The sequence below is a fragment of the Ylistrum balloti genome, unplaced genomic scaffold (assembly GCF_031769215.1).
Source record: "Ylistrum balloti isolate Yb309-2 unplaced genomic scaffold, AGI_CSIRO_Ybal_v1 Utg371886, whole genome shotgun sequence".
Classification (NCBI taxonomy): domain Eukaryota; kingdom Metazoa; phylum Mollusca; class Bivalvia; order Pectinida; family Pectinidae; genus Ylistrum; species Ylistrum balloti.
In genome coordinates, this window is record NW_026782930.1 from 14399 (window position 1) to 86487 (window position 72089).

At 37.9% G+C, this 72089-nt stretch overlaps 2 protein-coding genes across 5 annotated transcripts; one reads left to right on the forward strand and one right to left on the reverse strand.

Moving 5' to 3' along the window:
* Positions 1-17543: 17543 nt before the first annotated feature.
* On the reverse strand, positions 17544-20059 carry LOC132563850 (sigma intracellular receptor 2-like). 2 transcript variants are annotated; one of them, XM_060228604.1, is made up of 3 exons: positions 19949-20059; positions 19079-19223; positions 17544-17843 (listed from the first exon to the last, which is right to left on the reverse strand). In XM_060228604.1, exons 1-3 carry the CDS (start codon positions 20057-20059, stop codon positions 17593-17595), a joined length of 507 nt encoding a protein of 168 aa, XP_060084587.1. In that variant the 3' UTR covers positions 17544-17592. The 2 variants fall into 2 exon arrangements, with proteins under 2 accessions (XP_060084587.1, XP_060084588.1); XM_060228605.1 differs by lacking the exon at positions 19949-20059 and adding an exon at positions 19547-19596.
* A 3184-nt stretch (positions 20060-23243) lies between these two features.
* On the forward strand, positions 23244-59190 carry LOC132563849 (beta-glucuronidase-like). 3 transcript variants are annotated; one of them, XM_060228601.1, is made up of 12 exons: positions 23244-23300; positions 28205-28381; positions 28737-28921; positions 32143-32285; positions 34518-34711; positions 35399-35545; positions 39020-39195; positions 47941-48090; positions 48413-48497; positions 50530-50706; positions 53364-53499; positions 58603-59190. In XM_060228601.1, the coding sequence occupies exons 2-12, from the start codon at positions 28223-28225 to the stop codon at positions 58749-58751; spliced, it is 1701 nt and encodes a 566-aa protein (XP_060084584.1). In that variant the 5' UTR covers positions 23244-23300; positions 28205-28222; the 3' UTR covers positions 58752-59190. The 3 variants fall into 3 exon arrangements, with proteins under 3 accessions (XP_060084584.1, XP_060084583.1, XP_060084585.1); XM_060228600.1 differs by lacking the exon at positions 23244-23300 and adding an exon at positions 24445-24629; XM_060228602.1 differs by lacking the exon at positions 23244-23300 and adding an exon at positions 24511-24546.
* The last annotated feature ends 12899 nt before the right edge of the window (positions 59191-72089 follow it).

A 72089-nucleotide genomic window follows, 5' to 3' on the forward strand; every position in this document is an offset into this window, starting at 1 on the left:
GGGGAATTTTATTGCAACTCAATATATCTCTGTATAGTATTCCAACTTACTGCTGGCGTCCCAGCATTGGTCCATATTTCAGTTGCCGCTGTTGTCTGTTCATTTACAGTTGTTAATGGGGTTGTTGTTGATGCTGACATTGTAGATACTGGTCTGAGTTTGTTACACTGGCTCGTGCTAGAGGCATTGTTGTACTTGTTATTGCTTGGGTAATAACATTGCTCATCGTGAAGGCGTTTGAAGTGTTTGATGTACATGTAGCTACCTGGCTGTAGTCTACAAATGGATCAGGCAAATAAAATTCCTCGGATAAGGATCCCGACTCCAGGCAGTCAAAGAACGAAAACCTGTAACGATAAGTACCTTCATTTTTGCAAATTAAGGTATGTCGTACAAAAAACTAAAAAAAACTATACAGTGTAAGGTTCAAAGTAATATGCATGTTTTTTCCGTGAACATATACAAAAGTAAACTTGTGAAAAAAATTAATAGAGGTTACCAATGTTTGAAAATTATTTACCTCAATTTAAGTTCTATTAAAATATTTAAAAGTTTTGAATTGACAAATTGCTATTGAAGACTTTCAAATCTTTAAAAAAAATGTTGCTTTAATAGAAGTTTGTGCTTTTTATAATGATTTTCATGTTTGTTCTTCAGGATCAAATGACACAGGAACTTTTGAATTGTGATGTACACAAATTAAACTTAATATCAAGATTACCAAGTGTACTCAAGGTGTCGCATTATTTTCATAAAGCAATTATAATAATAGCCACTTAATCCTAGCTGTATGATGTATCATTTCATTTGTAAATACCTTTTCCTTTGTTAGCTAATATATGCATGTTTTTTGTGTACATGCAAAATTTGTCAAGTAATTAACGAGGGGAAGCTTGCTTCTGGGATCTCCTCTCCTTTGCTTGTGCCAAGTCTTGTTTCCATTCTCCTTATTTTGCCCTTGGAATTCTTTCCATTAGGAAAATATCGCTCCTTTAATTGGTTTAATGTGAAGCCATAGGAACTGTCAGAAGGTAGAGACAGTGTTCCAGTTCCTCCTGTTGAAGAATTCCTGGTGTTTTTCACTTGGGAATACCGCTTTTCTCCATACAGATAGTGAAGCCACCCAACTTGAATTAAAGACATAGATTGTTTTTTCTTCTTTCCAAATGACTACTGAAGTTGCTAAAAACCAATTAAACGATAATAATTTATGGAAAATCTTTAGATTTATTTCATCATTCTAAATACATGTAGCAGTTAAACAAGTTCATCATATTCCATATATCTAACATTAACTTTCCCAGTATACTGTACTTTGTATATTGAAATTTGATTGTTAATTGAAATTATATACAGAAAGGTGACAACCCAGGGAACACCTAACATTATGAACTGATTGGGATTTATTGATTCATACTTAAGTAGACACTTCTTCCTAGCCACATACTTTGTATTAATACTCCTACTTTTTCTTTCCTTTTCTCTGATTTTCTACAGGAGTCCCATTACATCTGTTTTTGGAACAGAAAATATAAATGATATATTTATAATATTTACTATACACTAGAACAGTGAAGGTCAGCAATGATCATGTGCTGGACTGTAAATCACCACAGATGTACTATTTTCAATAATGGTGACCTTGATTGCAGAAACTGTTTAAACTCCTAGACTATTTACATCTACATATCACAATGTATTACCATCTTCAATATCAAAAATATCAGCATTCTTGGTTTTGTGATAGGTAAATTACCTGGTTTTGTGATAGGTAAATTACCTGGTTTTGTGATAGGTAAATTACCTGGTTATGTGATAGGTAAATTACCTGGTTTTGTGATAGGTAAATTACCTGGTTTTGAGATAGGTAAATTACCTGGTTTTGTGATAGGTAAATTACCTGGTTTTGTGATAGGTAAATTACCTGGTTATGTGATAGGTAAATTACCTGGTTTTGTGATAGGTAAATTACCTGGTTTTGTGATAGGTAAATTACCTATTTCAGTAATTGATATTGACTTTGACCTTAAAATTTTTTTACCCCTATTGCACATCTACATATATCACCAATGAACAAGTACTAATTGCAATGGGGACCATTACAAATGTCCCCCAAACGTCCCCTTCAGCAGTAAATGATCACAATAATCAGACCTGCAGTCATACCAAACATGAACACATCAATGTTGAATGGAAATGAGAACGTAAATTTTTAAAACATCAGAAGAGAGGAAATGGTGATGCTTTTAGTTTGGTATAAAGAGAAGTGTCCTTACCTCAGTATGACAAAGTCAGACAATACCTATATAAAGCCAAATTTTGACCACAGCTGACCGGCCAGATGGCCAAATGAAAAATGGACTACACCATTTTGCTCCTAGTACCACCTAATACATATGTACCAATTTTCACGAAAATCACACAATATCTAAAATTTGGCCAAATTTTGACCCCAGCTGACTGCTCAGATGACCGCATGGAAAAATTCATGTGGCCTGCACTCCGCCTTGCATGTATGAATATGTGTGTACAGTTTTGTTAAATTCTATGCAATAGTGTTTGAGAAACGTGTCGGAAACCTCGCCGGTGGAAGTAAGTAGAAGAAATAAGAATAATTCAAATAATAATAATAAGAAGAAACGGGGCAAACACAATATGTCCTCCAAACGAAGTAATAAATACTGTATGTTCAATTTCAGAAATATCTGGGTGGTTTTTTTGAATTCCAAGATAATTATCAAAAGGAGTCTACGAACAGACAGGGTCGCCATAATTAATATAGGCCTGGCAATGTTGGGACTGTTTTTACTTTTAGGTGTTTCTTTTGCTTTTCTTCTCAAAGCAGTTGTTATAACCATGCAGGTACCTCATATTGTTGTTACCTAACTCTTTACCATCAAAGAAATATGAGATACTTACACACACTATCTACAAGTAACATATGAGATACTTACACACACCATCTACAAGTAACATGAGATACTTACACACACCATCTACAAGTAACATATGAGATACTTACACACACCATCTACAAATAACATATGAGATACTTACACACACCATCTACAAGTAACATATGAGATAGTTACACACACCATCTACAAGTAACATATGAGATACTTACACACACCATCTACAAGTAACATTTGAGATACTTACACACACCATCTACAAGTAACATATGAGATACTTACACACACCATCTACAAGTAACATATGAGATACTTACACACACCATCTACAAGTAACATGAGATACTTACACACACCATCTACAAGTAACATATGAGATACTTACACACACCATCTACAAATAACATATAAGATACTTACACCATCTACAAGTAACATGAGATACTTACACACACCATCTACAAGTAACATGAGATACTTACACACACCATCTACAAGTAACATGAGATACTTACACACACCATCTACAAGTAACATGAGATACTTACACACACCATCTACAAGTAACATGAGATACTTACACACACCATCTACAAGTAACATGAGATACTTACACACACCATCTACAAGTAACATGAGATACTTACACACACCATCTACAAGTAACATATGAGATACTTACACACACCATCTACAAGTAACATGAGATACTTACACACACCATCTACAAGTAACATATGAGATACTTACACACACCATCTACAAGTAACATATGAGATACTCACACACACTATCTACAAGTAACACATGAGATACTTACACACACTATCTACAAGTAACACATGAGATACTTACACACACTATCTACAAGTAACATATGAGATACTTACACACACCATCTACAAGTAACATATGAGATACTTACACACACCATCTACAAGTAACATGAGATACTTACACACACCATCTACAAGTAACATGTAACTCCCCACTAATGAAAGGGTATCAGACTGTCTGTCTGTCCGTCTATCTATCTATCTTTAGAAAATATTTGTGTGTTCTATTGGGCTGATTTCAAGAAAAGATTTAAATGTATAAGTGCCTCCTAGTTTTTTTAATACTTTCTTTTACAGATTTATATTTCTTTCTGAAGAATTCTTGTCTATGCATTGTCTAAATTGGAACTTTACATGATAATTATCTTTAATTTGTAAATAGAAAATTCTGAGAGATTGGGTATGGTGGAGATATTTCACATGTACGAAAACATTAATTCTGAACAAGAACCAAGACTACAAACATAGTATTTGCATTAATAGACTACATGGTAAGGGCGAGACAAACATGCTGTAACATCCTTTGTTTATACAACACTGATCTCAATATGCCTATATAAAGCTGAAATTTCATTACAATAAGCCATTTAGGAATATACCATGAAGTACCATGTTAAACGTAAAGTTGACCCCATGGGTATGGTGGAAGCTTGTTGGTCTTTCTGATCAGGTGAGCAAACACAATTGATGTAACATGAATTGTTTTTCCATTATGTGCAGGTTAATTTACTGAATTGTCCTTATTTCTATTTGTATAAGAATTTAAACACTCGCTATAATACAAAAACAAACTAAATGCTCTGAATAAGTCTCAAGCTGTATGCAAATTCTTATCAAAAATAGGACAAAAATACAGTTCATACATGCCAAAATTAAACAAGAGGCCCAGAAGGCCTGTATCACTCACCTGGATATATCAGTGATAGTGGCAAAACATTCACAATTCTGCAGATGAGGAAAGAATTTGCTATATTTCCCTCTAATTGGCCCCAACCATTAGACCTTCCAGGGCAGTAAGAATTTACAGCAAATTAAGGAAAAGTCCTGCACTTCATGGAACCATGGAAAGAGGCTTTTAAAGGATTTACTTCAATTTCCCCTGTGGGCCCCGCCCCTCTGGCCCCGAGGAGCCACACCCTCCATTTATACAACAATGGTTCTCCTTCACCCAAAAATGCTCCAGACCAAATCTCATCAAAATCCATTCAGTGGTTGATGACTTGTAGCGGTTTAAAGGAGATGTTGATGGACGGACGACTGACGCTGTGCCATCACATATGCTCACCCGTCCTTCGGACCAGGTGAGCTAAAAACATCTGATTGGTTAGAGCATCTCAAATCCTGGCTTGAATTGCCACTTTTTTTTTCATCTCCTATTACCTAACATTAAGATCATTGGGTTGATCCGACCTGTAAACAAGTCACTTTGAGTCATCCTAATAAATTTTTACTTACCTGTGTTGTTATCAATACTTGAATAGCCAACTTCCGATGAGCAACCTTCAAAACCAAATAAGGAAAAATATAATGATATAGTAATATAGTTAGATATTTTGGAAAAGTAACAACATTTGTGCCTGTATAACATCTATTTTGGTTCTATCTTAAGACCCTTAACCTTCTAATTAGTTACCAGTGTAATATTACCAATCCCCTTTCCCTCTCTCCGGGGAACATGATTCTTTTCAATACAAAGGGGAAAGAATCGGTTAACCAAGATTTGGGGAAGAACTAACAAGTCAACAGCTTCCTTTTGAAAAAAACTAGAACAGACTAGGGGCAGTTTGGTAGGGAGTGTGTGAAATCAGCAAGCCACAGTTTTTTTTATAAAAAAAGGGGGGAAGGAATGGGGGGAGAGAACAACCTAACCAATAATTTCATTTAGTGAAAATATAAATAACTAGAACTATAAGCCGATGGCTGACTAATACCCCCCGCTTCCTGTCATTTGTACATCTACACATTAAGCATGATTGTCATGGCAAAAACTCTATACTGTGCTGGCATCCCATATTACTCTTAGATATTATATTTGATCAAAATCAGACAATATCTAAATTTCGACCAATCAGAGGCCACTATTTACCTTTGCATGGTTGTTATGGCAACAAAACCTATATAATGATGTTCGTTATCCCCTTATACCCCTATATACCAAATTTGGACAAAATCCAAAAATAACTAAATTTCCACCAATCAGAAGCCACCATTTGCCTTAGCATTGTTGTCATGACAACGAAACCTATACAGTGCTGTTAGGCATCCCATAATACCCCTAAATACCAAATTTGGTCAAAATTGGACAATATCTAAATTTTGACCAACCAGAGACCCGGATTATAGGTATGTTGCCATGGTAACAGTTTTAGAAACAACTAATAAGTCTAAATATTTGCTTTATGTACTTTCTACATTTTTCCAAACATGAACAAAAGTGGCCAAATGACTGATGAGTTATAGCTCTTTATCAGAAAACCTGTATAGTGACCAGTTTCCATAGCAAGCATAAATTTGAGAAAAATCTACACATGGTCCCCAGCATTCCTGTATAGTTTCATTGAAAATGATCTGGTAATTTAAGAGAAACTGCCCAGACAAAATTTTTCTACGGACAGACAAGCCGATTCCAGTATACCCACCCCTCACCCTAACTTTGTTGCAGGGGTGTATAACTACAAGGGGGAAAACTAGCCAAACATTTTCATCAATAAATTCCTTCTGGAGGGGGAAAAAGTTTATTAGCTTACAGTGTTTCCCTATAAAAATATCTTCCCCGAGGAAAGGAAGATAGGGAGAGGGGAAGAACCAGATGCTACATGTGGTTTATTCTTTGTGCCAAGAAAGGAACTGACTAGCTTTTTTTTTTCCCTGGGAAAGAAGTGGCTTGGGCTTGTTGATTGACCAAAGGGTTTATGAATTACAGCTGTTATACAAAAACCTGTGTAAAGTTACCTGGTTTCTATGGCAACAAATATTATTCAATCTGATATAGATCAATGTATAAGGATATAAATTGCCAGTGAGTTTCATTGAAATTCCCTCAGTAGTTTTTGGAGGAGTAGGTGCTACGCTGTTGTATCCATAGACGAATCAACAGACCGACGGATGGACAGATGTATGGACAACCCAATTCCAGTGTACCCGACCCCCAACCCCAAGCCTTAACATCATTACAGGGGAAGGTTATAATATTATGAAAACATACCTGCTCTGCTATCATTATTGCTGGTACTGATACCTGTGTTACCTGCCAAAAAATACAGGGCAGAAGTCAGCAAGGCCAATTGGTGGCCTAATCTTAAAGCACCATCAATACAACTCTTAGGCTATAGCTATTGACTTATAAGTCATCATTAACATTATCACACTTCCCATTAGTTATAGGCCAAATATCAGTTCCCTGAGCCTTTTGGTTATTGAGAGGAAGTTGATTGAAGATTTGACTCCTGTGACTTTAAAAGTGGGTCAAGGTCATTCATTTGAACAAATTTGGCAGGGCTCTATGCCAGCATGCTCTGGGCCAAATATTAGCACCCTAGGTCTTCCGGTTATTGAGAAGTTGTTTGAATGAAATGTCTTATGCAAGATGGACGACAACGGACAAATCGGGGATCGCAATGGGTCACAGGTGACCTAAAAATACAGATACCATTAAGAATGTGAAGATGCAGCTGTTTGATAACAGATTAACAGAATCTTCCCCTAGCTTGTGGGTGGAACTGAGAAATCTCCAACCTGATACGTGATAGTTTTTGTTGTCGAACCTGAGGATTTTTCAAGAGTTATTCACCCAAAGGTTGGAGATTTATGTGTTGCACCCTCAAGAAACATTTTGCTTTCTCCCATTTATATTCATTTAGCTCCTCTGACAGCAATCTTGTTTGTAAACATAATCATCTTGAGTTTCAGTATCATCCTATATTTTGCATATATGAATGACTATGTTGATTGTTTGTATAATTTTTGCCATTTCATTTTTACATAACATCTGAAACATTTTCACGATTTCAAATTTGAACACATGCTAGTCTGCTTTAGGATCTCCCTTTAGATGGTGACAAGCTTTTCTAATCCATCGGCCAGAACATCAACACTTACAGTGACGGTCTTGCCGGGGTGAGGTAACCTGCACTCACAGGAAGTGAACTTTCAGGTTAATGTCATTGTTTATGAAGTCTTTTTCATGATATATCAGGGTTAGGCAGGGTCAATCATGTCAGTAATGATTGCCATCCCAGCTTAATATGCAAATGAGATTTGTCAATAACATATTTTGGCTATAAATTCACAAATATTGATTTATTGACTAAAATGGCACAGAAAAAGGATAATTCCCAAGCTTTAAAAGTTATGACAAGGAAATTTCCACCTTCAAAAACGGTTCTTAAAAGTCTACCACTTTTGCAAAACCTCTGGTTAGACAGACAAGAAACATCCCCTCAAGCTAGAAAAAGATGACAGGCACCCTTGTGATTTAATAACCAGATGTTTTTTCTGAAAAAAGTCTGAATGTTTTATACTAAAAAACATTCAAAAGAGTTGGTCTGGTTTAGTGGAATCACTTTTTTTCTCATTTGGCATGATTCTAACTAATGACCTTGTCATTCAGTTTACAAAAAGATAAGATATATACTGCATTAAAGTACTGGAACATGTACAAAGACGAGTACTGCAAAAGTCACGTATTAAAAACTTACAGGGAGCAGGTTTACATGGCTGCCACACATCTCCCGATCTGACAGTCTGAGGATTTAATATAACCCAGTAGCTTTGACTGTCAACCTCTGTTCCATCATCTTCTACAACCAGGGGGACATCTTCCTCAATTCCAAATTTCTCCTAACCTGAAAATATGATGCTATATTTAAATTATTACTGTAATTAAATCTAAAAAAAATGCATCTGTTTATTAGGACAGGTTGATAAAACCATCTAGTTAACCTCATCAGCAATGAACCATATTTAATGATGAAGTCACCATGGGAACCAGTTTTCATGTTTTTGTTATTTGACCAAAACAGTTGTTATTTTCCCAAAGAAACTTTGCTCAGGAAAGACAGTGTAATGAAACAAGACTTCACTAAAATTTCAGATCTGAACAGTCGATTCTCATTATCCTGTGTGTATATATACAAACAGAAACACAATCCTGGTAATTCCAGCAAGTGATTGCTTTCCTGACAGACCTGTCAGCTGTAAATATCTTCATGGCTTTCACAGGTTCCTTTAAGTCAGGTTTCTCTGAATCAGCCATTGTCCAATTCCCTCTACAGGCCTAAAATAAAAGATACACACAGAGTTTATCTTCAATATTATTCAAATAATCATCAACATAACTTCAAGTGAGATAAGAATTGTACCAAACAACCTGCAAACAAATGCTAAATAATGTTTTATTTATATATAGTCAGAGCAACTACTTGTAGACACCAGATGAGCTATTCTCTGCTTTTTTGACATTTTTCGGATTTATGAATGTCTTTTAAGAAAAGGTCATACTAGTAAATAACAGTTCTGGTAACCAGAATTCATACCAAACTGATGAATCTTACTACCAACAGTTCTGGTAACCAGAATTCACACCAAACTGATGAATCTTACTACCAACAGTTCTGGTAACCTGAATTCATACCAAACTGATGAATCTTACTACCAACAGTTCTGGTAACCTGAATTCATACCAAACTGATGAATCTTACTACCAACAGTTCTGGTAACCAGAATTCATACCAAACTGATGAATCTTACTACCAACAGTTCTGGTAACCAGAATTCATACCAAACTGATGAATCTTACTACCAACAGTTCTGGTAACCAGAATTCATACCAAACTGATGAATCTTACTACCAACAGTTCTGGTAACCAGAATTCATACCAAACTGATGAATCTTACTACCAACAGTTCTGGTAACCAGAATTCATACCAAACTGATGAATCTTACTACCAACAGTTCTGGTAACCAGAATTCATACCAAACTGATGAATCTTACTACCAACAGTTCTGGTAACCAGAATTCATACCAAACTGATGAATCTTACTACCAACAGTTCTGGTAACCAGAATTCATACCAAACTGATGAATCTTACTACCAACAGTTCTGGTAACCAGAATTCATACCAAACTGATGAATCTTACTACCAAAAGTTCTGGTAACCAGAATTCATACCAAACTGATGAATCTTACTACCAACAGTTCTGGTAACCAGAATTCATACCAAACTGATGAATCTTACTACCAACAGTTCTGGTAACCAGAATTCATACCAAACTGATGAATCTTACTACCAACAGTTCTGGTAACCAGAATTCATACCAAACTGATGAATCTTACTACCAACAGTTCTGGTAACCAGAATTCATACCAAACTGATGAATCTTACTACCAACAGTTCTGGTAACCAGAATTCATACCAAACTGATGAATCTTACTACCAACAGTTCTGGTAACCAGAATTCATACCAAACTGATGAATCTTACTACCAACAGTTCTGGTAACCAGAATTCATACCAAACTGATGAATCTTACTACCAACAGTTCTGGTAACCAGAATTCATACCAAACTGATGAATCTTACTACCAACAGTTCTGGTAACCAGAATTCATACCAAACTGATGAATCTTACTACCAACAGTTCTGGTAACCAGAATTCAAACCAAACTGATGAATCTTACTACCAACAGTTCTGGTAACCAGAATTCATACCAAACTGATGAATCTTACTACCAACAGTTCTGGTATTCTCCATTGGCTAGATAATAAATTCATAATTGAAAATTAATGCAATACACATAAATTTTAATTCGATTATTTGGGGTTTTATTTTGATACCATTTAAATGCCTCATTCACAGTATTTAGACCTACAAATAGTGCACAAACAAATGCATGCGTACACAATCATGTAGACTGAAGTACGTGTTTAGAAATTGTTTATTGATGTAGTGAAGATATTTTTGTTCTGAAAAGTAGGGTTTAAATGGGGTTTCAGTGGTATGAAAATATTCTGCCATACCTACAATATTGAACACGCACAATGTATTAAGCCAGGCTATGTTTATGCTTTACTCAAGTGATATTTCTGTTATGTGTTGACAGCTTGTTAATATGACATACATGTAAACGTCCCATGGTGTGATGGTTACCATTTAGCTAAGGTTTGTATGTGTGCATAGTATTCCATGTACATGTAACCCTGGTAAATACCAGCTGCAATATACCACTTGCTTTTCTCTTTAGCTCGATCCGTGTAAGACTAGTAAGTCAGAGGTAAGGGGTTGGACTCCTAGCAGAGGCAGTGAAATAAATATAAATTTTCTTATGTGCTGTAAGATCTAGCATATAGCAATAAATATTGCTTTTTAACAATATTTTTGTGTTTTTATAATATACATATTTTTCTTTCCAAATTAACTTTAACAAGCTTTCTTATTATAGTAATCCAAAATATCATAAAAACTTATCAGGATCAATAATTACTCTCAGATTACCACAATGAAAGACATCTAGACTATCTGGTCTTCCGACTATTGGGCCTTCGGAGTAACAGGTCTTTGACTGTAGGGCCTTCAGAATACTGGGCGGACACTGTCACTGGTACTATTTTTAATAGATTTCTTCCTCCATCTTGCTTGTCTGTTGTCATATATCATATATATATACACACAACTAGAATAATAATGATGTATGCATTCACATCATTGCAGAGAGACCGAATAAAGACAAAGGTATCCCACAGGTTCGCTCCATTCACCTGCTGGTCGAAAATACAATATACGAAGGGTATGTAAAGTGTAACCAACTTCAACATGTTTAGACTGCACAAACCACGTTATTCTTAGACAACAGGTAAAATCTCAGTAGATCAACAGAGATTCGTTACAAACGACTGAAAAAGAATGCTGTACTGACATTGACTTCAAAAAAACACGTTAACTGTGTCCTATGGGATATCCAAAACAAATAATCAAACACTTGCAACGGTAAGGAGATTTTACAAGTAGCTTGAGCACGAGAATAGTTTCATGAATACGGGCCCTATAGAACTTCCTTTCAGGCCAGTACTGTATAGACAACAAGTTCCTCTTTTGCCAAAACATGTACAGCCTCCCTGAAACTTTAAGCAAATTGGAGTGGTGTCCCCTTGAAATTCTAAAAAAAAAACCCGACACAGTTACACATTAACATCGTAAAATTCAGGAAAGAAAAATATTTTTTACATGTATCTTCGACACTTTAGAGAGTGAAAGGATTTTTATTTAGGGCGAGCGTAACTTTATGATCTGCGCACGTAGGCGCGTCAGATCAAAATACCACATAAACAAAACACAAACTTACCTTTTGATTCGTTTAAGTTTACAGCTATCTTTGTCAATCCTCTTGAGGGCACTAACAGACGGCATTATACGAGTAGTCCACGTTGTTAACAATTACATGCCAATATGGCGCATACCGTATAATATATCGACTTCTTAGGTCGCATTTCTTTGATCTTTTTTTCACGACTAAGTTTTGGCGACAAGTTTTGATTCAAAAGAACACATCGACTAAAATTTATCAACTTTATTAATACGTCGATTTGCCGTATCTCGACATTTTGATTTTACGTCTAATGTACCGCGCCAATTCATGATAAGAATGATGACATGACTAGTAAAATGTCGTTATGTCGACATACTTTATATCGAATACGGTGACATTTATTACAAGTAGAGATCCATTTACGTTTCCGTACGTTTCTGTCCTTTCCTGAAGATGTGCAAATAAAAGCAAGATATATATTTTGGGGGAAAAACTGATCACACGAAATAGTAGTAAGATATCTACATGTCTGTAACGTTCATATTTCATCTACAGGGAAAGACGGGAGTACTTTTTAAATGGATTAGAATTGTTAATAATTTACTTAACGATACCGGATTAAATTATATTTCCATGTGGTCCTATCATAATTTAACTGTGACGAATAAAAACGACCTGCTTCAATCAAACGGATTACAGCAGCAAATTTATGGTCATTTTATACCAAAGCGATTAACGATATTGAAAATAGTGGTCGTTGTCAAGTGTATTAAGTTTTTAAAATAGTGGTCGTTGTCTAGTGTATTAAGTTCTTAAAATAGTAGTCGTTGTCTAGTGTATTAAGTTTTTAAAATAGTAGTCGTTGTCTAGTGTATTAAGTTTTTAAAATAGTAGTCGTTGTCTAGTGTATTAAGTTTTTAAAATAGTTGTCGTTGTCAAGTGTATTAAGTTTTTAAAATAGTAGTCGTTGTCAAGTGTATTAAGTTTTTAAAATAGTAGTCGTTGTCAAGTGTATTAAGTTTTTAAAATAGTAGTCGTTGTCAAGTGTATTAAGTTTTTAAAATAGTAGTTTTTAAAATAGTAGTCGTTGTCAAGTGTATTAAGTTTTTAAAATAGTGGTCGTTGTCAAGTGTATTAAGTTTTTAAAATAGTAGTCGTTGTCAAGTGTAAAGTTTTTGTCGTTGTCAAGTGTGTTTTTAGTGGTCGTTGTCAAGTGTATTAGGTTTTTAAAATAGTGGTCGTTGTCAAGTGTATTAAGTTTTTAAAATAGTGGTCGTTGTCTAGTGTATTAAGTTTTTAAAATAGTGGTCGTTGTCAAAAGTATTAAGTTTATAAAGTTCATTTTGTAATTAAGAAATATCTTTTGAAACCTAATCCTAAAAACAGAAATGTTTTGTGTAATGTTCGCACATCCAAATTCCATCAATCAGCGGAAACTGGAAGATGGTCAGGAATTCCAAGAAAATAAAGAATTTGCAGTTTATGTATCGGGGAAATAGGGGACGAATTCCCTTTATCTTTTCAAGTGTATCACTCTTATATTTTGTCCGGAATAACAATATAGACTATTGTAATAGGTAAAATGAAGCGTGCCTTGTGTAATGTTCATTACTACTAAATAATGTTAGTATATTTATTTTAAAAAAGTAGCAAAAATTATTCAAAATATTCAAAAAGAGACAAGAGGCACATACAATCGAAAAGACAAAGACGGACAGACTGACCGACATATAGACGCACAAAAAACGGGAATGGACAGCCAGATACAGAGACAGACAACAGAAATATAAACACTTACAGATGGAGATACCGATGTCCGGATAGAAACAAACATACAGACGGATGGACGAACAGGCAGATATACATAAAGACATACTAACATTCGGACCGACAGCAACATACACAGACTTACTTATGTCCGGACAGACAGACAGATAGACATAAGAGAAAGGGTTGGACTGTGTGACATACACAATGAAAGACATACATACGGCAGGACAGAGAGAAGAAACACACACAGGCGGACAGATACATACAGGGAGGGAAAGCGAGAGTAGAAATGAAATAGATCCGAGAATTTCCTTTAATTAAATCATTTAGAAAAAAAGAAAACACTATTTCAGTTCTTACGTGACTGAAAACACATACCTGGAGTTGAAATTAGAATTAAAACAACAACAAAAAGGTCAATAATTTTCCACATCGACTCTTACAACTAATACGCAGCATTTTAGCTGACAACATTGATACTTGAAGTTCAACATAAGTGGTAATTGCACAGATTATAAATGACGAACCAAGCATCTCGTCAGAACTTATACACGTGTACGTTAGTATACGTAGTCATGTCACGTAAACGGGGACATTTTAGAATTGAATGAATTTCGCCGTAAAACAATCTAGAAACTCTGAATTGTTCATGTATTGATTATCTGAACTGCAATATAACATTGAACAAAACGTTAATCAAACTTATCAAATGTAATCAACATTATTTATGAATAATTCGCTCGTTCTCAGTAATATGCCCTATGTGGGGTTTCGAACTATCTCAAAATTAAAGTTTGAGCTAGAGTTTGAACTTTGTTGTTTATAAACTCTCCTATATTAGTTGCAGTTTTACACCAAACGATTTCAAGTTAAGTGTTTTAGCTTGCATGTCATATGCTGTTAAACTTAAAGTGTACCCTGAGTGTAATTTTATATTTAGATATAATGTTAAGAATGCCGTAAAAATAATAATAACGAAAACCCCGTCAAAATCCGTCGCCCCAGTGTCGGGACACTATTACAACTATATCACTCAAAGCTGAATGCAAACTGTGAATCAAATTCAGTGATCTGGTCCAAGTTTGACGCACCTGCCATTTTATTTTTCAATACATGAAAATTTACTTGGAGTAAGCGAAGATGCAGTCATGAAACTGCAATGTTTAAACATTCTTAAGAAATTTGATGTTGATTTTTAGCCCAAAGGGCCAAGAATGCACATGGCATACCCTAGCGTCCGTCCGTCAACTTTTTTCATACAAATTGCTATGAGCCATGAACAGCTGAGTGGATTGTGACCATATTTGCTCAGAAGCATCATTGGGGAAGTGGAACAAATTTGAACAAGAGTTCTTCAGAACTGTATGTGTCGCCTGCATAAAGTGTCACGGTCACCCAGAAATTGAACTGGATGTGCAACGATCAACCATAAAGTTGTAATACCAAATTTCATTTCTATAACTTGAAGCATAAAGGGGCATAACTCAGCCAAGAAGTGTCACAGACAGCATATAACAAATGTCATTTCTATAACTCAAAGCATAACCAAAGAAAGTCAAGAAAACAATATTCCCAGGAAATTTCTCGGTTGAAAGGGGCATAACTCTGCCAAAAAGGGTCACAGACAGCCGGGAATCGAACTTATTTTGTACACTAGCAACAAAAAGCCATACACCAAATTTCAATATGATAACTCAAAGCACTGCAGGCGACACAATAAATGGTGTGTATTGGCCCCTTGGGTGGAGGATCGGGGCTCAATTAGAGATTTAGAGTAAAATTCTTTATTTTTACTACTCCTCCAGTATGAATAGTTAGATTTTGCCCAAATTTGGTCTGGAGCATCCTTGGGTGGTGGGAAATGAATTTAGTATAAACCGTGGATTTCAGTCCTTCGGGGTAGAAGGGGCAGGGCCCAACAGGAGAAATACAGCATTTAAAAAAACAAAATATTAAAGTCGTCTTGTCATTTTTCATTTTTCGTTTAAACAAAAAGTATATAACTAGCAATTTAGCTGGGGTCTGGAAAAAGTTAAAGTATGTTTTAATGTTATTTTAGCATAATCATCATGTGAAAATTTTCTCAAAATCTTTCTGAATCATGTAATTTTGTTGAATGATGTGTATATATTTTGACTATTGTGTAATAAGATGTTCATCAAAAGTCCAGAATATTGAGGGAAAATGCTCTGATTTCGCTTGATGAAGATTATATAGAAATTTTACAATTTTCAGAAGTGCTGACATTTCATAAGGAAATATTCTCCTTTGGGTGACATGAAGCTTGGTTTGCTTGTTGGCTCTGTTGTTGTATACCTTGTTATCATTTGAGAATGTGACATTACTAACTTGGATTGACCAAGGTTTACATGGTGGGTGTCGTCGATGAAGAAGACTTTTACTCCTTGTACTATTTTAGTAGTCTCCATGTAAATTTTGTGTCATATTTTGCCCTTGTTTCATCGAATAAGTCTCAGAATTCAGATTCTGTGAAAATCTGTATATTCTTTGTTAATCATTACAGCATGTAGCTTTTCTCTGACACCAACTTGTTAGACTTACCACTTCATCAACCTGTTAGACTTACCACTTCACCAACTTGTTGAACTTACCACTTCACCAACTTGTTAGACTTACCACTTCACCAACTTGTTAGACTTACCACTTCACTAACATGTTGAACTTACCACTTCACCAACTTGTTAGACTTACCACTTCACCAACTTGTTGCACTTACCACTTCACCAACTTGTTGAACTTACCACTTCACCAACTTGTTAGACTTACCACTTCACTAACTTGTTGAACTTACCACTTCACCAACTTGTTAGACTTACCACTTCACTAACTTGTTAGACTTACCACTTCACCAACTTGTTAGACTTACCAATTCACCAACTTGTTAGACTTACCACTTCACCAACTTGTTGAACTTACCACTTCACCAACTTGTTAGACTTACCACTTCACTAACTTGTTGAACTTACCACTTCACCAACTTGTTAGACTTACCACTTCACCAACTTGTTAGACTTACCACTTCACTAACTTGTTTGACTTACCACTTCACTAACTTGTTAGACTTACCACTTCACTAACTTGTTGAACTTACCACTTCACCAACTTGTTAGACTTACCACTTCACTAACTTGTTGAACTTACCACTTCACCAACTTGTTGGACTTACCACTTCACCAACTTGTTGACCTTACCACTTCACCAACTTGTTAGACTTACCACTTCACTAACTTGTTGGACTTACCACTTCACCAACTTGTTAGACTTACCACTTCACTAACATGTTGAACTTACCACTTCACCAACCTGTTAGACTTACCACTTCACCAACTTGTTAGACTTACCACTTCACCAACTTGTTAGACTTACCACTTCACTAACTTGTTTGACTTACCACTTCACTAACTTGTTAGACTTACCACTTCACTAACTTGTTGAACTTACCACTTCACCAACTTGTTAGACTTACCACTTCACTAACTTGTTGAACTTACCACTTCACCAACTTGTTGGACTTACCACTTCACTTACTTGTTAGACTTACCACTTCACCAACTTGTTAGACTTACCACTTCACTAACTTGTTAGACTTACCAATGACGTCAGCCCATGTAGTATCTTCTTGCATAAATACACTCCCATAGGAGCTAAATCAAACTTTCTCTCTCTCTCTCTGTCCTAAAATAAACACTTACACAATTATAATGAAAAATATATATGATTTAATGAAAATATCTTCTACAAATAATTAACTGGATTTGACTTTGGTTCGATAAACTGAACTAAAGAGAGAATCCATCAACAGCATAATTGGCACAAGGAGGTATGGAAAGTACACAAAAAATAAAGTTCGCCGTTCAGAAAACGTCTCTGGACCTGGAGGTTTCACACCACTAAAATCATGCATAAGCACATGATAACATATCGCAACTGTCGTCGTGGCAACATGTGACGAGTAGACAATGAGAGGTATGCGAATCCATCGACACTGCTGGACACCTGAAACAGAAACTAAAGTGACAGCATGCGCAACAGAATGAGTGGGAAAACATCAATCTTATATACCAGTATTGGAAAATAGAGTTTCAAAAGGATTGAATGCATATTGACAACTTCATGGAATTTTAATGGAATTTTAACATAAGATAACAATAGTTAAATGGTGTTAATTATTAGCCCATGAATATTCATCATATTACTCACTTGTACCTACAATGAGGGGCTGGTGACTATCATACCCAAGACCGAAAAAGTGATATTGATATTTAAAGAAAAATATCTAACAGTGGTCATTATTTACATTTGTATTTCAGTACCTCTGCTAGGACTCCAACCCAGGAACCCGGGTTCCAAGTCTGACGCTCAATAGATCAAGCTAAAGGGAAGTACTCTCTAGCCCAGTCATATATTGTCAACAGTATTTGCCAGGGTTACATATATATCTCAACATCAAACTGGCTTGCTGTGGAATTTATAGTCATTATAAATGACAGAGGTTGGCAGGCAAACATCTGACAGCACTCTGGCATAATATTGTTTGTTTCCTATGGAACACTGTCATTTATGATGGTAATAAATACCCTAAAAACGAGACAGTTTGATGTTTATATTTAAAACATTCCTTACACACAATGTTTTTGTGTAGATTGTAACTAATTTCAATAAGTTTTTTGTTGCCAACAGTGTAAATATGTAAAATCAAAAAGCCGTGTTATCTTGTACCTCATTGTTTCTATGCCAACAATAAAGAGGTCATAATTGTCACCAGTGGAATGTCATTTATGATACAATAAATGACACTTCTTTCTGGTATGCTTAAATAGTGACATTGTTATGTCAATAAACAGAAGTGAATGCAGATAGGTTACTTCTAAATCGCACATGAAACTATCAGATTTTAGTACATAAAGTTTTTATAGCAATATTGAAAAAAACAAACTCATATCAGAATGCTTTAAATTGATAGAGGGATTGACGTGAGCTTATTAAATAAAATATTAAATTAAATTTAAAGCTTTATTAACTTAAATCTGTAATGATTTTCAGCATTTTTTTTTATTACTGAATTCAGAAGTTTGGACATAACTTCATTTTAAGAGTATTACAACATAATTTACACACAGATGTTGAAATAACTGTCACAGGAGCTCCACATGATCTTGCTGTGTCTATGTCACATTGCATTATAGTTACAATGAAAGACCCTGTTTATTTTATCATTAGAATAAACATACCCTTCCAGAAGGCATAGGAAGCCACAAAGAAAAACGGAAATTGTAGGGTGAGTTCTGACATAACAAAAGTCTTGAACCAAGTGGGCGGGGCAGCCATCATAGGGTCCTTGAACTCTGCACAGTACCATGTCATGAGATCACGTAACTGTGAATATAAGTAAGACCATGTCATGAGATCACGTAACTGTGAATATAAGTAAGACAAACATTATAAATAGGAAATTGTTCATGATTTCATAAAAGTTGTCTTGGAAATGTTTAATCTACAGAACTTTAGGTGAGATCAAATGAGAAATTTGTAAAGACATTCATGAATCTTACCAGATACGTCCCTGATCTTACTAAAAATTTAAACAAATTGCAAGATTCTGTTTATCACATAATTCAGATACTTTGGCAACTTCACAATGCAAATGACACCATAAAATTATAAACTACATATAGTATGCACCACACTCAATTCATTACATATAAATTTGACAGAACTTTCAGCACCAACAGTAAATTCATTCTGATCTCTCAGAGTTACCGCCCTTCGTTTCTCTGTCAGGACAGTCATAAGCTTGACAGCCGAGAAGTCAGTACATGTAATTTCTCATTAACTCGTTTATCTGAATTCAGCAAAACAGTTTCATTCCAACAGTTAGAAAGTCGATATACGTAGGTTGGGTATACTGCCTGATGAATAAAAGTACGCTTCAAGTTAAATGCACAACATATATATGCATACCCAGAGACCGACAGCAGGTTATCACTGAAATTTGCACGATAACCGTTAGACCGTAATGGTCGTTGTATCTAGGCCAAGTGGGTGTCTCTATATCAAAGCGATAGAAATCTTCCTGTAAAAAGTCATTGTTTCATCTTTACCTGGTGAGGATAGAGCCACGAAGGAAGTAGAGCTTGTGAATCAACAAAAATGGTGATTGGGATGTGACTGGCGAAGTAGAACAAGAAGACGATGTCCAGCGGTCTCGCCATGATTGCATGTAAACAAAGCTAGCGATGCCTTCATTAAGATGACTGGAACGAATACGCTAGACCTGTCCATGGTAATAATATTGTGGTTATATATGATGCATCTTATTTTGTTATAGGTAGTCGTAATTGTATTTCTGTGCAAAAGGTTTCTTTCCAAATAATCTATTGCTGAAATATTGTAACTTTCCTATTTCAGATGTAAATAAATCGCTTTCACCACATAAGTGAAAGTCTACCGACATTTGTCGTTTGACTGACTGGTTCGACGCTCAAAAGGGGCAGATTTTGCGTTCTACTTGGCACTTTTGTTTGCAAAAATCTGACAACGCCGGCGAAGCCGTGCGTCGCGAGCGCCGAAGTCGCTCCCCTCTTGCCCCCTTGCCCCCTTGCCCCCCTTGCCTACGCCAGTGGTTGTATGGAAGATGGTGATTAGTATATCAAAAATGTTTTATATCAATCTCGGTACGTGTTGCACTGTAACCACTTAGTGTGGTTGGTTGGTGGTTGGTTAACAGGTTTTCCTTCTCCTTGACACCTCCCGTGTTCGGGTACCGTCTCACCGACGAACGTCAGTGTTCTGGCGACGTGAGGGGGCGACCTGCATCTCCCGCATTGAGATGGAACCGTCTGTATCTGTGATCATTTGATTATACTAGTCTTAGAAGACGGTTTCGGGGTCTAATATTGCCTTAACCTAACTCTAGCAGTAAGAACATGTCCAGGAGCTGAGAGGGAGAGTTGGTGGCCTATCTATGTTTGGTCTGTATTAGGGTAATATTGAAGTCCGTCTGACATCTTCAATAATTGTATTGTCTGATGCTATTCCTAGACCCCTGGACCGGCATTATCACGGCTACTCTGTTAACGAACAGTCTCACTAGACCCCTGGACCGGCATTATCACGGCTACTCTGTTAACGAACAGTCTCACTAGACCCCTGGACCGGCATTATCACGGCTACTCTGTTAACGAACAGTCTCACTAGACCCCTGGACCGGCATTATCACGGCTACTCTGTTAACGAACAGTCTCACTAGACCCCTGGACCGGCATTATCACGGCTACTCTGTTAACGAACAGTCTCACTAGACCCCTGGACCGGCATTATCACGGCTACTCTGTTAACGAACAGTCTCACTAGACCCCTGGACCGGCATTATCACGGCTACTCTGTTAACGAACAGTCTCACTAGACCCCTGGACCGGCATTATCACGGCTACTCTTTTAACGAACAGTCTCACTAGACCCCTGGACCGGCATTATCACGGCTACTCTGTTAACGAACAGTCTCACTAGACCCCTGGACCGGCATTATCACGGCTACTCTGTTAACGAACAGTCTCACTAGACCCCTGGACCGGCATTATCACGGCTACTCTGTTAACGAACAGTCTCACTAGACCCCTGGACCGGCATTATCACGGCTACTCTGTTAACGAACAGTCTCACTAGACCCCTGGACCGGCATTATCACGGCTACTCTGTTAACGAACAGTCTCACTAGACCCCTGGACCGGCATTATCACGGCTACTCTGTTAACGAACAGTCTCACTAGACCCCTGGACCGGCATTATCACGGCTACTCTGTTAACGAACAGTCTCACTAGACCCCTGGACCGGCATTATCACGGCTACTCTGTTAACGAACAGTCTCGGTGGATCTTTAGCGGGCGAGGGTGGACATTATAATTAACATTATATTAACAGTTGTTTTTTGTTGTCCCGACTTGAAAACCTTTCCAATCATATGGCCTACGCTACGTTATCACTTCACCAATGTCTATTGCTTTCTGTGATTCCACTCCATTCCTTCTGCATACTTCTGTTCACGATACCGACTTTTATAGTTATATATGTGGTTTATGTGAATGTGCTGATTTAGAAGGGATATGGGAGGTTTTGACTTGAGAAGTTACCTTGAAGTAGAAAGTGTTGTGTTAGGATGAGATTATCTAAGAGAGATTTAAGATTTCGGAGACAGAGAGATACTTTGTGCATGCATGTGTTGGATGGTTGGGTGAGGTGGTGAGGTGGTGGAAGTTGGGAGGTCTTGTAAAGTGTTTATTTGGTTTGTATGTTTGTGTTGTGTTAAATTGTGTGAGATTTTAGATTTCGAGTTTTAGACCCAATAGCCAGTGTTAGATATACAGTTCTGTACATTAGTTATCGAGAACTGTTTATCCCATTGCCCTACCTAACAGGGTTCCATATGCTACAAGCAAGGGAACAAGACACGAATCTGACTGTAAACCAGTCCATGACCATTGTACACGGAGGTTCCCTTTATGTTCGATCAATACTGGCTTAAATGTGTATTTTCCTTCCTATTTATTCGTTTGTTTTAATAAATACTTGAAGGGGCGTGTTTACTTGTGTGTGTTGCTTAATTTATTTGTATTGTTTCGTGTAATTTCACAAATGTGAATGCAGGGGATGGGGCCCATAGAAGGACACCACATACCTCATGAGGTGTCAGTATGCACTATTGACTGAGACGGGCAGTTGTAATCCTCTTTGACACAGTCTCCCTGGGTATCCCACCTGCTGTGTGCGATATCGTGTAGGTTTCTGATGTTTGGGAGTTGTCTCCCTTCGACCATTCTGTTTACCGTTTATATTTGTCTAAGTTGTCAATTTTTCTTGGGAATTCGACGAGCAGTCTGTTTTCTTTTTAATTCTTTGGTTCCTAATTTATTTGTCCTAAAGCTTTTGGTTTGACATTTGATTTATCTATAATTTGATTTAGGTTGTTAAATCTTTCCAATTTTCCATGTTTCTGTCCATTTAGTATTAATTTGCTGATTTCTGGTAGAATATACTTCCGTCTTACTTGGCATTTGATCCCTTATAAATCGCCCGCGGAGTCCATCGCCCGAAGGGATTATCGAGACACCTAAATTAACACCTCCGCTCTCGATTTAGATTTATAACTTTGTATTTGTTTTATGTTCTATGGATGTGATGTAATTGATGTAATATTTGTGTCTTGATAAAGAGGCAGGTTGCCTCACTTGTCCGTACTGTCCTTTTTACTTCATTGATCATGTATCTATTCCAGTAACATGCGTGCAACGACCATTTGTTTGTTTGGATCCAGACCATACTCACTAGGTTATCCAGTGCCATCACACAAGACACAATGAATGGAAAATCGAAAGTGGACACCAGAAAAAAGGAAAGGAGAAACAAACAAACGGAAAACATCATGTACTTTCAAACATCTGAAGTTGAGACCCGAAGTATACATCCCATGTTTAACCTGAATGTAATTACTGCATTGTTTTGACAAATATTTGCCCAACTTTCTTTTAATTGTTTGTTTTTGTTTTGTTTGTTTGTTTTTTCCCCGGCATATGAAGTTGTACAGGAAGGACTGCAACTTTCTCAATTTCATATTCAGTATAAACATCTCATAATACAAACATAGTAAGCGACACACATACACTTACACAATGTACAACGTGTGTCTGAAGCCCAATACTTAACAAAGATAAAGTTATGACTGAAAACGTCCAGAGGAGAGCTACCGAGAGAGTGTGCGGCTTAGCCAGTATGAACAACGGCCCCAGTCACTTGGCTTACCAAGTCTGCAATATAGGGGGAAAAACGGGTGGCCATTGTTCAAGTCTACAAAATTAGGAACAGTGTCGATGTTGTGGAGCAAAAGAAATTGTTCACTAGGGCTCCCGTTAACTCTGTTAGAGAACATTCCAAGAAACATGATGAAACCACGGTATAGGTTAACTACCACAAAAACGTATTTAATAACAGAGTTGTACAGTCTGTCGGAAGTAGTGATTTCTGCAAACTGCCTAAACTCCTTCAAATCGCGGCTAAAAAACACTGGAGCGACGTACCCTATAAGTGTTCATCTGCGTTATATTGTTACACGATCTGACAACTTACACACAAGGGAACGCCTCCAAAAGTCTAAAGGGCTATACAAGTGTTTAAATGACATAACCAAATGCATTCCCATACTCGGTACTAGAAAAGACAGAGTCAAAAGCAAGCAAACATTATTTAAAAAGAGAGAGAGGGGGGGGGATGTGCCTTCGGTAATATTTTTGTCTTTCCACGTAAACATAGTTAGGTAGTTTGTTCATTCATACATGAACAATGAAAATGGGATTGGGATCACATTTTGAAATAAAATGTTAGTTGATGTTGTAGTTGGTCTGGTACACCGAACAACACGGTAACTACTGTACTGTACGTATTCTTTGTACTACAAGGCTTCCGTACATTTTTTTTTCACAGTAGAAGACACTTTTAAAGAATCCCGAGATGCTCCGGGGAAAGTCATGTGATCTTTCAAAATGGCCGCGTAAATGTGCATATGTGAAATTTCATCGGAAATGATCTACGACTTGTTAGTTAGTTCCCTGATACTTGTCAGTTATATTTACACATGCACATGTCTCGATCCGTTCGGAATGCTGTATCCGAAGGACTCCGAGAGCCGAACTGTCAAACTCCTGGACGGTATGTGGGATTTCCGTGTGGATGACTCTCCGAACAGAAACCAGGGTTTCAAGGAAAAGTGGTATTCAGCTCCCCTCAGACACGTAGGCATAACTTGAAGAAACTTAGAAACTCAGGAGCCTCTCGATTTTCGAGATTTCTTTGTATCGTACAACTTTGTGTTCTCTTTATAAAACACAGTTTTCTAAAATCCGATATACATATAATTTACTAATTTTCGCATCACTTTCGTTGGTCAGAAATCGAAGGGTTCAGATTCGAGCTATCCGTGTTTTTATTTTTGTCTTGGGACTTCTCCTCAAGTTGTTCCCAACAGCTTTTAATCTTCCCGAAAGTTTTCAAGGGAGCATATAGTTGGCACTTTGTCTGGCAGTCCGTCCTTTCATGTCTAGCGCTTAAATTTGCCCACAGTTAATATAAGCAAGAATCATGAAACTTGGTGTATACATTGGTCATACTAAGATGATGTGCAGTGTATTAAAGTCGGGACCCAACACCCTTCAGTCACAGTGTTGTGGCCATTTATTAAAAAATTATTTCATTTAATAAACTATAAGAAGGAAACTTTGTGTATGTGTATTCATTGGTCATGTCAACACAATGTGAAGTGCATGAAAGTCAGGGTTCACAAACTCTTTATTGCACAGTTATGGGCCTTTCTTTAAATTGGATGCCAATACATTCTCTGTCACTCGGCTGACAGGTCAGTGTGGCCTGTATATAATGTTAGATATAGTCTCTGTCACTCGGGTGACAGGTCAGTGTAGCATGTATATAGTGTTAAATACACTCTCTGTCACTCGGCTGATGGGTCAGTGTGGCTTGTGTATGTTAGATATGGTCTCTGTCACTCAGCTGATGGGTCAGTGTGGCTTGTGTATGTTAGATATGGTCTCTGTCACTCAGCTGATGGGTCAGTGTGGCTTGTATATAGTGTTATATAATAATAATAATAATAATAGTAAATTTATTCAGGAAAGATTTGCACAAATGTATACAAAGCATGATAAATAAAATACATGTTACATAGTACATAAGGTGAAAAATTGACATAAATAAAACATGCAACACCGGAACATTAAATCACAATAAAGACAGCTGATATATATGTTAAACAAATCTATCCAAGGATAGCCCAAAAAGCGTAATAATATACGCTTATTTCCGTTGGGGTCCTTCAAAATGTATATAAAAAAAAAATTATCTGTCTCAATAGTAAACATAATCACTGTTATGTTTCTCTTTCATTTTGTCTTGAAAGTGACGATTTACTTGAGATTTGAATCTAACTTTTTTGGATATTGTTTTTGTATTTTCTGGAAGTAGATTCCATTCTTTAGCTCCGACAAAACAAAAGGATGTATATTCAGCTCCATGAATCATTGGCAGAGTAAAATTATATGTTGATGAACAAGTATTTTGCAGACGTGGATTTTTTTCAAAAGATGCATACATATAATTCGGAGCTTTTTCATGGAAAATATTAAACATACGATTCATTCTGAGCTGACTTACTCTTGAAACAACATCAAGCATGTTTACCTGAAGAAAATCATTATGTGTCAGACTGTACCTATTGTGAACATTCAAAATAAATCTAATTACTTTGTTTTGTGCTACTTGTAAATTCTTTTTAAGTTTTTTCGATAAACCTTCGTACCAACTAGTACATGCGTAGTCAAAGTTACATAAAATCAAAGAAGAACATAGAGTTTTTCTTGACCTAAAAGATAAACACTGTTCATTTCTATACAAAAATTTGAGACGTTGGTTGACCTTTTTGACAATTGAATCTACAATTTCTTCACCCAATAATGAATCGTTGATGTCTATGCCAAGATATTTCACACATCTTTTGACTTCAATTACATGATTATTACACACAATTTTAAAATCTGAATTTTTTGCCACTGGGTCTAATTTCCTTTTTGGACCAAATAGAATGCTTTCTGTTTTACCTAAATGCAATGAAAGTGTGTTATCAACTAACCAATCTTGACAGGAATTCAACATCAAAGACAAAGTTTGAGAAATAACTGCTGGGTCTCTGTGGGAGAATAATATTACACACAATTTCAGAGTCTAATTTCCTTTTTGGACCAAATAGAATGCTTTCTGTTTTACCTAAATGCAATGAAAGTTTGTTATCAACTAACCAATCTTGACAGGAATTCAACATCAAAGACAAAGTTTGAGAAATAACTGCTGGGTCTCTGTGGGAGAATAATATTGCAGAGTCGTCAGCGTACAATATTATCTTGCAGCTTGGATTAATACACACTTGCATGTCATTTACATATATCAGAAATAGTAAAGGCCCTAGCAAACTGCCTTGGGGTACATCGCAACCTAGGTTACAAGACTCTGAAACTGTTCCGTTTATATTCACAATTTGTTTCCTTCCAGTGAGATAAGACTGAAGCCAGTCTAGCGATTTTACACCAAGAACAGAGAGTTTGTCACATAAAATTTTATGGTCTACCGTATCAAATGCTTTCTGCAAATCAAGTAAAACCATACCTGTAAAAAGACCTTTAGCATTCTGAGACTTAATATGATCAATCAGATGTATTAAACACGTATCTGTTGAGTATTTGCTTCTGAATCCTGACTGGAATTCATACAGTAAGTTATTTCTGACTAGGAATGTCTCTAACTGGCTATAAACAGCACATTCTAGAATTTTAGATACAATACTTAGAATACTAACAGGACGATAGTTTTCAGCATTTAGTCTATCTTTCTTCTTATAAAGTGGTTTAACCTTAGCTATTTTTAATTCATCAGGAACAACACCCAACGAAATAGACATGTTGATCAGAAAGGTGAGATGGATTTTAATGATTGAGGCAGCATCTTTAAGAAACCTAGCTGGTAATCCATCCAGTCCTGTACTCTTGGATGTGTTTAATTTAAATAATTTTTTTAATACAAAATTTTCATCAACATGTTTTAAATGAAATTTGTTACAGCTAATGGTAAATACATTCTCTGTCATTCGGCTAGTGGGTCAGTGTGGCTTGTATATAGTGTTAAATACAGTTTCTGTCACTCGGGTGACAGGTCAGTGTAGCATGTATATAATGTTAGATGCATTCTCTGTCACTCGGCTGATGGTCGATATGTCTTGTACAAAGTCTTAAATCAATCTCCGTCAAAACTCAATTGACAGTTCAGTAAAGGCATTTATTTAGTGTTAAATAAGGCCTTTGTTTCCTAGCTGATGGGTCATTGTGGCTTGTACCTCGTAATGAATACGGTCTCTGTCACTCAGCTGATGTGTCATTGTGGCTTGTACATCGTAATGAATACGGTCTCTGTCACTCAGCTGATGGGTCATTTGACCTAGTGGCTATAGGTAGAATTGGACACCTTAGTTTGATGTCTGCTGGTTACTCGGCAGAAATGTGGTTTTTTAGCTCATCTGGCCTTTGCCATGACCTGTTCAAATCTTTAAATGAGTTCTCATTAACTTAGAGGTCTTGAGGCATGATATTTGTCCTTGTTCTGTTACATATATATACTATATACTTTATGTCTAGTCATACAGACAACAAAATTATGGAAACAAAAAAATTTTGCAATCATGTTGTATTATTTGTTGAAATTGTTAAGTGAAACAAGATATTGTTTCTGTACTCTGTATTCTCTTTACCAGAAAGGGGAGGTAATTCCAATGCCAGTTCCCGCAAGCTACAATGACATCACACAAGAGAAGAAGATCCGTGACTTTGTAGGCTGGGCATGGTATGAGCGTGAGTTCTTCCTACCCCAGGACTGGACATCTAAACGTGTTGTGCTACGTGTTGATAGTGCCCACTACAATGCTGTTGTGGTAATGTTAACTTATCGGGTATATTCTCTGTATATAAAAAAAAGAAAACGCTGTATGTCGGTGAACACTTGTACATCAATATTTCCAGTCTTTTACACACTCTCATTCTAAGTACATGTAATTTAAAGAAGAAATCCAGTTTTAGTATTTTTGGTCATACATCTGATGATGGTGGGATGTTCAAATTGCCCTCCATCAATTATCTGTTAGTCCTTCTGTCCATCATCGTTTTGAAATTTCAGTTAAATGATCCCAATGGATGTTTGAGCTTGTGGTAAAATTATCCCATAGAATATTTGATATATTAAAGATATAACCAAAACTTCTGAACCTGAGTATTTGGTCTACATTGCAGTGGGTCAATTCAGTACAGCTGGTTCAACATGAAGGAGGTCACTTGCCATTTGAAGGGGAAATAACTCACTGGGACATACCAATCATGTTTGGAGGCAGCAACAGAGTGACAATAGCCATCAACAACACATTGACACCAACTACCCTTCCACCTGGAACAATCCAGTACCAACATAATATCAACAGGTACTAATCCCTCCCCCTCAAACACAGGACTATCCAGTAACAACATGATATGAACAGGTATTGGTCCCTTCCCCTTAAACACAGGAATATCATATACCAACATGATATTAACAAGTACAGATCCATCTCCCTCAAACACAGGATTATCCAGTACCAACATGATATTAACAGGTATGGATCCCTCCCCGTCAAACACAGGACTAACTAGTACCAACATGATATTAACAGGTACAGATCCATCTCCCTCAGACAGGACTAACTAGTACCAACATGATATTAACAGGTACAGATCCCTCAGACACAGGACTATCCAGTACCAGCATGGTATTAACAGGTACAGATCCCTCAGACACAGGACTAACTAGTACCAACATGATATTAACAGGTACAGATCCCTCAGACACAGAACTATCCAGTACCAGCATGGTATTAACAGGTACAGATCCATCTCCCTCAGACAGGACTAACTAGTACCAACATGATATTAACAGGTACAGATCCCTCAGACACAGGACTATCCAGTACCAGCATGGTATTAACAGGTACAGATCCCTCAGGCACAGGACTAACTAGTACCAACATGATATTAACAGGTACAGATCCCTCAGACACAGGACTAACTAGTACCAACATGATATTAACAGGTACAGATCCCTCAGACACAGGACTATCCAGTACCAGCATGGTATTAACAGGTACAGATCCCTCAGACACAGGACTAACTAGTACCAACATGATATTAACAGGTACAGATCCCTCAGACACAGGACTATCCAGTACCAGCATGGTATTAACAGGTACAGATCCCTCAGACACAGGACTAACTAGTACCAACATGATATTAACAGGTACAGATCCCTCAGACACAGGACTAACTAGTACCAACATGATATTAACAGGTACAGATCCCTCAGACACAGGACTATCCAGTACCAGCATGGTATTAACAGGTACAGATCCCTCAGACACAGGACTAACTAGTACCAACATGATATTAACAGGTACAGATCCCTCAGACACAGGACTATCCAGTACCAACATGATATTAACAGGTAAAGATCCCTCAGACACAGGACTATCCAGTACCAGCATGGTATTAACAGGTACAGATCCCTCAGATACAGGACTAACTAGTACCAACATGATATTAACAGGTACAGATCCCTCAGACACAAGACTATCCAGTACCAGCATGGTATTAACAGGTACAGATCCCTCAGACACAGGGCTAACTAGTACCAACATGATATTAACAGGTAATGGTCCCTCCCCGTCAAACACAGGACTATCTATTACCAATATGATATTAACAAGTACAGATCCATCTCCCTCAAACACAGGACTATCCAGTAACAACATGATATTAACAGGTATTGGTCCCTCCCAGTCAAACACAGGACTATCTATTACCAATATGATATTAACAAGTACAGATCCATCTCCCTCAAACACAGGACTATCCAGTACCAACATGATATTAAAAGGTATGGGTCTCTCCCCGTCAAACACAGGACTAACTAGTACCAACATGATATTAACAAGTACAGATCCATCTCCCTCAAACACATGACTATCCAGTACCAACATGATATTAACAGGTATGGGTCCCTCCCCATCAAACACAGGACTAACTAGTACCAACATGATATTAACAGGTACAGATCCCTCAGACACAGGACTAACTAGTACCAACATGATATTAACAGGTACAGATCCCTCAGACACAGGACTATTCAGTACCAGCATGGTATTAACAGGTACAGATCCCTCAGACACAGGACTATCCAGTACCAGCATGGTATTAACAGGTATGGGTCCCTCCCCGTCAAACACAGGACTAACTAGTACCAACATGATATTAACAGGTACAGATCCCTCAGACACAGGACTATCCAGTACCAACATGATATTAACAGGTACAGATCCCTCAGACACAGGACTATCCAGTACCAACATGATATTAACAGGTACAGATCCCTCAGACACAGGACTAACTAGTACCAACATGATATTAACAGGTACAGATCCCTCAGACACAGGACTATCCAGTACCAACATGATATTAACAGGTACAGATCCCTCAGACACAGGACTATCCAGTACCAGCATGCTATTAACAGGTATGGGTCCCTCCCCGTCAAACACAGGACTAACTAGTACCAACATGATATTAACAGGTACAGATCCCTCAGACACAGGACTAACTAGTACCAACATGATATTAACAGGTACAGATCCCTCAGACACAGGACTATCCAGTACCAACATGATATTAACAGGTACAGATCCCTCAGACACAGGACTATCTAGTACCAGCATGGTATTAACAGGTATGGGTCCCTCCCCGTCAAACACAGGACTAACTAGTACCAACATGATATTAACAGGTACAGATCCCTCAGACACAGGACTATCCAGTACCAACATGATATTAACAGGTATGAACCTCTTTCACTCACACATACACAAAAGGGCTATTTAGGACAAACAGATTTAGCTCTAAACTTTTCACTATTGATTGTTATATATTTTTAAATTCATCATTTTTTAGTCTAAATTCCATGCACAGGACTAAACTCCTCTATATTACCATCTTCAGTTATTTAACATTTTCCAAGATTTTTATTCTTAGATAGAGAACTTTTCAAGTTCTTTTGATGATCAAGGATGGGGTGGGGGTGGGGTTAGGGGTGGGACCTGTGCGATGTACTCCTGAATAGCTAGTTTTTCTAAAAACAAGAAACAAGCTGAAATATTTTTTTTCTGGTTCTAAAAATGTGATCTACCAAGATGAAATTCCAAATTATGATTTTTGGTGATGATTGAGATATACTTGAGAGAAGTACCTTACAGCAAAGGAAAAAATTCTGGAAATAGCCCACGTTATTACCCAATCATGCCATCAACTTTGCCGTCAGAAAAGTAGTCTACGAGTGAATTTTCTTCAAACGTCAAGTAAAGTGCCTTTTTTAGCTTAGTACAACTATAGATAACCAAGTATTTAAAACAAAAGTCTACAATGATTGAATAGATTACAGGTTTCAGGTCAAAAATTAGATGATTACATCCTTGCATAATGTTTAGCACAGCTTTCCTTGCCTGGTGCAGAATTCTGTGTCTTGGTAGTTTCATTTGTCAGTGTGTTCTTTATGCCAAGTTGTTTAACTCGCAGCCGTTGACTGATCTGGGAGATAACTATACCAAAATTTTTACTTTTCCAGATATCCTACTGGCTATTTTGTCCAGAATTTACAGATGGATTTCTTTAACTATGCAGGACTTCACCGCCATATTCAAATTTATACCACACCCAAGACTTATATTGAAGATGTGATTATAGCTACCAATTTGCAGGGTGGAAATGGTAACAACAACTATACACTTTTTACTAATGGGCCAATCATCGAAACTAATGTAAAACTTCGGCCCAAATTGACAATTAATGTGTTAGATTTAGAAATAACCCAGAGATAGAAAAGTGTACAGATCAAACGGTATTCCTTATGTTCATTGTTAGTCATTCGAGGTAATTTACAACTTTTATATGTGGTATTCACTGCGACCTTAATAAATTTAAGATGGCTTGGCCTCTGATTGGCTGCGACCTTAATAAATTTAAGATGGCTTGGCCTCTGATTGGCTGCGACCTTAATAAATTTAAGATGGCTTGGCCTCTGATTGGCTGCGACCTTAATAAATTTAAGATGGCTTGGCCTCTGATTGGCTTCGACCTTAATAAATTTAAGATGGCTTGGCCTCTGATTGGCTGCGACCTTAATAAATTTAAGATGGCTTGGCCTCTGATTGGCTGCGACCTTAATAAATTGAAGATGGCTTGGCCTCTGATTGGGTAGAACCATTTGAGCTATTTGTTGTTTATGTCACTAGTGATTTTGTTTCTGAATCTTAGTGAACATATTTTTTATAAATTGTGTGTCCTTGGTGCCCAGGGCCTGAGGGGTGGGGCCCTGAAAGGGAAATTTTGTATAAATCACCATCTCATAACCATGTTTAGTATTGATGTGTGTAAAGAGATTACAGAATCATGATGTAATAATTGGCTCTAGGGTCTGGTCCACCACTAGAGGGTTACCATATTTTCTGGACTATAAACCACACTCGAGTATAAGCTGCAGGGCTGGTTTTTAGCGATTTTTTTTATTTGATCCACATATCAGACACACCGGGATATAAGCTGCACCCATTTTTACGATGTGTGGTAACTGTTAAGTTGACCAAAGTTTGTTGATACAGCTGACAAAGGAAGGCAATTTATTAAGATCATCAGTGAAACATTTAAAATAAGGTTTGAACGAATTAAACACAGATAATCCTTTATTTCATTGACATGTTTCAAAAACGTAAAATAGTAATTATTGAACTTGTTAGGCTTGGGAGCCTTCAAAGATTGTCTACGTACAGATATAAAGCCTGATGTTACGTACAGTTTACTTAACAATATCTCCATCGGTGTCTGTGCTGTTAGATATTAACAAAGGACCTTACATGCTGACAAAATTCTTATAGTCCCATATTATTTCTTGTAAGTTGCTCGAAGTCATTCTTATCATAGAAAAGCATGGCAGTCATTCTAGAATTAAACTCAATGACTTATCGATCCTAAGATGCAACAGACTATTCTAAACTACCGCTAAGGCTTTTTTCAATGAAGTTGTGCCTGTTTGATTGTGGTACTGATAAAAAACCAAAAATGGTCTTAAAGCTGCCATCTGGGATTTTGACTTTAAAAGTTTGTTATCAGTATTTTTTGAGAACTATCAATAGATCTTTCTCAAAGTTCTTGTATAGGTTCCTTTTGGTCCCAATTTGTGCTTGTTTGAGTTTGGGACTGACCAAAAAAACAAAATGGCTGACAGGCAGCCATCTTGGATTTTGCCTAGTAAAGATTGTTATTGCTATTTCTTAAGAAATACTGAATGGATATCTATCAAATTTTATATATTTGTTCCCATTGGTGTCTACTTGTGCTCATTTAATTTTGGGATTAATCAGAAGAAACCAAATGGCTTTCAGGCAGCCATTTTGGACTTGGCAGTTAAAGATTATCATTACTATTTCTGCAAAGGAATATTCAAATGTCTTACCATTAAAACCAAAAACAGAGAAAAGAACGGAAAAGATCCAACTTTCAAAGAGGATATAAAGATCAAACAATGGTGGACGCCAAGATCCCCTAGAGTCTCTTGTTCCCAAATATTTTATGTTTGTACAAGATTTATTAATTGAGTGTATTAATAGAAACTGATGGAAAATCCTCTGTATATTACATATGTTCACTAAAATCTAGCGAATGTCACATATGGTTAACGTCACATGTTCTTGATAAATGAGCAGATTAAAAAAAGTGAAAAAATTAAAAAAAGAAAAGAAAAAAGAAGAAAAAAAGAAAAAACAAAGAAAAGAAAATGAAGCAAATTTGGCATCAGACACATCTACTGTTAATGGCATGTTCTGGTTAATATCACATTTTCTACTTTTAACTTGAATATGATATCAAATGTTTTTCACTGTTTTAATGTATTTATGTGTCTTTTGTACAATCCTTCACATAAAATTTACTATTCTGGTTCGACAGGTTTGGTGAAATATACAGTGGTCACTAGTGGTCAGCCTGGACATGTCCAGCTAGCTGTAGAAATCATTGACCGTGAGGGGCGGGTGGTGGGTCACAGTAATCAGTTTCAGGACACTATTACAGTGAACAATGGACACTTCTGGTGGCCGTACACGATGAACAGCACATCCCCTGGATATCTCTACACATTCAAGGTCAAGCTTGGCAAATATCCACAAATATTGCAACAATTTACAAACATGAAAAATTTTATAAAAAGTGTCATTGTATTAAGACCTTTAATTTAATTTCACTATCTTATTTCCAAAAAATAATATCTGTCTTAGTTAAGATTTTAATATCTTAGTTAAACATTTATTTGTCTTAGTTTTAGAAAAATATTTGTCTTATTTAAACAGATTTCAATATCTTACATAAAGATTTATCTGTCTCCGTATATAAGTAATGAATCTATCTTGGGTATAAGTGCATTGTAATGGCCTGGATATTTAGACTACACAAGTTTACACATCATTGGTACAATACTTAGAATTCAGAGGAACTTATGCTGAATGCTTTGAATTGTTTTCAAAATTTGACCTTGATTTTTTAATTTTAACTCGATATTACACATGAAGATGAGGGTAAAGATTAATCAAGATGTTTGTGATATAAACTGGAACCTTACCAATACTTTAAGATAAAATGAACACCTGACCAAGATATTTGAGGTAAAATTCAGAAATGTGACCTAGATATTTAAGAGAGAATTCAGAATCTGACCTAGATATTTAAGAGAGAATTCAGAACCTGACCTAGATATTTAAGAGAGAATTCAGAATCTGACCTAGATATTTGATAAAAATTATAACTTGCCTTAAGTTTTGCTGCTTTTGTTACAGATGAACTTGACCATAATGACCAGTGGAATATCTGATGTTTATCGCCAACGGTTTGGTATCAGAGAGGTCAAAATCACAGATACCCAGTTGCTTATCAACGATCGGCCATTTTATTGTCATGGTGTAGCGAAACATGAGGATTCAGATGTGGGTAACATAGGTGATTCTTACAGAACATATAATTTGTTACAACATTCATGAAGGTGGTGTGGTGACATGTTAAATATCTAACAAGGAAGTCTACTTCAGCACCTCAGATAAGAGGGTGGTGGGTAGGGGTGGGGCATTTTCAGAACAATACTGAATTTTTAAACTTCTACTAAACCTGTAATAGATCTGGATGGGCTTATTACTGGACAAGGATATAGTTATGTTGATACTTCTACTAAACCTGTAATAGATCTGGGTGGGCTTATTACTGGACAAGGATATAGTTATGTTGATACTTCTACTAAACCTGTAATAGATCTGGGTGGGCTTATTACTGGACAAGGATATAGTTATGTTGATACTTCTACTAAACCTGTAATAGATCTGGGTGGGCTTATTACTGGACAAGGATATAGTTATGTTGATACTTCTACTAAACCTGTAATAGATCTGGGTGGGCTGATAAATTGTCGGAGGCATTTTACCCTGATTGCTCCAGATTGTATGTGAAAATAACCCAAACAGTTGACAGGGTAATTGACCCAGCAAAGAAAATTGTATCTCCTCCTATCTCACCAACATAGAAGTGAACAATTACTTTTCTCTTGCCCTTCTGGTATTCTTATATATGGTATGTGTTATTATTAGAAAGCTTTGTATCGTTGATGTTGTTCAGAGTTATGAAAGGGGTGAGGCAAGGAAATCTTACATTGCTTAAAGTGTCAGTGATACATGTATCCAGAAAAAGAGCTTTGATGCTATCTGAAAAATGTTCAGGGAGCATATAATTGTCCATCCATCAGTCATTTCACATACAAGGCATAACTTTGCCCACATTTAGGTGAGGATCATGAAATTTGATGAAAAAACTAGGGGGATGTGCAGTGTACCAAATTCAGGGCCCTTAACCCCTCAATTACAGAGTTACTGCCCTTTGTTAAAATTTTGTGTCTGCAGCATTACTTTGCTTGCATTTAAACTTGGATAATGAAACTGGGTGTATGCATTGATTATTCTAAGACAATGTGCAGTGTTCCAAATTCAGGGCCAGGCCGCAACCCCTTAATTACAGAGTTACTGCCCTTTGTTAAAATTTTGTGTCAGATAAAGTTGCTTTCAGGGAGCATTCATCAGTTTTTTATCACATGATATATATTGTGCATTCTATGTGTACAGTGGTGGGTACATTTTATGTGTTCAGAGGTGGGTACATTGTATGTGTCCAGAGGTGGGTACATTGTATGTGTCCAGAGGTGGGTACATTTTATGTGTTCAGAGGTGGGTACATTGTATGTGTCCAGAGGTGGGTACATTCTATGTGTACAGTGGTGGGTACATTTTATGTGTTCAGAGGTGGGTACATTGTATGTGTCCAGAGGTGGGTACATTCTATGTGTACAGTGGTGGGTACATTTTATGTGTCCAGTGGTGGGTACATTTTATGTGTTCAGAGGTGGGTACATTGTATGTGTACAGCGGTGGGTACATTGTATGTGTACAGCGGTGGGTACATTGTATGTGTCCAGTGGTGGGTACATTGTATGTGTTCAGAGGTGGGTACATTGTATGTGTCCAGAGGTGGGTACATCCTATGTGTCCAGTGGTGGGTACATTGTATGTGTACAGTGGTGGGTACATTGTATGTGTCCAGAGGTGGGTACATTCTATGTGTCCAGTGGTGGGTACATTGTATGTGTACAGTGGTGGGTACATTCTATGTGTACAGTGGTGGGTACATTGTATATGTACAGTGGTGGGTACATTCTATGTGTCCAGTGGTGGGTACATTCTATGTGTACAGTGGTGGGTACATTGTATGTGTCCAGAGGTGGGTACATTCTATGTGTCCAGTGGTGGGTACATTGTATGTGTACAGTGGTGGGTACATTCTATGTGTCCAGAGGTGGGTACATTTTATGTGTCCAGAGGTGGGTACATTTTATGTGTCCAGAGGTGGGTACATTGTATGTGTCCAGAGGTGGGTACATTGTATGTGTCCAGAGGTGGGTACATTCTATGTGTCCAGAGGTGGGTACATTGTATGTGTCCAGAGGTGGGTACATTCTATGTGTCCAGTGGTGGGTACTTTGTATGTGTCCAGAGGTGGGTACATTGTATGTGTCCAGAGGTGGGTACATTGTATGTGTCCAGAGGTGGGTACATTCTATGTGTCCAGAGGTGGGTACATTGTATGTGTCCAGAGGTGGGTACATTCTATGTGTCCAGTGGTGGGTACATTGTATGTGTACAGTGGTGGGTACATTGTATGTGTACAGTGGTGGGTGCATTCTATGTGTCCAGAGGTGGGTACATTGTTTGTGTCCAGAGGTGGGTACATTGTTTGTGTCCAGAGGTGGGTACATTGTATGTGTACAGTGGTGGGTACATTGTATGTGTCCAGAGGTGGGTACATTGTATGTGTCCAGAGGTGGGTACATTCTATGTGTCCAGTGGTGGGTACATTGTATGTGTACAGTGGTGGGTACATTCTATGTTTACAGTGGTGGGTACATTGTATGTGTCCAGAGGTGGGTACATTCTATGTGTCCAGTGGTGGGTACATTGTATGTGTCCAGAGGTGGGTACATTCTATGTGTCCAGAGGTGGGTACATTGTATGTGTCCAGAGGTGGGTACATTCTATGTGTACAGTGGTGGGTACATTGTATGTGTACAGTGGTGGGTACATTGTATGTGTACAGTGGTGGGTACATTGTATGTGTACAGTGGTGGGTACATTGTATGTGTACAGTGGTGGGTACATTGTATGTGTACAGTGGTGGGTACATTATATGTGTCCAGAGGTGGGTACATTCTATGTGTCCAGAGGTGGGTACATTCTATGTGTCCAGAAGTGGGTACATTGTATGTGTCCAGAGGTGGGTACATTGTATGTGTACAGTGGTGTGTACATTCTATGTGTACAGTGGTGGGTACATTGTATGTGTACAGAGGTGGGTACATTACCATCCATTGTCCCAGGGCTTCTTTCCTTTAGTTTTTAACTTGCAGTCTGTTTACAGTGTAGTGTATCTCTCTTCTATAAAGTGTTATGTAAAAATTATTACATCCTCATTTTATATAAGGCACTGTATATAGTTGTCACTTTGTCTGTACATGAGTGTGTACATTTTTATCATGCACTCAAGCGTGTGTGATAACCTTGTGTACAAGACATCTCCTTAACTCCTGAACAGTTTTTGGTCCATATTTGCACCATTGCATTATACTACCAGCATCTACACCTGATTAGAATTTGGTGGTCATTAGTCAAGTGTTAAAGTCAATGGTCACCCCTTGACCACTATGATCCAGGGTATATCTATGTGTGCCACTACTCATTTTGTCTTTATTTAATTATGCTTGGAATCATTGATTTGGTACACTTATGAGTCGTCACTCAAAATAGCACCGCATCCGCTTTCATTTTCTTACTTCTGTTGCTGTTACGATGTCCTCACTGTTGTTACAGATACGAGGAAAGGGATTGGATTTTGCCCTTATCGCAAAAGATTTTAACCTTTTGAAGTGGCTGGGGGCCAACTGTTTCCGAACCTCACACTATCCATATGCCGAAGAAATTATGGACATGGCTGACCAACAGGGGATTGTGGTCATCAATGAGAGTCCAGGAGTGGGAATCAGAAAGTAAGACATGAAGTCAAAATGACTGCAACTTCTGTTTCAGAAAATGCATCAAAGTATGGTCTGTTTCATAAAATGTGCAACAAACTCAAATCTGTTTCAGAAAATTTTATATTTGTGAGAGTAAGTTAAATCTTTTATCAGTATGTATACCAGTGTCAATTTATATTTTATTTTGAAAACCTTGTGGATGGTTATATAACAGGACCCCTGGTTTACTCATTTTATATTTAAGCATTCAGGCTAAAGAGAAGATCTCTTTATCCGAGTCGTATATTGTGGCTAGTATTTACCAGGGTTACATTCTCTCTATCTGAGTGGTATATTGTAGCTAGTATTTACCAGGGTTACATTCTCTCTGAGTGGTATATTGTAGCTAGTATTTACCAGGGTTACATTCTCTCTGAGTGGTATATTGTAGCTAGTATTTACCAGGGTTACATTCCCTCTGAGTGGTATATTGTAGCTAGTATTTACCAGGGTTACATTCTCTCTGAGTGGTATATTGTGGCTAGTATTTACCAGGGTTACCTTCTCTCTGAGTGGTATATTGTAGCTAGTATTTACCAGGGTTACCTTCTCTCTGAGTGGTATATTGTGGCTAGTATTTACCAGGGTTACATTCTCTCTGAGTGGTATATTGTGGCTAGTATTTACCAGGGTTACATTATCTCTGAGTGGTATATTGTGGCTAGTATTTACCAGGGTTACATTCTCTCTGAGTGGTATATTGTAGCTAGTATTTACCAGGGTTACATTCTCTTTATCTGAGTGGTATATTGTGGCTAGTATTACATTCCCTCTGAGTGGTATATTGTACTAGTATTAACCAGGGTTACACTCTCTATATCTGAGTGGTATATTGTAGCTAGTATTTACTAGGGTTACCTTCTCTCTGAGTGGTATATTGTGGCTAGTATTTACCAGGGTTACCTTCTCTCTATCTGAGTGGTATATTGTGGCTAATATTTACCAGGGTTACATTCTCTCTGAGTGGTATATTGTGGCTAGTATTTACCAGGGTTACATTCTCTCTGAGTGGTATATTGTGGTTAGTATTTACCAGGGTTACATTCTCTCTATCTGAGTGGTATATTGTAGCTAGTATTTACCAGGGTTACATTCTCTCTATCTGAGTGGTATATTGTGGCTAGTATTTACCAGGGTTACATTCTCTCTGAGTGGTATATTGTGGCTAGTATTAACCAGGGTTACACTCTCTATATCTGAGTGGTATATTGTAGCTAGTATTTACCAGGGTTACCTTCTCTCTGAGTGGTATATTGTGGTTAGTATTTACCAGGGTTACATTCCCTCTGAGTGGTATATTGTGGCTAGTATTAACCAGGGTTACACTCTCTATATCTGAGTGGTATATTGTAGCTAGTATTTACTAGGGTTACCTTCTCTCTGAGTGGTATATTGTGGCTAGTATTTACCAGGGTTACCTTCTCTCTATCTGAGTGGTATATTGTGGCTAATATTTACCAGGGTTACATTCTCTCTGAGTGGTATATTGTGGCTAGTATTTACCAGGGTTACATTCTCTCTATCGGAGTGGTATATTGTGGCTAGTATTTACCAGGGTTACATTCTCTCTATCGGAGTGGTATATTGTGGCTAGTATTTACCAGGGTTACATTCTCTCTATCGGAGTGGTATATTGTGGCTAGTATTTACTAGGGTTACCTTCTCTCTGAGTGGTATATTGTGGCTAGTATTTACCAGGGTTACATTCTCTCTATCTGAGTGGTATATTGTAGCTAGTATTTACCAAGGTTACATTCTCTCTGAGTGGTATATTGTGGCTAGTATTTACCAGGGTTACCTTCTCTCTGAGTGGTATATTGTGGCTAGTATTTACCAGGGTTACATTATCTCTGAGTGGTATATTGTGGCTAGTATTTACCAGGGTTACAATCTCTCTAGCATAGCGGTATATTGTGGCTAGTATTTACCAGGGTTACATTATCTCTGAGTGGTATATTGTGGCTAGTATTTACCAGGGTTACCTTCTCTCTGAGTGGTATATTGTTGCTAGTTTTTACCAGGGTTACATTCTCTTTATCCGAGTGGTATATTGTGGCTAGTATTTACCAGGGTTACATTCTCTCTATCTGAGTGGTATATTGTAGCTAGTATTTACCAGGGTTACATTCTCTCTGAGTGGTATATTGTGGCTAGTATTTACCAGGGTTACATTCTCTCTGAGTGGTATATTGTGGCTAGTATTTACCAGGGTTACACTCTTTCTGTCTGAGTGGTATATTGTGGCTAGTATTTACCAGGGTTACATTCGCTCTGAGTGGTATATTGTGGCTAGTATTTACCAGGGTTGCCTTCTCTCTGAGTGGTATATTGTAGCTAGTATTTACCAGGGTTACATTCTCTCTGAGTGGTATATTGTGGATAGTATTTACCAGGGTTACACTCTCTCTATCTGAGTGGTATATTGTGACTAGTATTTACCAGGGTTACATTCGCTCTATCTGAGTGGTATATTGTGACTAGTATTTACCAGGGTTACATTCGCTCTATCTGAGTGGTATGTTGTGGCTAGTATTTACCAGGGTTACCTTCTCTGTGAGTGGTATATTGTGGCTAGTATTTACCAGGGTTACACTCTCTCTATCTGAGTGGTATATTGTGGCTAGTATTTACCAGGGTTACATTCTCTAGTGAGTGGTATATTGTGGCTAGTATTTACCAGGGTTACACTCTCTCTAGCTGAGTGGTATATTGTGGCTAGTATTTACCAAGGTTACATTCTCTCTATCTGAGTGGTATATTGTAGATAGTATTTACCAGGGTTACATTCGCTCTATCTGAGTGGTATGTTGTGGCTAGTATTTACCAGGGTTACATTCTCTCTAGCAGAGTGGTATATTGTGACTAGTATTTACCAGGGTTACATTTTCTCTAGCTGAGTGGTATATTGTGGCTAGTATTTACCAAGGTTACATTCTCTCTATCTGAGTGGTATATTGTAGATAGTATTTACCAGGGTTACATTCTCTCTATCTGAGTGGTATATTGTGGCTAGTATTTACCAAGGTTACATTCTCTCTGAGTGGTATATTGTGGCTAGTATTTACCAGGGTTATATTCTCTCTAGCAGAGTGGTATATTTTGGCTAGTATTTACCAGGGTTACATTCTCTCTTGCTGAGTGGTATATTGTAGCTAGTATTTACCAGGGTTACATTCTCTCTATCTGAGTGGTATATTGTGGCTAGTATTTACCAGGGTTACATTCTCTCTGAGTGGTATATTTTGGCTAGTATTTACCAGGGTTACACTCTCTCTGTCTGAGTGGTATATTGTCGCTAGTATTTACCAGGGTTACATTCCCTCTGAGTGGTATATTGTGGCTAGTATTTACCAGGGTTACCTTCTCTCTGAGTGGTATATTGTAGCTAGTATTTACCAGGGTTACATTCTCTCTGAGTGGTATATTGTGGCTAGTATCTACCAGGGTTACACTCTCTCTATCTGAGTGGTATATTGTGGCTAGTATTTACCAGGGTTACCTTCTCTCTGAGTGGTATATTGTGGCTAGTATTTACCAGGGTTACCCTCTCTCTATCTGAGTGGTATATTGTGGCTAGTATTTACCAGGGTTACATTCGCTCTATCTGAGTGGTATGTTGTGGCTAGTATTTACCAGGGTTACATTCTCTCTAGCTGAGTGGTATATTGTGGCTAGTATTTACCAAGGTTACATTCTCTCTATCTGAGTGGTATATTGTAGCTAGTATTTACCAGGGTTACATTCTCTCTATCTGAGTGGTATATTGTGGCTAATATTTACCAGGGTTACATTCTCTCTGAGTGGTATATTGTGGCTAATATTTACCAGGGTTACATTCTCTCTGAGTGGTATATTGTGGCTAGTATTTACCAGGGTTACACTCTCTCTATATGAGTGGTATATTGTGGCTAGTATTTACCAGGGTTACATTCTCTCTAGCAGAGTGGTATATTGTGGCTAGTATTTACCAGGGTTACATTCTCTCTAGCAGAGTGGTATATTGTGGCTAGTATTTACCAGGGTTACATTCACTCTATCTGAGTGGTATGTTGTGGCTAGTATTTACCAGGGTTACATTCTCTCTATCTGAGTGATATATTGTGGCTAGTATTTACCAAGGTTACATTCTCTCTGAGTGGTATATTGTGGCTAGTATTTACCAGGGTTATATTCTCTCTAGCAGAGTGGTATATTTTGGCTAGTATTTACCAGAGTTACATTCTCTCTGAGTGGTATATTGTGGCTAGTATTTACCAGGGTTACATTCTCTCTATCTGAGTGGTATATTGTAGCTAGTATTTACCAGGGTTACATTCTCTCTATCGGAGTGGTATATTGTGGCTAGTATTTACCAGGGTTACATTCTCTCTGAGTGGTATATTGTAGCTAGTATTTACCAGGGTTACATTCTCTCTATCTGAGTGGTATATTGTAGCTAGTATTTACCAGGGTTACATTCTCTCTGAGTGGTATATTGTGGCTAGTATTTACCAGGGTTACATTCTCTCTGAGTGGTATATTGTGGCTAGTATTTACCAGGGTTACCTTCTCTCTGAGTGGTATATTGTGGCTAGTATTTACCAGGGTTACACTCTTTCTGTCTGAGTGGTATATTGTGGCTAGTATTTACCAGGGTTACATTCGCTCTGAGTGGTATATTGTAGCTAGTATTTTCCAGGGTTACATTCTCTCTGAGTGGTATATTGTGGCTAGTATTTACCAGGGTTACACTCTCTCTATCTGAGTGGTATATTGTGACTAGTATTTACCAGGGTTACCTTCTCTCTGAGTGGTATATTGTGGCTAGTATTTACCAGGGTTACACTCTCTCTATCTGAGTGGTATATTGTGGCTAGTATTTACCAGGGTTACATTCTCTCTAGCAGAGTGGTATATTGTGGCTAGTATTTACCAGGGTTACATTCGCTCTATCTGAGTGGTATGTTGTGGCTAGTATTTACCAGGGTTACATTCTCTCTAGCTGAGTGGTATATTGTGGCTAGTATTTACCAAGGTTACATTCTCTCTATATGAGTGGTATATTGTAGATAGTATTTACCAGGGTTACATTCTCTCTATCTGAGTGGTATATTGTGGCTAGTATTTACCAAGGTTACATTCTCTCTGAGTGGTATATTGTGGCTAGTATTTACCTGGGTTATATTCTCTCTAGCAGAGTGGTATATTTTGGCTAGTATTTACCAGGGTTACATTCTCTCTAGCAGAGTGGTATATTGTAGCTAGTATTTACCAGGGTTACATTCACTCTATCTGAGTGGTATATTGTAGCTAGTATTTACCAGGGTTACATTCTCTCTGAGTGGTATATTGTGGCTAATATTTACCAGGGTTACATTCTGTCTGAGTGGTATATTGTGGCTAGTATTTACCAGGGTTACATTCTCTCTATCTGAGTGGTATATTGTGGCTAGTATTTACCAGGGTTACATTTCTCTCTACATTCTCTCTCTCTGAGTGGTATATTGTAGCTAGTATTTACCAGGGTTACATTCTCTCTATCGGAGTGGTATATTGTGGCTAGTATTTACCAGGGTTACATTCTCTCTGAGTGGTATATTGTGGCTAGTATTTACCAGGGTTACATTATCTCTGAGTGGTATATTGTGGCTAGTATTTACCAGGGTTACATTCTCTCTATCTGAGTGGTATATTGTAGCTGGTATTCACCAGGGTTACCTTCTCTCTGAGTGGTATATTGTGGCTAGTATTTACCAGGGTTACAATCTCTCTAGCATAGTGGTATATTGTGGCTAGTATTTACCAGGGTTACATTCTCTCTAGCTGAGTGGTATATTTTGGCTAGTATTTACAAGGGTTACAATCTCTCTATCTGAGTGGTATATTGTGGCTAGTATTTACCAGGGTTACATTCTCTCTGAGTGGTATATTTTGGCTAGTATTTACAAGGGTTACATTCTCTCTTTCTGAGTGGTATATTGTGGCTAGTAATTACCAGGGTTACAATCTCTCCATCTGAGTGGTATATTGTGGCTAGTATTTACCAGGGTTACATTCTCTCTAACTGAGTGGTATAGTTTGGCTAGTATTTACTAGGGTTACATTCTCTCTTTCTGAGTGGTATATTGTGGCTGGTATATACCAGGGTTACATTCTCTCTTAGTGGTATATTGTGGCTAGTATTTACCAGGATTACATTCTCTCTGAGTGGTATATTGTAGCTAGTATTTACCAGGGTTACAATTACAGATAAGAAAACCATGATATGTTGATTTTTGGACTGAAAGTAGGTGTTCCTTGTTTCTTAGCTGTTTCCTTTTGATTTTGGATCAAATCAAATCAAACGCTTGAGAGATGAAGATTATCATCACAAGCAGCCCTTGCCAAATATATATAAGTCTTTGTCCCAATAGAAATGATATATAGGATCCAAATAGGGTTGATATCTAGGGCAAATATGGTTGATATCTAGGGCCAAATACGGTTGATATCTAGGGCCAAATACAGTTGATATCTAGGGCCAAATAGGGTTGATATCTAGGGCAAATATGGTTGATATCTAGGGCCAAATACGGTTGATATCTAGGGCCAAATACAGTTGATATCTAAGGCCAAATAGGGTTGATATCTAGAGCCAAATAGGGTTGATATCGAGGACCAAATAGGGTTGATATCTAGGGTCAAATAGGGTTGATATCTAGAGCCAATTAGGGTTGATATCTAGTGCCAAATAGGGTTGATATCTAAGGCCAAATAGGGTTGATATGTAGTGCCAAATAAGGTTGATATCTAAGGCCAAATAGGGTTGATATCTAGGGCCGAATAGGTTTTAATCTAGGGCCAAATAGGGTTGATATCTCGTGCCAAGTAGTGTTGATATCTAAGGCCAAATAGAGTTGATATCTAGGGCCAAATAGGGTTGATATCTAAGGCCAAATAGGGTTGATATCTACAGCTAAATTGGGTTGATATCTAGTGCCAAATAGGGTTGATATCTAGGACCAAATAGGGTTGATATCTAGTGCCAAATAGGGTTGATATCTGGTGCCAATTAGGGTTGATATCTATGGCCAAACAGGGTTGATATCTAGGGCTAAATAGGGTTGATATCTAGTGCCAAGTAGGGTTGATATCTAAGGCCAAATAGGGTTGATATCTAGAGCTAAATTGAGTTGATATCTAGAGCCAAATAGGGTTGATATCAAGGACCAAATAGGGTTGATATCTAGTGCCAAATAGGGTTGATATCTAGTGCCAAATAGGGTTGATATCTATGGCCAAACAGTGTTGATATCTAGGGCTAAATAGGGTTGATATCTAGGACTAAATAGGATTGATATCTAGTGCCAAATAGGGTTTATATCTAGGGCCAAATAGGGTTGATATCTAGGGCCAAATAGGGTTGATATCTAGGGCCAAATAGGGTTGATATCTAGAGCCAAATAGGGTTGATATCTAAGGCCAAATAGGGTTGATATCTAGATATCTAAGGCCAAATAGGGTTGATATGAGGCCAAATAGGGTTGATATCTAGGGTCAAATAGGGTTGATATCTAGAGCCAATTAGGGTTGATATCTAGTGCCAAATAGGGTTGATATCTAAGGCCAAATAGGGTTGATATGTAGTGCCAAATAAGGTTGATATCTAGTGCCAAATAGGGTTGATATCTAAGGCCAAATAGGGTTGATATCTAAGGCCAAATAGGGTTTATATCTAGTGCCAAATAGGGTTGATATCTAAGGCCAAATAGGGTTGATATCTAGAGCCAAATAGGGTTGATATCTAAGGCCAAATAGGGTTGATATCTAAGGCCAAATAGGGTTTATATCTAGTGCCAAATAGGGTTGATATCTAGGGCCAAATAGGGTTGATATCTAGGGCCAAATAGAGTTGATATCTAAGGCCAAATAGAGTTGATATCTAGGGCCAAATAGGGTTGATATCTAGGGCCAAATAGGGTTGATATCTAGGGCCAAATAGAGTTGATATCTAAGGCCAAATAGGGTTGATATCTAATAGGGTTGATATCTAGGGCCAAATAGGGTTGATATCTAGGGCCAAATAGAGTTGATATCTAGGGCCAAATAGGGTTGATATCAAGGGCCAAATAGGGTTGATATCTAGGGCCAAATAGAGTTGATATCTAGGGCCAAATAGGGTTGATATCAAGGGCCAAATAGGGTTGATATCTAGGGTCAAATAGGGTTGATATCTAGAGACAAATAGAGTTGATATCTAGGGCCAAATAGGGTTTATATCTAGGGCCAAATAGGGTTGATATCTAGGGCCAAATAGGGTTTATATCTAGGGCCAAATAGGGTTGATATCTAGTGCCAAGTAGGGTTGATATCTAAGGCCAAATAGAGTTGATATCTAGGGCCAAATAGGGTTGATATCTAGGGCCAAATAGGGTTGATATCTAGGGCCAAATAGAGTTGATATCTAAGGCCAAATAGGGTTGATATCTAGGGCCAAATAGGGTTGATATCTAGGGCCAAATAGGGTTGATATCAAGGGCCAAATAGGGTTGATACTTCAAACATACTTCAAACTTCAGCATGAACTGTGAGGATTGCAATATAGATATAACTAAGGGTGTAAACAATCTGTTTCTAAAGAGATTTTTTAAAAACTATTATTTTCCTTTAATAGAGAGTGAGTTTGCAGCAGTGCACATTAAGAAATAAATTTACCTTTATTTCTTTATACCTATGATTTCTTATCTATCTCCTCATAAGGGCCAACAACTTTGGCAATTTGTCCTTGGCTCACCATCTCAAGGTCATGGACGAGATGTACAGGCGTGATAAAAACAGACCAGCGGTCATCTTGTGGTCAGTTGCAAATGAACCGGACACAACACATGACAATTCAATATACTACTTTCAGTGAGTAGAGGTTTTGAAAGACATATACATCTGTTCAAATGAATTAATTTCATTAACCTTGGTCAGTAGCATGCTTTGATGAAGGGATTTGCAAATTCATTCAAGAGAATGACCTTTGTTCACTGTGAAGGTCACAAGGGTGAAATATGTGGAAACATTTGCATATTTTCAATTTCTGTTTATTTCTTACAGTAATTATGATAACAATAAACAATGATGTGTTTAATTTTAACTCATGATAATTGTTCTAATATGTAAGTTAGTTTTTTGACGTGTTCTCCATTTAACATAAAAAGTTATATTTGGTTGTCTCCCCTTGCAGAACTCTTCTTTCTCATGTGAGGTTTATTGACAGCACAAGACCTGTCACTTTTGTAGCCAACTCTGATTTTAGCTCAGATAAAGTGGTAAGTCAATTCTTTTTTGTGTTTTTTTGTTTTTTGAACATTTTTATATAAATGAATGAGAATATTAAGATCTTTCTAAGGGAGTTGGCAGGGGGGAAAGGGGGAAGTATAAAAAGGACGTCATGCTGACTTAAATTTTGACCTTCATCATAGGAAAAGTTTATCATCTCCTGCAGTACTTATCACTGGGACTTCTTACTTGCATCCTGATCTGCCATAATTACTTCCATTTGTTTCTTCACACCATTGTTCTGATTATAATGAATGTATAGTGATAAGCTTGACAGACAATGGTGTGGAGAATGTATAGTGATAAGCTTGACAGACAATGGTGTGGAGAATGTATAGTGATAAGCTTGACAGACAGTGGTGTGGAGAATATATAGTGATAAGCTTGACAGACAATGGTGTGGAGAATGTATAGTGATAAGCTTGACAGACAATGGGGCTGAGAATGTATAGTGATAAGCTTGACAGACAGTGGTGTGGAGAATGTATAGTGATAAGCTTGACAGACAATGGGGCTGAGAATGTATAGTGATAAGCTTGACAGACAATGGTGTGGAGAATGTATAGTGATAAGCTTGACAGACAAAGAGCACAAGAATGTATAGTGATAAGCTTGACAGACAATGGTGTGGAGAATGTATAGTGATAAGCTTGACAGACAGTGGTGTGGAGAATGTATAGTGATAAGCTTGACAGACAATGGTGTGGAGAATAGTGATAGCTTGACAGATGGTGTAAGTGATTGACAGATGGTGTGGAGAATGTATAGTGGGACAGACAATGGTGTGGAGAATGTATAGTGATAAGCTTGACAGACAATGGGGATAAGCTGAGAATAGTGATAAGCTTGACAGTGAGAATGTATAGTGATAACTTGACAGACAATGGTGTGGAGAATGTATAGTGATAAGCTTGACAGACAATGGGGCTGAGAATGTATAGTGATAAGCTTGACAGACAATGGGGCTGAGAATGTATAGTGATAAGCTTGACAGACAATGGTGTGGAGAATGTATAGTGATAAGCTTGACAGACAATGGTGTGGAGAATGTATAGTGATAAGCTTGACAGACAATGGTGTGGAGAATGTATAGTGATAAGCTTGACAGACAATGGGGCTGAGAATGTATAGTGATAAGCTTGACAGACAATGGTGTGGAGAATGTATAGTGATAAGCTTGACAGACAATGGTGTGGAGAATGTATAGTGATAAGCTTGACAGACAATGGGGCTGAGAATGTATAGTGATAAGCTTGACAGACAATGGGGCTGAGAATGTATAGTGATAAGCTTGACAGACAATGGGGCTGAGAATGTATAGTGATAAGCTTGACAGACAATGGTGTGGAGAATGTATAGTGATAAGCTTGACAGACAATGGTGTGGAGAATGTATAGTGATAAGCTTGACAGACAATGGGGCTGAGAATGTATAGTGATAAGCTTGACAGACAATGGTGTGGAGAATGTATAGTGATAAGCTTGACAGACAGTGGTGTGGAGAATGTATAGTGATAAGCTTGACAGACAGTGGTGTGGAGAATGTATAGTGATAAGCTTGACAGACAGTGGTGTGGAGAATGTATAGTGATAAGCTTGACAGACAGTGGTGTGGAGAATGTATAGTGATAAGCTTGACAGACAATTGGGCTGAGAATGTATAGTGATAAGCTTGACAGACAATTGGGTCTTAGAATGCTGATGTTGGTTCACTTGAAATGAATAAAAATGTACTTGCCCATTAAATGAGCTGGATATTACTTGCAATAAAATAATTGACACTGCGGACTATTGTGTCACCCAATTTTATGGTACAACTCACCAGTAAACATCCAACAGATTTCTTTGCCATAGCAACACCAACACCTTGGTGACTCTAGCTGATCTGATTCATTACCTGTGTATGATAGTGGACTGTAACATAGGGAAATGTTTATAATATTTGTACAGTGTATATATACCCTTTCACCTTTACCACAGGACCAGTAATTTATTCACATTGCCTTCAACCTTTAACCTTTAGGCCCAATACACTGACATCATCTGTCTTAACCACTACAATGCCTGGTACCAAGACTGCTCTCACACGGAGCTCATACAACGACAGCTGACCTATGACCTCCGCCAATGGTACAACAAATATCATAAACCAATTATGATAACTGAGTACGGAGCTGACACAATCGAGGGCTTTCACCAGGTACGTACCAGTACTGAGCTGACACAATCGAGAACTTTCACCAGTTACACACCAGTATTGAGCTGACACAATCCAGGACTTTCACCAGGTACGTACCAGTATTGAGCTAACACAATGGAGGACTTTCACCAGGTATGACCAGTACTGAGCTGACACAATCCAGGACTTTCACCAGGTACGTACCAGTACTGAGCTGACACAATCGAGGGCTTTCACCAGGTATGTTCCGGTACTGAGCTGACACAATCAAGGACTTTCACCAGGTACGTACCAGTACTGAGCTGACACAATCCAGGGCTTTCACCAGGTACGTACCAGTACTGAGTTGACACAATCGAGGACTTTCATCAGGTACGTACCAGTACTGAGCTGACACAATCGAGGACTTTCATCAGGTACGTACCAGTACTGAGTTGACACAATCGAGGACTTTCATCAGGTACGTACCAGTACTGAGCTGACACAATCCAGGGCTTTCACCAGGTACGTACCAATACTGAGCTGACACAATCGAGGACTTTCACCAGGTACGTACCAGTACTGAGCTGACACAATCCAGGGCTTTCACCAGGTACGTACCAGTACTGAGTTGACACAATCGAGGACTTTCATCAGGTACGTACCAGTACTGAGCTGACACAATCCAGGACTTTCATCAGGTATGTTCCAGTACTGAGCTGACACAATCGAGGGCTTTCACCAGGTACGTACCAGTACTGAGCTGACACAATCCAGGACTTTCACCAGGTACGTACCAGTATTGAGCTAACACAATGGAGGACTTTCACCAGGTATGACCAGTACTGAGCTGACACAATCCAGGACTTTCACCAGGTACGTACCAGTACTGAGCTGACACAATCGAGGGCTTTCACCAGGTATGTTCCGGTACTGAGCTGACACAATCAAGGACTTTCACCAGGTACGTACCAGTACTGAGCTGACACAATCCAGGGCTTTCACCAGGTACGTACCAGTACTGAGTTGACACAATCGAGGACTTTCATCAGGTACGTACCAGTACTGAGCTGACACAATCGAGGACTTTCATCAGGTACGTACCAGTACTGAGTTGACACAATCGAGGACTTTCATCAGGTACGTACCAGTACTGAGCTGACACAATCCAGGGCTTTCACCAGGTACGTACCAATACTGAGCTGACACAATCGAGGACTTTCACCAGGTACGTACCAGTACTGAGCTGACACAATCCAGGGCTTTCACCAGGTACGTACCAGTACTGAGTTGACACAATCAGGGACTTTCATCAGGTACGTACCAGTACTGAGCTGACACAATCCAGGACTTTCATCAGGTATGTTCCAGTACTGAGCTGACACAATCGAGGGCTTTCACCAGGTACGTACCAGTACTGAGCTGACACAATCGAGGGCTTTCATCAGGTAGGTACCAATACTGAGCTGACATAATCGAGGACTTTCACCAGGTACGTACCAGTACTGAGCTGACACAATCCAGGGCTTTCACCAGGTACGTACCAGTACTGAGTTGACACAATCGAGGACTTTCATCAGGTACGTACCAGTACTGAGCTGACACAATCCAGGACTTTCATCAGGTATGTTCCAGTACTGAGCTGACACAATCGAGGGCTTTCACCAGGTACGTGCCAGTACTGAGCTGACACAATCGAGGACTTTCACCAGGTACATACCAGTACTGAGCTGACACAATCGAGGGCTTTCACCAGGTACGTACCAGCACTGAGCTGACACAATCGAGGACTTTCACCAGGTACGACGTACTGGTACTGAGCTGACACAATCCAGGACTTTCACCAAGTGCGTACCAGTACTGAGCTGACACAATCGAGGACTTTCACCAGGTACGTACCAGTACTGAGCTGACACAATCGAGGGCTTTCACCAGGTACGTACCAGTACTGAGCTGACACAATCCAGGACTTTCACCAGGTACGTACCAGTATTGAGCTAACACAATGGAGGACTTTCACCAGGTATGACCAGTACTGAGCTGACACAATCCAGGACTTTCACCAGGTACGTACCAGTACTGAGCTGACATAATCGAGGGCTTTCACCAGGTATGTTCCGGTACTGAGCTGACACAATCAAGGACTTTCACCAGGTACGTACCAGTACTGAGCTGACACAATCGAGGGCTTTCACCAGGTACGTGCCAGTACTGAGCTGACACAATCCAGGACTTTCACCAGGTACATACCAGTACTGAGCTGACACAATCGAGGGCTTTCACCAGGTACGTACCAGCACTGAGCTGACACAATCGAGGACTTTCACCAGGTACGACGTACTGGTACTGAGCTGACACAATCCAGGACTTTCACCAAGTGCGTACCAGTACTGAGCTGACACAATCGAGGACTTTCACCAGGTACGTACCAGTACTGAGCTGACACAATCGAGGACTTTCACCAGGTACGTACCAGTACGGAGCTGACACAATCGAGGACTTTCATCAGGTATGTTCCGGTATTTAGTTGACATCATTGAGAGGGTCAACACAAGGTCAGTGTCTAGGCTTAATAATGGATCCCAGGATCTTTGTCATGTTTAATTCATTATAAATGAGTGGATTTTTAATATTTCTGATTCCTTGGTAATGATGCAGTGTACATGTAGACTCTGAGGTTTATGCTACCGCTGTTTCAGGATCCTTCAATTGTGTTCACAGAAGAGTTCCAGGTGGAGTTTATGACAGAATACCATAAAACATTTGACAATCTACGACACGAGTTCCTAGTCGGAGAAATGGTGTGGAACTTTGCAGATTTTATGACAGCTCAAGGTGAACTACATTTTACAACATATGCTTAATACCATTTCTGTGAACAATATTCATCTTGATTTGTTTTGACTGGTCATAACATCAAATATGATTGAATTTCACAAATCTCTGAGAATGTGGAGAAAATAAGAGTTTTATAAAACTGACAGATATTTGTAACAAGATGCCCATGGGGCCTGCATCACTCACCTTATAAATTACATATTCAACCATTTGATAAAGAATATCAGATATGACAAATAATCTCTATACTAGGTCCCACCCTTGTGGTTGAAATACCCCATGGATGCTTCTGACCAAATTTAGTCAAAAACTGTTGAGTCTTTCATGGACGCATATGCTGGACGGATGACAGACACTGCAATATGTCATAAGCTCAGTGGTCTTTCACACCAGGTGAGATAAAAATAACATCGGTGACTTACTCATTCCTGAACTTATCCTGCATTAATTATTTCCAGGAAGCCTATAAACATATAACAGGAGCTCATTATTCCCAGGGAGTCAACATATGTGTAACAAAATGAGTAAAAAATGGGTTTAATGGTAATTTTGGAATGGTGTGTATCGTAGAGAGCAGCATCTTAGTTTAAAGTACATCAGGTCAAAAGTCAGTCAATACTGGACCGAGGAAAAGATCCCGTGAGTGATAGATAGTGATGCACGCCTGATAACGGGCGGGGTTTGTACCCAAGTGGTGAAGCACCATGGCAGAATATCGCCAGTATGATTGATCAGGACAGATAGATGCTCTCTTGTATGCCTCGCGCTGGAGAACACATTGTAAGTAAACAAGATAAGAAACAATGTATAAGGTAGATCAAAGATGGGAAGTTGATAACGGGTACTCCTAGTCGCACGTGCCTTCATAATTAGATGCTCCGGGGGCTGGGTTATTGTTGTCCAATTGGGACTAGGCTTAAATTAAGTATTTGGGTATTATTTATACAAAGATAATGGCCAGCAGTCGAGTCTGGGATCGAGTAGCTAGAGAGAGTTGGGAGTCGGACATGGAGACGGGCAGAGTCCCGTATGGGACCTGCTCCGCGATGGAGCGGGTCCTGGCCAAGTTGGCCCATGAACATTTGTATGGAACTCTTTGATATGGACGGGCAGATGTTTAGTTTCTGTCTGCCTCACACAGGTGTTAAGTTTTGGTGCCACGACATGATGCTGTATGTTGATTAGGAACTATCTTTTGTAATGGATATTAACGCGAAGTACTAACTATGGAAAACCACTATACGATGAAATAAACGTTTCGGTTAACCCAAGTAAACACTGTGTTTAGTCATTGTGTTACATATGACTGGATCTCATAAATCCCAGGGAGTCAACATATGACAGGAGCTCATTATTCCCAGGGAGTCAACATGACAGGAGCTCATTATTCCCAGGGAGTCAACATATGACAGGAGCTCATTATTCCCAGGGAGTCAACATATAATTGGTAAATGAGTCATGGTACAGTTTCCATCATTCTTCTGGCATCAACTTTTCCTTTTAAACAATTTCTTTTCAACAACAAAGATCCCCAGTGCATTGATATTTGAGTAACATGTTTAAGTTGAAGGACCAGCAAGTTGTTCAAATAAATAACCTTTTCAACAACAAAGATCCCCAGTGCATTGATATTTGAGTAACATGTTTAAGTTGAAGGACCAGCAAGTTGTTCAAATAAATAACCTTGATCCCCTTTCGAGTCAAATTTGTTGAAATCTTCACACAATATCCCATTAACCAAGAGGCAATGATACTTGGCTTGTGGTTTCCTCGGATGAAGGGATATCAACTTTGTTAAAATAAATGACTGGTATTTGCCAAAACTTGAACAGGAATGGAACCCAGTTGTCAGGTGTATAACCTATAAACTCTACCAACTAAGCCAATGAAGCATGCCAGCTGTGACATTTTACACTACCTACAGGAACAAAAACAGTGATTGGTAGTTATTTTAACGGGTCATAATTTGCCCGTAACATAGTCAAATTGTTTGCAAATATTAAAGAAAACACACTTTTCTTTGTCTTATGTCATAAGGTTATCTGGAAGTGTGTGATGTCATTTTATCATTCTTTGGGGTGGGGTCACATGAGGTCACTTTGCCCTAATGTCAGAATACAAATTAGGAGTAGGATTTGAATGAATTTGTTCTTTTAAAATATAAACTTTATTACAACAATTACTAAACAAGCTTTCAGCCTATATTAAACACTCTTGTTGGTCTGGATGGAATCATGAGAGGAGTCTTACTGTGGAAGGGAACCAGAAAACCCAGGGAAAACTGGCGTGGTCTTTTCTGGGAATTGAAATTGGGATGGCTAAGTGAAAGGTGGATGTGATACCAATGCACCGTTTTACCATTTCCCAAATTAGGCTCTGCCCCTACAGTCCCATAAGGCCCAAGACCAACAGTTTATACAAAATTCCCCTTTACAGAAGAATGCCCCGGACCAAATAAGGGTAAAATCCAAGCATTGCTACAAGATTAGTAGGATTTTTAATGAATTTGCTCTATTCTTCCTATTGGGCCCTGCCCTTCAGGCCCCAGAGACCCACCGTTTACACAAATTGGTTTCCCATTCCCCATGATGCTACAGATAAAATTTGGCTCAAATCTGTTTTGTCATTCATGATTAGTAGCAATAGTATAAAAAGTTGACAGATGAACAGATGCAGGCCGCTGTAGTATGTCTAAAGTTCACTTTGTCCAAAAGCAAGCTAATAATGGCAGCTAAAGATGGTTTTCTTCACTCCTGAAAAAAAAAATAAGATTTGTTCAAAAGTTTTTACTGAATCATAAGCATGGCACATTGTTATATGTATGAAATAGAAGTGCAATAAAAAGATGCTCCATTTTCAAATATTGAAAAGTTATATGTAAACAGCTGTATATAGGTTAGAGGTTCTTGTCACAACCAGTAGAAGATTTCAATGTAAACAGCTGTATATAGGTTAGAGGTTCTTAACACAACCAGTAGAAGATTTCAATGTAAACAGCTGTATATAGTTAGGTTCTTAACACAACCAGTAGAAGATTTCAATGTAAACAGCTGTATATAGGTTAGAGGTTCTTAACACAACCAGTAGAAGATTTCAATGTAAACAGCTGTATATAGGTTAGAGGTTCTTAACACAACCAGTAGAAGATTTCAATGTAAACAGCTGTATATAGGTTAGAGGTTCTTAACACAACCAGTAGAAGATTTCAATGTAAACAGCTGTATATAGGTTAGAGGTTCTTAACACAACCAGTAGAAGATTTCAATGTAAACAGCTGTATATAGGTTAGAGGTTCTTGTCACAACCAGTAGAAGATTTCAATGTAAACAGCTGTATATAGGTTAGACGTTCTTAACACAACCAGTAGAAGATTTCAATGTAAACAGCTGTATATAGGTTAGAGGTTCTTAACACAACCAGTAGAAGATTTCAATGTAAACAGCTGTATATAGCTTAGAGGTTCTTGTCACGACCAGTAGAAGATTTCAATGTAAACAGCTGTATATAGGTTAGAGGTTCTTAACACAACCAGTAGAAGATTTCAATGTAAACAGCTGTATATAGGTTAGACGTTCTTAACACAACCAGTAGAAGATTTCAGTGTGATATTTCAATCATTACATTGTCACCTTTATCAGACCAACATGCCAGCACTGAATTATGGAGTGTACAATATTGTGCTACAGTTCTATGGTAAAATGTTCCTAGAAGGTAAACAACATGGTAACAATATACTGTTGTTGATTCAGCCATGTTTTATTTACCACTTGATAAACAAATTAACATCTTTTCAAGTTTAAACATCAAAGCATGAAAAATAGATGTTACGACTCGAACAAGCCAATGGCAGTTAAGGCGGCTGTAAGGGGTTTAATACAAGGCAGTCATTGTAATTACCTTCTCTGGGCACATGACATCAACATAATTTCTCTGGTGGTCCAGTTGGTGCAGGGGCCTGAATTACTGTCCCTATTTGCAATGTCAGGGTTGCAAGATATTGTTTTTAAGTGAAAGGAATTGAATTGAGAACTGTAAAAGAGGTCTAACGAGCCTGAATTGTTCACCTGATCTTCAGTTTACCAAGAAATATTTGTTCGTTGAGTCAACTTCTGTTAAACTTGAAAGCACATCACCTAACCATACTTACACTACAAATAATTTCTGGTCTTTTGGATATACCAACATGTCATCATAATCCAAACTCAAACTTTGTAACACAATGGCAAAATATGAACAAAAGAAAGATTCACGTGGAGACTCCTAAAAATGTATAAGAAGAATAAGACCACATGTTCAGCAAAAGTAAGTATCTTCTGCTTCATCAACAACACCCGCCATGTAAATCTTTGTCAATCCAAGTAAGTAAAGTGATGTTATCAAATGAGAACAAGGTATACAACAATGTTACCAACAGGCAAAATAACGAGCATCCAACATGTCAAGTTTCATATCACACAAACAAATATAATATTCTCAATGAGATCACTATGGCGACCATAAAACTTCCCCATAATTTTTGTCATCTTGCATTTTTTAAAACGATGTGTTATGAGTTTGTCCATCAGTTGATGATTTCTTGCACGAAAATAGTAATAATGGGAACAGGCCCTTGAATATTGAATCAACTGTAACATGTAAACACCATAGGTTGGGTATATAGGGATGATGCTATGCAAAAATGGAAAATTTGGAAAAGAAGTTTTCATTTCTAAAAAAACATTTGACCCGTTGGATTTTGAAAGTCTGTTAATGTCATTCTTTAAACAAATGATAGCCCTTCATCCCACCATGTAACTGGACAAATATCTGCATCCTGGGTTTTTTTCTGGAAAAAAAATGTAGCGAAATTTTAGGACATTTATTACATAGCTGTTGCTGCTTAATATACAACAGCGTCTTTCAATTCAAATTTAAAATGAGATAAAATAGAATCAAATGATAAAATTAAAGAGATGTTTCATCCTTCTAGGACTCAGCTATAAAACCTTGGAGGTGACTGAGTATTGACGAAAATACCAATTAGTGTTCTGTCTGAATCACAAGGACATACTTGAATGATTGTGTAAATTAACATTTAAATTTGCATTTGTTTCATTTCAGGCATTACACGGGCATTTGGCAACAGAAAGGGCATATTCACACGACAGCGGAGACCTAAGATGTCAGCACACCTTCTAAGATCTAGGTACCAGAGCATGATCAACAGCACATCAACAGTAAAGAATCAGCATAGAGGCCGAGAATTATAGTGACACATCAACAGTAAAGAATCAGCATAGAGGCTGAGAATTATAGTGACACATCAACAGTAAAGAGTCGGCACAGGGACAGAGAATTATAGTGACACATCAACAGTAAAGAGTCGGCACAGGGACAGAGAATTATAGTGACACATCAACAGTAAAGAATCAGCATAGAGGCTGAGAATTATAGTGACACATCAACAGTAAAGATTTGGCACAGGGACAGAGAATTATAGTGACACATCAACAGTAAAGAATCAGCACAGAGGCCGAGAATTATAGTGACACATCAACAGTAAAGATTCGGCACAGGGACAGAGAATTATAGTGACAAATCAACAGTAAAGAATCAGCATAGAGGCTGAGAATTATAGTGACACATCAACAGTAAAGAATCAGCATAGAGGCTGAGAATTATAGTGACACATCAACAGTAAAGAATCAGCATAGAATTATAGTGACACATCAACTCGGCACAGGGACAGAGAATTATAGTGACACATCAACAGTAAAGAATCAGCATAGAGGCTGAGAATTATAGTGACACATCAACAGTAAAGAATCAGCATAGAGGCTGAGAATTATAGTGACACATCAACAGTAAAGAATCAGCATAGAGGCTGAGAATTATAGTGACACATCAACAGTAAAGAATCAGCATAGAGGCTGAGAATTATAGTGACACATCAACAGTAAAGAATCAGCATAGAGGCCGAGAATTATAGTGACACATCAACAGTAAAGAATCAGCACAGAGACAGAGAATTATAGTGACACATCAACAGTAAAGAGTCGGCACAGGGACAGAGAATTATAGTGACACATCAACAGTAAAGAATCAGCATAGAGGCTGAGAATTGACACATCAACAGTAAAGACACATCAGAGAAACAGTAAAGAATTATAGTGACACATCAACAGTAAAGAGACAGAGAATTATAGTGACACATCAACAGTAAAGAATCAGCACAGAGACAGAGAATTATAGTGACACATCAACAGTAAAGAATCAGCATAGAGGCTGAGAATTATAGTGACACATCAACAGTAAAGAGTCGGCACAGGGACAGAGAATTATAGTGACACATCAACAATAAAGAATCAGCATAGAGGCTGAGAATTATAGTGTCACATCAACAGTAAAGAATCAGCATAGAGGCTGAGAATTATAGTGACACATCAACAGTAAAGAATCAGCACAGAGGCGGAGAATTATAGTGACACATCAACAGTAAAGAATCAAGAATGATACAAGTCTGGTCATTTAGGAGTTAAAAATTCCCTCTGACTGATTAGGCCAATTTTGAACTTTCAAATCGTCTTCCACACGATTTGACCAGCTCTTTATGTCAGCAAATTAGAACACATTTAATGGGTTTTTACTTTTTATTCTTTGAATAAAAAAAGAAAAGAAAAGCAGCAATCTACCATTCCACTTGAATGGGAAGCCCCGAGTGTCAAGGTACAAACTAAATCCTCTGTACAGTTTCACGCCATTGCATCCACTGGGTTTCAGTGGCAGCTCTGTCAAGATATTACATAAATTGAAACCCAATCTCATTTTTCAAACTTAGAACACATGAAATTTCTTAAAGCAGCGTATATGACAATTCCCACTGTTAATGCTGGTAAATATTTCTAGAAACATCAGCCAAAGGTCCACAAGGAGAAGAATCAGTTTCTCACCCCAGATACTGTAAAATCATTCATTTTTGTGGGGCATTTATTTTCATTAATTTCATTGGTACTCTTACTCAATGAATTTATCAACAAACTGTTAAGACCAGTAGATTTGTTTAGTATTATGTGCCCATGAAATCAAGAGCGAGGAAAAACTAAGTTTCTGAAAATCTGCCCAAATTGAGGCTCGACAAAAACATGAATTTACAGTAACTGGGGTCATTGTATTGAACACTACTTTTTTTTTGTGAAATTGATTACCTAATGTAATAAAGTGATGCCAAATATGAGTCTAATTACTGTGTTGGAAATAATATGGTTTAGATTTTCCCACAAAGTGAAATGGTTCATTTTACACATTAGAACTAGAACAGAAATGAGAAACAAACCCTTAAATAGGAGTTACTATAAATGATATTGACGTGATCATCTTCAGGTCTGTATCTCTGATTAAGACATTGTGTATGCTACAGTGTTTAAAGCAAAATTAATGCTTAGAATATATTAATCGTACCAGTCTCAACAAACAGCTGTGAAATGATAAGGAATGTTTTCAATTTCCTTTATGTCATGTTTGAAAATGTTCACCATCCACTGATTATCTCTGGCCAGAGCTGGAGCCTGCTGTTTTGTTTTTAACATATGGACATGTTTTAATGCTAAACTTTATTTCTATGTTACAATGGAATGTGTTTGATAGGACTTAAACCTATTGCTGGACATGTTGTACCTCAGTATTTCTATATGTATAGAAATTATTCTTAAAGTATTCACCTCTTTAGAGGATCGTCAGGTTTACATAAACATTGTATATAAATTCTCTTCCTTTGTAAGCTCTGTTACAATGACCAAATATTAACTAACACATTACATCATGTACAGTAATGTATGTTTTCCTTTGTAATTTGTGCTGTAAAGTCCAAATATATATGAATGTATTCAAATAAATTGTAACAATGTCAAGATTTAAGCATTATTGCATTTATTTTCCAGAGAGTTATATATCTGTTTCAATTACATCACTGAGAATAAAAATAACCAACCCTGATGAAAAATATCCTATATGTTTGTTAGCTCACCCAAAGGGCCAAGTGAGCTTATGCCATAGCAGGGCATCCGTCGTCCATCTGTCCGTCCGTCGTCCGTCCGGCGTCCGTCAACTTTTCATTTAAAAAACTTCTGAAATACCAAAAGGCGTAGAGTTATCATATTTGGCTGGAAGGTTCCTTTGATGAAGCCAAACAAAGTTTGCAAAAAAGAAATGACCTTGACCCATATTCAAGGTCACAGAGGTCAAATATGTTAAAACCTTTAAATGACTTTTTCCATAATACCAGAAGGCCTAGAATCATTATATTTGGCTGGAACATTCAAGGTCACAGAGGTCAAATGTGTTAAAACATTTAAACGACTTCTTCCAAAATACCGGAAGGCCTAGAATCATTATATGTGGCTGGAAGGTTTCTTTGATGAAGCCAAGCAAAGTTTGCAAAAAGATAACTTTGACCATATTCAAGGTCACAGAGGTCAAATGTGTTAAAAACCTTAAATGACTTTTTCCAAAATACGGCAAGGCCTAGAATCATTATATTTGGCTGGATAGTTCCTTTGATGAAACCCAACAAAGTTTGCGAAAAAAATAACCTTGACTCATATTCAAGGTCACAGAGGTCAAATGTGTTAAAAAAATTTTAAGCAACTTCTTTCAAAATACCAGAAGGCCTAGAATCATTATATTAGGCTACTATGTTCCTCTTATGGTGTCCTAAAAAGTTTGCAAAAAGAAATGACCTTGACCAATCTTCAAGGTAACATGTGTTAAAACATTTAAACAATTTCTTCTGAAATATCGAAAAGCCTGGAATCATTATATTTGGCCAGTATGTTCCTTTTATGAAGTCCATACAAGTAAAAGAAATGACCTTGACCCATAGTCAAGGTCACAGGGGTCGAATGTGTTAAACATGGAACATATGCACAAATATAGTAATGTTGGTCATAAAGTTCCAGGTGAGCGATACAGGCCCTCTGGGTCTCTGATTTAATTTGTCTTCACAACTTAGTAGTCTTGGTCTAAATAACTGGAGACTCCCTACCCATGGCACTTTGTGTTCCACAGGTGAAGATCCACTGATGGAGGTATTAGAAACTCAGGAAAGTTTGCGGGAGCGAGTAGAAGATGTACAATGTAGATCGATGAAAAGAAACCTAATATTTCATGGCATCCCAGAAACACACAATGAGGAAATTGAAGCAAAGCTTAAAGACTTTTTCCATCACAGTCTGAAAATTACAAAATCAGCTGAACTAGCCAATGTACATAGATTTGGGAAACGGTACAATGATAGACCAAGGCCTATTGTGGCTGCATTCCTATTTCAAAAAGATTTGGAATTGGTGCGGGACAGTGGTAGACTTCTAAGAGGTACCAGTTATGGTATAAATGAACAGTTTCCTAAAGAGGTGGAAGAGAGACGGAAAATTCTTTATCCCGCGTTAAAAGACCTTAAAAGGGCGGGTCATAGAGTTAAGCTGGTAAGAGATAAACTCTATGTGAATGGAGAACTTTACACATATAATGATAAAAGAAGACGGCAAATGCAAAAAAGAACATACGGTGAAGCGGCTATAACGCCAGCCGCAAATATGTCAGCAAACAGTCGGAGAGGAGGGAAAAGAACGCGTACCCCTTCCACGCCCACAGGACTAGACCAGTCCAACACAACGCTTGCCCAATCGTCATCCAGACCCCGGTATGATCAACCGAGTTACTACTCGGTACATACTTACCAAAAAACTTCAGCCATGCACCATACACCTGAGGACGGTACAGGTCATGGTGACGACCACAATGTCACCCAGTTTACAATATTTGCTGATAATGGTCCTATATCCAAATGGTTGAGCATTCCTCCAAGTACTCCTGGCCGTGGTGGCGTGCCACGCCAGTTGAGGAAAGGATGGGCTTTGCCCAAAAGTGTTGTGTGGTACTCCTGGTTGTGGTGGCGAGGCCACGCCAGTTGAGGAAAGGAGGGAGGCCGGGTCTAGCCCATGTTTGTCGTCTGCCCCTCATAGTACTTGCCCAAGCTTGTGGGCCCCTCCTAGTATTCCTGGTTGTGGTGGTGAGGCCACGCCAGTTGAAAGGAGGGAGGCTGGTTCTAGCTCAAGTTTGTTGTGCGACCCTCCTACTACTTCTGGTTATGGTGGTGATGCCATGCCAGCTGAAGGAAATAGGGAGGCTGGGTCTAACCCGGGTCAATCTGTTTCAGATCACCTTGCTAGTGTAAGGGAAGTTATGGAGATGGATGAGGCAGTGATAGATGACGTCCTCATACCGGGCAAGGACCAGCCTACAGAGGCTCAGCAGTCTGCATAGGACAGACAGGAGAGTGGGGCATATAGTATTATGTCATGGAATGTTTGTAGAAATCTTAGTGTGAAGCTGCAAGACCATGATTTTTTAAATATTATAACAAATCATGACACGTCTGTACGAATGCTGGGTAAATCAAGATGATGATATTACGCTTAATGGTTATGATACGCATATGTTTCCTAGAGTAAATGGTAAGGGAGGTGGAATTGTATTATATATTAAAAAGTTAATCAGTAATAGTTGTACAGTTGTAGAAAATATCTTAGACTGTATTGTTATATTAAGATTAAAAGATGTTAAAAACGCAGTAGAGTATAATGGCGATATATTCATATTCGCATGTTATTTTCTTCCGATAAACAGTGCTTTTTATGAAAAGCATGATATTGACCTATTCGTTACATTAGAAGAATGTGTGTCAAGATACAATAGTTTAGGTAGAATTATAGTAACAGGTGATTTTAATAGCAGGACTGGTGAGACAGAAGATTTTATATCATTGGATGTAATTGGAAATTTTCCAGGGCATGTTTTATCAAATATTTTTAATTATATACCAGATGATGATATGCCAAAAAGATGTAATACAGATAAATATATTAATCAGTTTGGAAGAGAACTTCTGGAAGTTTGCAAAACAGCTGGGTTGCGAATTGTGAATGGCAGGCATCATGATGATGTTAAGGGTGAAATTTCATTCTATAATAGGATTGGTTCTAGCTTGATTGATTATGTACTAGTTAATGATACAAAGTTTGATATAATTCAGTCTTTTAAAACTGGTGAATTCAATCCATACTCTGATCATGCACCTTTGACGTTTACGATAGAAAAAAACAATCAGAGGACGGTTAATAAGTATGCGCAAAGTGAGTCAAATAGTGCTAATATTTATACAAGTAGCAAATGGAATGAGGAAAATACACATATTATTTGTGGTTTGCTATATGAAAATATTGATGCCCTAATGAAAACTTGTAATGTCACACAATACGATCAAGATGGAATTAATACGTGCGTGAGTAATTTTACTAGTTTACTTAATGAATTGATAGACCTGTACTGTACACATATTGTGAGAAAAAGTTACACAGACAGTGGGCGAATATCTACAAGGGGAGATAAGCCATGGTTTACCGACCTCTGTAAGCAGCGGTACATAGACTACAAAAACGCTCTACGTATTTTCAATACGTGCAAATCTAATCACAACAGAGACTACCTTGCAAGTAAAAAATCTGCATATAAGAAATTAGAATGTAAGTTAAAAAAGAGATACAGATGTTATCAAGGAGATATGCTGAATTATTTGCGTAAATACAATCCACGTGCATTTTACAAAACATTCCGAAAATATAAAAACAATATTAACACCGATCTAAATGTAACAGATTTTTATCAACATTTTTCTATGCTAAATACAGGCGTGCCCAACACTGATAAAGACATTTATGATTTTTTGTTTGATTGTGATGTTAATTTTGATTCTCCTATATTCAAGGAACTTGACGTTGCTATAAAACAGTCTGAAATACGTGAGGCTATTGGAAACCTTAGTTACAATAAAGCTTGTGGTCAGGATGGTATACTAAACGAATATTTTATACACTGTACAGATATGTTAATGCCATGTCTTTTAGCCTTATTCAATCATATCTTCAGGTCGGGTTATTTCCCATCCTCATGGCCCATAGGTAGCATTGTACCTATACACAAGAAAGGTGACATTAATAATACAGATAATTATCGGGGTATTACGTTGCTTAGTTCTTTAGGTAAACTTTTTACAGCCGTTATTAATAACAGACTGGTAACATTTGAAATGAAGTACAATAAGATTACAGATGCGCAATTTGGATTTAGAAAAAACTATACGGTTGACGCCATACTTGCCTTACAAACATTAATTAATCGTACATTAAAAAACAGAAAACGTCTCTATTGTTGCTTTGTGGATTACACTAAAGCATTTGATTTTGTAACTAGACAAAACTTATGGTATAAAATGATCAGAGAAGGGGTTGGTGGAAATATGTTAAAAATTATAAGATCGTTGTATAAAGATGTTAAATGTTGTATAAAATATAATGGTACTCTATCTGATTATTTCGGCTATGAAAACGGATTATTTCAGGGGGAAATATTATCACCTCTGTTGTTCTCCATGTATGTGAACGATTGCGAAATGCAATTTTTATCTGACAATTGTCCATCCATAGAAATACAAGAGATTAACATGTTTTTACTAATGTATGCCGATGATATGGTGGTCATTGCTGAAACACCAGATGGATTGCAAAAAATGTTGAACTCCCTAGCGAAATATACAGAAAAGTGGAATCTGACTGTAAATACAGCGAAAACAAAAATTGTTGTATTCCGTAATGGGGGGAAATTAAAAGAGAATGAACAATGGTATTATAAGGAGAACAGATTAGAAGTATTGGATAAATTCTGTTATTTAGGAGTGCTGCTTAATTTTAATGGTAAATTCAGACAAACACAAAAGCATATTGCTGACCAAGGGAGAAAAGCATTATATGCAATCTTGAATATCTGCAAAAGTAATTTTTTCAATATAGAAACGCAATTAGCGATGTTTGACACATATGTAAATAGTGTACTTAGTTATGGGGCGGAAGTGTGGGACTTCCATACGGCGCTCGAAATTGAAAAAAATACATGTGAAGTTCTGTAAACGTATTCTAGGTTTACATAATAAGACTAGTAATGATATGGTGTATTATGAATTGGGCAGATACCCTATGACTATAGTCCGTAAGTTCCGTATTTTCAATTACTGGATAAAATTAAGAAATTCTGAAAACTGCATTCTTAAATCATGCTATGCTGAGATGCTCGGCTACAATGACAATTGGTTACAGAGTGTTAAACAGGAATTATATAGAATAGGTCTTGGATACATGTGGGAAAACCCAGTTGTAATTAATCACACATTTCGTATAATAAAGGAACGGATTTGTGATATTTACAAACAAGAATGTTTTAGAAAGATCGCATCATCCTCAAAGGGTGAACTGTACCAATACATTTGCAATTTTGGACATCAATCTTATTTAACTAAAGCCATTAATTTTAATTATGTAAAGCAAATATGTAAAATTAGACTATCTGCTCATACGCTTAATATAGAATGTGGCCGATATAACAATATAGATCGAAGAAACAGATTATGTAATTTATGCGATATGCATGACCTGGAAGACGTATTTCATTTCATTCTGAAGTGTCCACGCTATGCCGAAATTAGATGTAAATTTATAAAAAAAAAAAAACCTATTATATAAGACATCCCAGTATATTTAAATAAATAGAGTTGCTAAACAGTGATAAAATCGCGGAAATAAGAAATTTAGGTAAATATTTAGTGCATGCGAACAAAATGAGATCACAATTGCTTATAAATTAGTTCTTCACTCTCCACTATAGTACGTACATTTTGTACATTGTAATTCTGTATAGTACATCGCATAATTGCATGATTGTGAATTGAACTGTATATGGATATTTGTTGTAACTGATAAGTCAGAAAGACTTAAGGTAATAAAAACTTAAACTTGAACTGTGTAGGGTTTGACACCCCCTACCTGTGACAGTTTGTGTTTAACAGGTAAAGATCCACTGTGTAGGGTTTGACACCCCCTACCTGTGACAGTTTGTGTTTAACAGTACCTGTGACAGATTGTGTTTAACAGGTAAAGATCCACTCTGTAGGGTTTGACACCCCCTACCTGTGACAGTTTGTGTTTAACAGGTAAAGATCCACTCTGTAGGGTTTGACACCCCCTACCTGTGACAGTTTGTGTTTAACAGTACCTGTGACAGATTGTGTTTAACAGGTAAAGATCCACTGTGTAGGGTTTGACACCCCCTACCTGTGACAGTTTGTGTTTAACAGTACCTGTGACAGATTGTGTTTAACAGTACCTGTGACAGATTGTGTTTAACAGGTAAAGATCCACTGTGTAGGGTTTGACACCCCCTACCTGTGACAGATTGTGTTTAACAGGTAAAGATTCACTGTGTAGGGTTTGACACCCCCTACCTGTGACAGTTTGTGTTTAACAGGTAAAGATCCACTGTGTAGGGTTTGACACCCCCTACCTGTGACAGTTTGTGTTTAACAGGTAAAGATCCACTGTGTAGGGTTTGACACCCCCTACCTGTGACAGTTTGTGTTTAACAGTACCTGTGACAGTTTGTGTTTAACAGGTAAAGATCCACTGTGTAGGGTTTGACACTCCCTACCTGTGACAGTTTGTGTTTAACATTACCTGTGACAGATTGTGTTTAACAGATTGTGTTTAACAGGTAAAGATCCACTGTGTAGGGTTTGACACCCCCTACCTGTGACAGTTTGTGTTTAACAGTACCTGTGACAGATTGTGTTTAACAGGTAAAGATCCACTGTGTAGGGTTTGACACCCCCTACCTGTGACAGTTTGTGTTTAACAGGTAAAGATCCAATCTGAAGGGATAGACACACCCTACCTGTGACAGATTGTGTTTAACAGGTAAAGATTCACTGTGTAGGGTTTGACACCCCCTACCTGTGACAGTTTGTGTTTAACAGTACCTGTGACAGATTGTGTTTAACAGGTAAAGATCCACTGTGTAGGGTTTGACACGTCTGGGGTTGAACTGTACCTGTGACAGTTTGTGTTTAACAGGTAAAGATCCACTGTGTAGGGTTTGACACCCCCTACCTGTGACAGTTTGTGTTTAACAGTACCTGTGACAGATTGTGTTTAACAGGTAAAGATTCACTGTGTAGGGTTTGACACCCCCTACCTGTGACAGATTGTGTTTAACAGGTAAAGATTCACTGTGTAGGGTTTGACACCCCCTACCTGTGACAGTTTGTGTTTAACAGGTAAAGATCCACTGTGTAGGGTTTGACACCCCCTACCTGTGACAGATTGTGTTTAACAGGTAAAGATCCACTGTGTAGGGTTTGACACCCCCTACCTGTGACAGATTGTGTTTAACAGGTAAAGATCCACTGTGTAGGGTTTGACACCCCCTACCTGTGACAGATTGTGTTTAACAGGTAAAGATCCACTCTGTAGGGTTTGACACCCCCTACCTGTGACAGATTGTGTTTAACAGGTAAAGATCCACTGTGTAGGGTTTGACACCCCCTACCTGTGACAGTTTGTGTTTAACAGTACCTGTGACAGATTGTGTTTAACAGGTAAAGATCCACTGTGTAGGGTTTGACACCCCCTACCTGTGACAGATTGTGTTTACACAGACAGTGTGTAAAGATCCACTGTGTAGGGTTTGACACCCCCTACCTGTGACAGATTGTGTTTAACAGGTAAAGATCCACTGTGTAGGGTTTGACACCCCCTACCTGTGACAGTTTGTGTTTAACAGTACCTGTGACAGATTGTGTTTAACAGGTAAAGATCCACTGTGTAGGGTTTGACACCCCCTACCTGTGACAGTTTGTGTTTAACAGGTAAAGATCCACTGTGTAGGGTTTGACACCCCCTACCTGTGACAGTTTGTGTTTAACAGTACCTGTGACAGATTGTGTTTAACAGGTAAAGATCCACTGTGTAGGGTTTGACACCCCCTACCTGTGACAGTTTGTGTTTAACAGTACCTGTGACAGATTGTGTTTAACAGGTAAAGATCCACTGTGTAGGGTTTGACACCCCCTACCTGTGACAGTTTGTGTTTAACAGGTAAAGATCCACTGTGTAGGGTTTGACACCCCCTACCAGTGACAGATTGTGTTTAACAGGTAAAGATCCACTGTGTAGGGTTTGACACCCCCTACCTGTGACAGTTTGTGTTTAACAGTACCTGTGACAGATTGTGTTTAACAGGTAAAGATCCACTGTGTAGGGTTTGACACCCCCTACCTGTGACAGTTTGTGTTTAACAGTACCTGTGACAGATTGTGTTTAACAGGTAAAGATCCACTGTGTAGGGTTTGACACCCCCTACCTGTGACAGATTGTGTTTAACAGGTAAAGATCCACTGTGTAGGGTTTGACACTCCCTACCTGTGACAGTTTGTGTTTAACAGGTAAAGATCCACTTTGTAGGGTTTGACACCCCCTACCTGTGACAGATTGTGTTTAACAGGTAAAGATTCACTGTGTAGGGTTTGACACTCCCTACCTGTGACAGTTTGTGTCCTAGATAAATAATGTTCAGCTCCGAGTGTTAGATAAATAATGTTCAGCCTACCAGTCCTACCTAAATAAGTTCTGAGTGTTATACCATAAATAATGTTCAGCTCCGAGTGTTATACCAGTCCTAGATAAATAATGTTCAGCTCCGAGTGTTATACCAGTCCTAGATAAATAATGTTCAGCCTCTAGTGTTATACCAGTCCTAGATAAATAATGGATGTTCAGCTAGAGTGTTATACCAGTCCTCAGCCTCGAGTGTTATACCAGTCCTAGATAATTAATGTTCAGCCTCTAGTGTTATACCAGTCCTAGATAGTTAATGTTCAGCCTCGAGTGTTATACCAGTCCTAGATAAATAATGTTCAGCCTCGAGTGTTATACCAGTCCTAGATAATTAATGTTCAGCCTCGAGTGTTATACCAGTCCTAGATAAATAATGTTCAGCTCCGAGTGTTATACCAGTCCTAGATAAATAATGTTCAGCAGCTCCTCGAGTGTTATACCAGTCCTAGATAAATAATGTTCAGCTCCGAGTGTTATACCAGTCCTAGATAAATAATGTTTAGCCTCGAGTGTTATACCAGTCCTAGATAAATAATGTTCAGCTCCGAGTGTTATACCAGTCCTAGATAATTAATGTTCAGCCTCGACTGTTATACCAGTCCTAGATAAATAATGTTCAGCCTCTAGTGTTATACCAGTCCTAGATAATTAATGTTTAGCCTCTAGTGTTATACCAGTCCTAGATAAATAATGTTCAGCTCCGAGTGTTATACCAGTCCTAGATAAATAATGTTCAGCCTCGAGTGTTATACCAGTCCTAGATAATTAACGTTTAGCCTCTAGTGTTATACCAGTCCTAGATAAATAATGTTCAGCCTCGAGTGTTATACCAGTCCTAGATAAATAATGTTCAGCTCCGAGTGTTATACCAGTCCTAGATAAATAATGTTCAGCCTCGAGTGTTATACCAGTCCTAGATAAATAATGTTCAGCCCTCGACTGTTATACCAGTCCTAGATAAATAATGTTCAGCCTCGAGTGTTATACCAGTCCTAGATAAATAATGTTCAGCCTCGAGTGTTATACCAGTCCTAGATAAATAATGTTCAGCCTCGAGTGTTATACCAGTCCTAGATAAATAATGTTCAGCCTCGAGTGTTATACCAGTCCTAGATAAATAATGTTCAGCCTCGAGTGTTATACCAGTCCTAGATAAATAATGTTCAGCCTCGACTGTTATACCAGTCCTAGATAAATAACGTTCAGCCTCGAGTGTTATACCAGTCCTAGATAAATAACGTTCAGCCTCGAGTGTTATACCAGTCCTAGATAAATAACGTTCAGCCTCGAGTGTTATACCAGTCCTAGACAAATAATGTTCAGCCTCTAGTGTTATACCAGTCCTAGATAAATAATGTTCAGCTCTGAGTGTTATACCAGTCCTAGACAAATAATGTTCAGCTCTGAGTGTTATACCAGTCCTAGATAAATAATGTTCAGCCTCTAGTGTTATACCAGTCCTAGATAAATAATGTTCAGCTGCGAGTGTTATACCAGTCCTAGATAAATAATGTTCAGCCTCGAGTGTTATACCAGTCCTAGATAAATAATGTTCAGCCTCGAGTGTTATACCAGTCCTAGATAAATAATGTTCAGCTCCGAGTGTTATACCAGTCCTAGATAAATAATGTTCAGCTCCGAGTGTTATACCAGTCCTAGATAAATAATGTTCAGCTCCGAGTGTTATACCAGTCCTAGATAAATAATAATGTTTGAGTTATACCTCCTAGATAAATAATGTTATACCAGTCCTAGATAATTAATGTTCAGCTCCGAGTGTTATACCAGTCCTAGATAAATAATGTTCAGCCTCGACTGTTATACCAGTCCTAGATAATTAATGTTCAGCTCCGAGTGTTATACCAGTCCTAGATAATTAATGTTCAGCCTCGACTGTTATACCAGTCCTAGATAAATAATGTTCAGCCTCGAGTGTTATACCAGTCCTAGATAAATAATGTTCCTCCTAGATAGTCCTAATGTTCAGCTCAGCCGAGTGTTATACCAGTCCTAGATAAATAATGTTCAGCTCCGAGTGTTATACCAGTCCTAGAT

Excerpts from the sequence above, each read along its gene's own strand:
- LOC132563849 (XM_060228600.1), top strand. The coding sequence starts at position 24,498 with ATGCTGTATCCGAAGGACTCCGAGAGCCGAACTGTCAAACTCCTGGAC. Across the intron at positions 28,922-32,142 it reads TACCAACATAATATCAACAG|ATATCCTACTGGCTATTTTG; the intron begins GTACTAATCCCT and ends TTACTTTTCCAG. Across the intron at positions 35,546-39,019 it reads CGAAACATGAGGATTCAGAT|ATACGAGGAAAGGGATTGGA; the intron begins GTGGGTAACATA and ends CTGTTGTTACAG.
- LOC132563850 (XM_060228604.1), bottom strand. The coding sequence starts at position 20,059 with ATGGCGAGACCGCTGGACATCGTCTTCTTGTTCTACTTCGCCAGTCAC. Across the intron at positions 19,224-19,948 it reads CGTGGCTCTATCCTCACCAG|TTACGTGATCTCATGACATG; the intron begins GTAAAGATGAAA and ends TTATATTCACAG. Across the intron at positions 17,844-19,078 it reads TTCCTATGCCTTCTGGAAGG|GTGTCCAGCAGTGTCGATGG; the intron begins GTATGTTTATTC and ends TTTCTGTTTCAG.